Source organism: Drosophila willistoni, chromosome 3R (genome assembly GCF_018902025.1).
Source record: "Drosophila willistoni isolate 14030-0811.24 chromosome 3R, UCI_dwil_1.1, whole genome shotgun sequence".
Lineage (NCBI taxonomy): Eukaryota > Metazoa > Arthropoda > Insecta > Diptera > Drosophilidae > Drosophila > Drosophila willistoni.
In genome coordinates, this window is record NC_061086.1 from 2,745,343 (window position 1) to 2,817,431 (window position 72,089).

At 38.9% G+C, this 72,089-nt stretch overlaps 1 protein-coding gene across 1 annotated transcript; it reads right to left on the minus strand.

Annotated features, from left to right (window-relative positions):
* Positions 1-430: 430 nt before the first annotated feature.
* LOC6650132 (protein toll) lies at positions 431-32,518 on the minus strand. Its single transcript, XM_002072668.4, has 4 exons — positions 32,505-32,518; positions 19,042-19,160; positions 4,419-5,687; positions 431-3,657 (listed from the first exon to the last, which is right to left on the minus strand). The coding sequence occupies exons 3-4, from the start codon at positions 5,633-5,635 to the stop codon at positions 1,587-1,589; spliced, it is 3,288 nt and encodes a 1,095-aa protein (XP_002072704.1). The 5' UTR covers positions 5,636-5,687; positions 19,042-19,160; positions 32,505-32,518; the 3' UTR covers positions 431-1,586.
* Between the last annotated feature and the right edge of the window lie 39,571 nt (positions 32,519-72,089).

Below are 72,089 nucleotides of genomic sequence, written 5' to 3' on the forward strand. Positions count from 1 at the left end.
TATATTAAAGTCGGCGAAACGACTTACTTACTTCATTGATCTCTCGAGTTGGTTCTATTTTACAACACTGGAGTTAAATTGGTTATTGGTAAAATTCCTCAGTTGTACTTGCCAAAATTTGTCAGATTTTTATACCCTAGCAAAGGGTAACTTCGTTATTTTTTGAGTTATTGTTGTTGAAATTTAATATTAGTGAGTTTATTTCACCTATAAACGACTGTGCCAAATTTGATCCAGATTGGCTGAATATATCATATTGCTCCCATAGGAACGATCGGTGGAAAACAGCGACTTTGACCAATAAGTTAAGTCAAAGATAGCCTCAGCCCTCTGGTCTATATTTAAGAATATTATCCTGGTCAATCCGGATGGTAAACTTGTGACAGATTTTCATCAGTATCAGTGATAAAATTAAGGCATTTGTTTCGACTTCGATTTTTTAAAATATATTTTATTTACGTTTTAGATTCAATTATCTTTACTAATATGTATAATGAAATGAGTGTGTTTTTGTGTCTGAATTAACTTGTAGGTACCTTAGGCATTACATATCAGAGACTTTCCTAGAACTTATGCTATTTAATGGTTTAGATCGCGCTAGTTTATTACATTTACGTATTCCATATGAATATTGCATACAAATTTGATAGATGAAGGTCTGATCTGGTCTGTTTAATAATAATGATCTCAATGCTCTTGATAAGCGTATAGCGTCATTATGAATAATATAACCGAATGTTTGCGTATATTTTGCTGATAATTATATATATATATATATATATATGTATATATATATATGTATATATATATATAGTATGTATATAGTATGATATTTGCATAGCGTGTGTGTCAGAGAGTGAAAAAGAGAACATGGATATTTGTATTCAGCTTATGTACAGTTGTCATGACCTGTGCATTTTTCATTACTTACTTATTCTAAGTGATTTTTCTGTTTTCTCTTACATACATACATACATACAAAGTGGTGTGGGGTATTTGGGGGTGGGTGGGGAATCTCTTTTTAGTTCACAATTACATTCAGATTACGGTCAGAGTTATAGACTACTATTTGGATAAGTCATATTGTGTGATTAAGTAAATAATGTAAAAATAAATCTGAACCCAAAAAAAAGAAAATGAAATGAAAATTAAAATGAATTCGAATTGCAATTTGGGAGATTCGTGCATCAGGTAAAAAAATGCCTTCAATTCAAAACCTAAAACTAAATCTTACAATTTTAATTTATTATACAAATAATCACTAAATATTTGAGATTTTAAGGTCAGCGCAGTGTCTAAAAGCTAAAAGCTTACAAATAACACTTAACAGACTCTCGCATTGTCGTATCGTCTCGTCTCGTCAACAAAGGCCACATGAAAGATTGAAAATTGAAATTTTCCTCAATTAAAACTAAATAGGCGAGAGAGAATTTAAGTTGATCGAAGCGCTGGCATGAAAATCAATCGGCTGATGGGTGGAGATGCGCCCAGGTCCGGGATTTGGGGCTGGCTTCATTTCAGACTGCTCAATGGAACAGAAGCTCGTCATCGGGCTCGAACTGAAATAGCTCTGCCTTCTCCCAATCCTATACATCGCTCTGTTTGGCATTCGTGTTAATGATGAAAGCTCCATTGATGTGGCCATTGCCATTGGCCTTGCCATTGGGCGCATATAGGCTATTCGTCAGGCCATTCTTGCCGTTGGCAATCATGATGGCAGTGTGCGGAGTGCCGCCATTTAGCTGAGCCACTAACGGATTCTTAGTGGCCTCCGCCGGCGGTGTGGTCAGTGGCGGTGTAACTGGCGATGGTTTGATCAGTTCCAACTTGTCATCGGTGGAGCCCTTTAAAGCGGACTTTACCAACGCCCCGTTGCCCATATTTGCCAGGGGATTGCGATGAGGCAGAGCGTAGCGCAATTTGTCCCAGAACCATGGATCTCCCCACTTCAGGTATGTGTTCATTTTGAGATAGGCCTTCAGCTCTTCGTCTAGTTTTTCGGTGTCACCGATGTCCGAGTAGATAATCACAATGATCCGAGCTCGTCCCTCGTTTAGCGCTGATCTGTGAGCCGCCCGGAACTCCATGCGAGCCCATTCCGACTCAATGAAATTCTGACTCAGCACAATGATGGTTCGCCGGGAATCTGCCACAGAACGCACTATGTTCTCGGGTATAAAGCCACCGACCAGCCAATCGCGTTCGTGCACACACAGCTGAAACTTCTGGGGTCCGTGCTCCAGCTGGGGCACCAAGTACTGCTCAATGAAACTCTGATCTTTGTGCGAGTACGAGATGAAGGCATCGAATTTCTTATCCCTGTCCAGCTCCTCCTCAGTGACAAACCACATGCACAAATTGTGGGCATATAGCCAAATCTTGATCTCTATCTGGTATTTGTAGTACAGAGCAGCGGTAATACCCGCTAGGAAACCAGTCAAGGCGATAACCACTGCGAGAGCAATCCAAAGTCCCTTGGGCTGTGGGCAAATATCGTTCACCACAAGATCCTCCATGCGTGTGGGAACTTCTGCATCCATGCAATAGATGTCCCGACGATCCGCAATCGTTTCGAAGTTGTTCTGCATGAAGAGCAACAGCGGCTTGGCCGAGCAGTTGCACACCCAAGGATTCTGTGAGAGTTTCAGGGAATGCCGAGACAATGTGTGATTGAAGAAGCCCAAGACAAGTGGGTCGAGTCCCTGCAAGCTGTTTCGGCTCACATCTAGGTAATGCAGATTGAGCGGCAAATGGCCCAACGACAGCTGAGTGATATTGTTTCCAGAGAGATGAAGACTGGTCACATTCTCGTAGCCAGGCGAAGTAGCTGACGGCAGTCTAAGCAGTGTGTTGTTCTCCATATGTAATTCCATGAGATGCAGATTGGAGGGCAGGATGGGCAGTTTGGGCACCTTGGTTAGATTGCCATTGGAGCAATTGACGATGAGCGAGTGGTCGATGGTTCGCACGAGGCAATCACAGCCACGCGGGCACACACGTTCGCTGGGATCTTCCGATTTATCGAATGAGCAGTACAGTTCCCGTGGATCGACAAATCGCACCGGTCGATCCACCAACGCACTGGGCTCACTGCAGCTCAGTTGGTCAGTCAGTAGCTCCAGCTTCTTGGCATAGCTAGGATCAATCTCACCTCTGACCAGCTGGATGAATCGTTGAGCTACGCAGTCGCACACCAGCGGATTCCGATTTAGATCCACGCGGACAAAACTCTTCGATGGGGTTGCATCCAAAAACTCATAGAAATTAATGCTTCTGATTTTATTGTGGGTCATATTTATGAAGACATCGTGCTGGGACAGGAACTGAAGATCTTCGTAGTCCAGTGAACTGAGATTGTTGTAGCTTAAGTCCAACTTCCGCAGCTTAACTAAACTGTACTTCCAATCGCCATAGATAAACATTATGGAATTGTTGCGCAAATTGAGAGTCTGGAGATGCTGCAAGTGGCTAAATGGGGACCCGATCCCTGTTTGGAACTCTCTATCCAGCAACGGTTGTTGCAGGTCAATGTGATTGTGCTCCAGGTTGAGTTCCCTCAACTGTGTTGTAGCATCAAATGCACGATTATTAATCGTTCGCAAATGATTCCGACTTAGACTGAGTGTCTCCAGATTCGTCAGTTGTCCAAATATATCCCTATGAAGGAGAAAAATTAAATTTGTTGGAATTAATGAATTGCAACACAATTGCATGAAACAAAAAAAAAATATCAAAGAAGCTAACTTCGCCTGTGCCATAATATTTTTACATGTTCCAAACTCTTTGTCAGTATCATCAATTCAACAATGCACAGACAAAACCTTCCAAAAATCATTTCCATTTCTTTTTCTTCTTCTTCCTGCATGCTGCATGCTGCGATTGGCACGCATACACATACAGTTTACGTAGTGTTGCGTCTGTGTGTGTATGCGTGTGCTTAGCTGCTCTGTGGATTTCAAGCAATGACGTAGTAGAGCCGATTTATATTGACTGTAACTTGTGTTATATTTATCCGATCTGATTGAATTTTCGGGATCTGATGTTTTATAGCCAAAACTATCATATTAGTAAATTTCATGAGGATACTCCAATTTTTATGAGAAGGTTTCTTCTAGAGCTATATGATATAGTAGTCCGTTCTTGATAATTTTCATACTTGATCTGCTCCAGATAATAAAAAGCGCAGAAAAAAAATTTCAGCACGATAGCTCTTAAGATGGCGGCGTGAAGTTGACTTGCACAGACGGACGGACAGACGGACATGGCTATATCGACTCAGCTTCTCATGCTGTTCAAGAATATATATACTTTATGGGGTCGGAAACGTCTCCTTCTGTGCGTTACAAACATCTGACCAATTTTATAATACCCTCTGGAAGGGTATAATAAGGCAAAACGAATGCAGAAATTTAACTTACGCGCTTATCTCTGTGAGTAGATTGTCCGCAAGATTCAGATCCACTAGATTTTTGGTATTTGCAAAGATGGTATCCGGCAGATGGGTCAATTTGTTCTGACGCAAGTCCAGACTCAAGAGGTTGATCTGATGTTGCAGCAATTTGGCTGGTAGTGTGCTCAAGTTGTTATCCCTCAGGGTGATGTTTGTAATCTCGACGGAGTTTTCAAAGAGATCAGCGGAAACTGTTTCCAAATCACAGCGCACCAAAATGACTTTCAGTTCTGGCAGATTAGCAAAGAGTCGAGGTGGCAGAGTGGGCAGAGCCACGCGGTTGTTAAGCAACCGTACGTTCTTCAAGTGTCGATTATGTTCAAAGAGATTCTCGGGCAGAGATCGAAAACGATTGCCATTTAAATTTATTTCACTGAGATTGGTGAGCAGGGCAAAGACATCCGGCGGAAGTTGTTCAATACCATTGCCACTCAGGTCAACATCCGACACCGAGGAGACCCCTTCAAAGTCGTGCTTGCTGAGATTCCGCAGATGATTGCTCCACAGATTCAGGTGCTGCAACTTGTGCAGGCTGCGAAAAATGCCATGTGGCAGCTGCCTTATGCCATTGTTGCCCAACTCAAGGAACTCCAGACTCTCCAGATTGGCAAACAGCTGAGCAGGCAGCTCTACCACATTGACACGTAGATCTAGCCAATTGAGGTTACGCAGATCGCTAAGTAAGTCGAACGGGATGTGGGTTGAAAGACGCGAAGTGATGCGCAGTCGCTTCAGATTCTGCAGATGATCCAAGTGCTTTCGTGTGAGATTCACTCCGAGGTTGTTGCTCTCGAAAATCAGCATTTTGGGTGTGGGAATGCCCAAGTGATTCAAAATCCCTGATATGGGCGTGTGTCCGGGTAGAGGGCATCTCTGAATTTGGACACTGTCTATGTTGCCAATCCGAAGCTCTGGCAACTGCTTGTACTCAGAGTGATTGCTGAAAAAGCACTCGATCTGGACATTGGACGTTCGTTGCTTCGTCAGCTTGAATGTGGGATTGTAGATATTGGCCGGGCAGTAAATCTCATACTCGGACATCGATGGCTGGCACTGGCAGGAAGAACCGGAACTTAACTCATTGCATTCGTCGCGTCCAAAGTCCGCTTTGCTCGTTGGCCAGTGGCTCATCTGTTGCACCACCAGCACCAGAAGCAGCCTAGAAGCCGCATTCAGTCGACGCATAATGCAAGATGCGATGAAAAACTCAGAAGATAGGTCCTAATTATTCTAGAAGCTAAAACGAAACCGAAGCAAGGATAATAATTAACAAACATGAAAATGTAACTTGAACTTCTTCTCTCTCTCTCTCTCTCTTCTTTTCTTTCTCTTTGCCATTAATTAGACAAACAATGTGAAAATTCGGTGGCACATTTGTCATTATCATAATGAGAATGAAATAACAGAAATATGTGTTAATGTAATGGCAAAAACCTTTCGGCGGTGACTTAATTAATAGGGGCAAAAATATTTGGTTTTCGCTTGTCATATGCGACTTACTAGTAGCCAGCCGCTAATTAATTACTATCTCACTCAGTACGCCTTTGTGGAAAATATCAGAAAAGTTGATTAAACGAAATTCAGTAAATGTTTCGAATAAGGTTGGAAAATGCTTTGGTTTTCAATGTATGTAATTTAAATTAAATATGAAAAGTGTTGCATTCAATGGGTGTCCTGAAACCATATCCTTCTCCTTGCTCCTTGTCCCTAACCCTTTCTGTCTTTATTCCTGTGTGCGTTGCACTCTTTGTTTTTCTCTCTCCCTCCCTCTCTCTCTCTTTCTCTCTGGGTGTGTGTGCCGCAAAAGCAATGTTGCATTTCATGGTTGGCTCACCTTGTAACCACGCCTGGCTCTGCACTCCACTCCATTTGCCTCCCCTCTTCAATGTGGCGTAATTACGGTCAGAGTGTACCTACATAGGTAAGTATATAAAATTTTGTAAAATGTTGTTCCTCTTTGTTGCCGTTGCTTTGCCATCTTCATCGTAGTCATCATCATCTCCATGTGGGCAATGGGCACTTTACGGGCTTTGTGCATTTAATGAATTTGTCATGCACTCGACTGCTGAATAATGCCAGATTTTGTTTTTTGTTGTTGCTGCTTTTATCGTACAGCAGCAACAATACCAACACCAACAGCAACAACAACAACATCTGCTACTTGAGCAACAGTAAGGACTTCTCTCTAAAGTTGACAATTTAATTGTGCCCATTACGAACATTTTGAAAGGAATTCAATTAAAAGTTTTTTCGGCTCTTGTCACTTCCCGCTCAAAAATACAGAAGAAGAAAAATATCGTCCTTTTTCGTTGCATTTCCTGTCAGAGACTTAAATTGAGTTTTTGATAAGGCAATTTAATTATGTCCGTGGCATAATTCAATTCACAAAATTTTGATGACTTCATCATAAGCATTCAATTGACTTGTCATGGGCCGGACTATTAATTAGGGTCAGAAATCAATCTCAATTCCATTTTAATAGAAGGTCCAAATTCAAAATTCATTTGAAACGCCAAAAGCCAGTGCAAATGCAATTCAATTGAATACATGTGTTTAAATAACTGATACTTGTTTAAATTAAAGCAATAATCTTCTTAAGCGATTTCAATTGAAATTCCACACTTGGCAATTGGGAATAGTTTGCAAACGGGTTAAAGTTAAAGCAAACTCTCAAGGCATTAAACTGTTTACCAATCGCATCTTCTTCATCAGCATCATCATTCCAAGCCAGCAAGTTGGCCAAATCCAATCTCAACACCTGTGTGTGTTTAGGTATGTGTGTGTGTGTGTGTATACACATTTATAGCCAAGTCGATGGGTGTTTCAAATTGTTTCCCTGTGGCATTTAAATTTCCTTATCTAAACAAAGACAAGCAAAGAAGTAGATGGAGTCAAACCCATGCCCACATTCAGTTTCACTGCTCGAGAGCAGCAAGAACCGGAGTAGCAGCAGAATCAGGCAAGAGTCCACAGAGTAAGAGTAGGTACGAGCTAAGTTGCCAAGATTTTAAACATTTATATTCACTTAAGAAAATTACTTTTCGCTTTTATGCCACGCTGGCCGTGTAAATATCCTGCAACGAGCTGGAACCTATCCCATTTCTGTTCTGTTCCGTTCTGTTCAGTTCCTTTCTGTTTTGTTTCGTTTTGTTTATGCAATCTAATCTGGGAAGCGAAAAATGTTTATTTTTATTCGTAAGGGTGTTGACAACTTTTGCTTGATGGGCAATGACCCAGGGGCCACGGCCCAGAGGCAGGAGGTTTTGCTGTAGCAAAAGTGCTGTATCCCTTGGCCAAAGTATCATTCAATTGCTTGGCAGACGGTGAGATTCCGTTCATTTGGCTCTACTTTTCTGAATTACTATTAATTCATTTATGCATAAAGCATAATATTAATTAAAAATGTGGAATAGTCCTAAGTAATTGCTCTTGTTCTACAATATCGAACCGTTTTTAAAAATTGTACTAACAATATTATTATTTAAATTAATATTACAGATTTATCAAAATATGATTTGTATAGAAGAAATTTTTGAAATTAAAATTATGAATAAATACTTTTAGGTAAGCTTTCAGAGGGTTAGTTTGCATTTATTCTATTTATTCTGTCCAGAAATATACTTCAGTTGATTTCTCGGTACTCATCAGTTATGAGAAATCTCCATGTTTTAATGTTCAACTTAAGTCATTAGGCCGAATTTTCCATAAATATTTGTGTTGACTTTTAGAAAACTATTATCCTTAAAACGTTTATATTTCTGACAGTGGCTAATGCCAATGACAAACAAAAAAAAAAGGAAAAGAAATTTTAGTTGAGAAAAAAGGTGATATCTCATAATTGTAGTGGGATCAAAATGCTCTATGGAATTATCCTTAAGTTGTCAGGCGGTTAGTGATTTTATATATGTATTAGTGAGCCAAAGCAAGGTCCTTAACTTTACAACAATTTGACAGAGAAGAGCGGGAGCAATGGATGGGTTCTTTAATTTAAAGAGTTTGTCGAGTTGCTTTGACTTTGGCGTACTGCGCACTAATTTGTGTTCAATGTCTGTTTTAATTAGATGCCGCCTTGGCTGTTAATAAAGGTTAGAAAAGTTTTGTACCAAGGCTCAGATTTTTCACACATTCACCTACACACCTAGACACACACACAGGCATTCCATTTGAGTGCGCATTTTTGCACTCACTTGGTTGTCGGCGTTGGCTTTGCCACTTCTCGTTCTCCCGTTACCTTAACCGGTATGTAACGGTACTAAATTCATTAGGCACACTAAATTACAACCGCAGGCATATGGAGACGAAGGGCAAACATTGTTCGACTGGCAAGGAGTTCATGCTGGGATGTTGGTGTTGCTGTTGTTACCTTTTCGCTTTTTATGTGCCCCATACAAAGTCTTGCAAGTGTTCGGCTACATATGTATATATGTACATATGTATGTCTTAGCTGTGTGGATGCGTGCGAGTGTATTTGTGTGTGTCAGGCATTTAATTTTAATAGTCATGCCACCCGCAGCGCGCCTTCAGAAAATTGGCTTTCGGATGCCTGCGGTGCGTTTTATTACTGCAACAACAGCAAGCAAGCTATTTAATCTTAAAATTCACATCTGGATTAAGGCGAATGCCAAGAGCAACAACGAAAATACTTTATTTTAATAGCTTTGACACATTCTGCAGTTGCTTCAGCCGACGAGCACTTTAAATGAAAACTTTTAACCCAAAAAAGTATGCTATGGCTCTCTCTCTCTCTGAGTTGGCAGTGCGTTTCTGGCACGCATCCATCAATCATCATGACTAATTACTACAATTTCTGTCAAGCATGAGTAAGACCTGAGGCAGGGCAGCGGTGCCAAGCAAGCAGAAATGGCAAAAGTGGAATTATTTCAAAATAACAACAAGAAGAAGTAAAAGAAATCTACAACTTGTTTAACAATTTCTTATTGAAAACTTACAACTGCTTGAGAAAACTTCTAACGCGCATGTGAAGTATTGAAACAACTAAGAACCAATCCCCTCACATCACCCTCGCCCCATACAAGCATAACATTTGACCAAGTGTATGTGTATGTTTGTGTGTTAGTGCTTTTACCCTGGGTTGTGGTTTTTTCTTCGCTTTTTATTGCGCTAGAAATGTTTTCATTTTCCTTCCCTTCCTATGTGTAGTATGTACTTGGGCGTCTGCCCAAAAGGATTGTGAAATACTCTGAAAACTTTCGTAAGTCCTTGTCCTCATGTTTTTGGTTCCTCAAATACACTCGTACAAACACACACAACAGGGATGGGGTGGGCTTTGGATGGGTGTGGTGCATACGGAGGAGGCAGCTGGTACCTTGTTTATATAGCCTGCAAAATGGACCAATATATTGACAAGTGAAGCTTTGAGTAAACAGCTGTGTTTCTTTTTCAAGTACCTCATGCTGATGTTGATTCAAATGAAAAGGCTACCAGGGCAGGGCAACCTGTTGTATCGTATTTAATATATGACAAAAAGTTGCCTCAGTGACTGGCGTTGTGTCTTTTACACGTCTTTATTTAAATTGTTCCTCAATTTGTTGTGTAAGATATGAAGCGTTTGACTTTTATTTTTGAAACATTTCGGGAAAAACAAATGAATTATCCTTAAAGAATATATAATCTGACAATGAGCCATAATAACGAAAATATTTTATGGTGTTTCAAATGAGAAACGATATAGATTTTTGGTTTTATAGGTCAAAAGTTAAGTTGATTTACCTTTAGGTGCTTAATCTAAAAACCTTGTGTAACTGAATGGGATAATATCTGAATGGCCAAAGTATATATAGCCTTATGTACTTTATTTTTTAACCTAAGGGTAGAAAACATTCTCTGGATTAAGTCATTTTGAAAATTTTTCTTTAAAAACCGGTGAACTGTCAGTGAAATGTCAAAGACCAACATGTCAAGCGAAGAGCAAAATTCCAAAGTAAATCAAAACTATGCTAGTTTTCGTTTTCATTTTTAAAACTTTATAACCTTATTAATTTAAATGAAAGATTTCAAATTTGAAATAGTAAAATATGAAACATAATCAGGATTGAATGATATTGCAATTTTAAGATTTTATCCACTTTCTGTACTAACAATAAGAAACGAATATCTAGAAGCAAGACTGGGATTTAGTATTGAACTATGTATATACGAACAGAGTTTAACAATAAGTTTCGATTATTACAATAAGTACATATAATATAAGTTATGTACTGGAATGTCATGATCAAATTCATTTTTGGCTTTGTTTCAACCGAAATAAAGAAGTAACTAACTGATGCTGATCAAACTATGTTTATACTCTTGATTTGGAAGGGCATTTAAATTACTCGAAGCTGCTTACGCTGTGACGCCTCAGCTCAAGTGCAAACCGCCGGCGGCTTGGCGAGGCGTTCAAGTGCAAAGCAAGAAAGAAGTTAAACTGGAGGAAGGGATGAAGGCAGAGGTGGGTTGGAGGTGACTAAGTATAGGTTGTATCAGTGCCGTGGCGTGAGTGGTGTGTGTGCCGTGTGGTTTGGTGTGGTGTGGTGTACGATGTGTTTGCTGCTTTCGAAAAGAAAAACTACAATTTGCAGTGGGGCTGGAACTGCAGCTGCTGCTCAACTTTCAGAGCGCAACTTCAAAGTCAACGACAAATCCATAAGATAGTCTCCCACTTCATTCATTACTCAGCTGCCTGCTAAATTTTTGCTAAAACTTCAAGTTGCTGAGCTAAGCAGATGAAACTAAACAACTAAAAAAATAAAAAGTTGTGCGCAAAAAAGGGGTTAAGACTTGATTTGCGTATGCCAAAGGCAAAGGCGAAGGGCCTCAAAGCCAGCGTATTGTTTGCTGAAAATAGAAAGGCATAGCCCAAAGTTGGAGACAAAGAGGTGGAGCTGGAGATGGAGAGATGCTGGTGGTAATGCTGCTCAGTGGCGTTGCCATGACGAAAGGAAACTTACCAAGTGAAAGGCTTTGTAATGTCATTTGTCTGTTAATCATGTTGTCGTCGTCTATAAGCATTTCGCTTCTTTTTTTTTATATTTTTTGCATCTGCTTTGCTAAAAGTTTTTGCATAATGCTCGCTTCGTGCCCAAGACAAATGCAAAAACTTGTTGAGTTCAGGCTTAAGTACATCAAGTCGTTGAGGAGAGAATTGGAATAGAAGGCAGCTCAACGGCGAGGAAAGGGGCTAGGCTGGTCTGGGCTGGGGGCAAGCATGCGTGTCGCATTCAAGTTTAATGGCCTGCCATTGTTGTACAGGTTGAGACTTTGCTACCGCAACGCGGTTAAGGCTGACCAGAATGGATGGAGAGCCCACAAAATGGGACTGCTCGACGGACTGACGTACGATGATGACTGAAAATCTTGTTTATCCAGGCCCAATCTCTCAAAAACCACCCGAAAGTAATTCAAATGGATATACTGTGGTCGACTTCGGCTGACTCACGCTGCCAGGCCCTCCTTCAAATCCTTGTGCTCGCTTAGTGCACATCCTGCTGTTGCCAGCGACTTGTTTGCCATCTCATCTGTGTTTAGTTTTGGTGGAAGCGCAAACATTTAACGCAAATTGATTTCCACTCGCAAGGTGATGATGTTTAAGCTCACAAGAAGCCACCAGGAGCCACCATCATCATCCCCAGGACGTGCATCGATGGATTTTAATTTACTGTCTGAGAAAATTTTCAAGTTTCTGCATATCTAAGGGTCTGGAGTTTACTTAAAGATATACTTGAGGAGGTAATCAAACTGGTATAAGTCTATTTAGTATTTATTAAATAGCTTTGGTCAAAGATATTTGCCTAAATATATGTATATGCTTTTTTCTCTTACTTAGATGTTGATGGTGGCAGCACCAGCAGCATCATCATCAATCTCTTGAGTTGAGTCCACTTTTCTACTTCTAACTTGTCATTTCCTTAAGCCAGAGAGCTCTGCACCAGCTGTTGCCAGTCGCCATCGTTTGCGTTTCGTGGAGCGGCCCACTGTCTCCGCTGCTCTACTCTGGTCTGCTGTGTTCTGCTTAACCAGCTAAGTAAATTTATCTGCAACTTCCACACACGCACAGTCCATCACATAAATAAACAACTGATGGCAGGCAGCAACACCACCAACAACCATCAGGAAAGGAATAGAAATAAAATAATAGACACTCTACTCCCAATCCAGACCCATGGCCCCCTCCTCAGTCACAGTCGTCGTTCAATTTAACCTTCTCGTTCTCGTCCCGTCAGCCAGCGGCATCGTAAATGAAAATGTCGTCTGTTGCACGTTTGCCTGCTGTGGCCGAGCCATTTATATAGCATTTTATTATGGCCAGCTCGCCTATTGGCACTCATATTGTAAATAATACAGCATAATAAGAGTGTGTATCCCCGCAATACAAGCCCACCCCACACACCCATCGCCCAGTCGCAGTTGGCCATCCAAAACGCCAACTTGGCCTGATTGCCAAGGGACGCACGCGCGTACACTTCAATTACCAGACAACAACAGTTGCATCAGTTGAGGCGCTCCCTCCACTGAGGAACTGACAGGGAATGGGAATGGGAGTGGGAGTGGGAATAGGACTGAGGCAGAGACAGGTTCTACAACTACTTAATTTTTTCGTTTTCACAGAAGTTCTCAGTCGCTCTTTTTCTCTCTGCATTTCTGTTTGTGTCTCTGGGCATTTTTATGCTTTCTTGATTTCTGTTGTCGCTTGTTATGTTTGCTTACCCAATGCGTCGACCACGGCCGAAGGCCCTCATAATTTGCGCTTTGTTTTCATATATATTGAAGATGCAGTTGAGTTTGATCCACCAAGCAGAACCACAACTAGAACCAGCACCTAAAGGAGAGCGTCTATTGTGCCGTTGCCCATCCTGTTTGAAATGTGAGTCACGTTTAAAGAGTTGTGCGTTCTTTGCTCTTTGTGGACCTTGAATGGTAAGCCCTGATCTCCCCCTTTGGCATTCAATGTGACTATGGCTGTGGCTACGGCTGTAACTCGTTTCCATTTATAGAGCTAATTGTGCACATTTTGTGCTTGTTATTTATAAACGCACACGAGTTTTGTTCTACTCATCCACTTATAAGAGCAGAGGATGGCAGTGAGTTCAATATGGTTGGCTAGCCATAGCTCTTAAATTTTGGGGTTGGGCTTGGAGCAGTTGATGTAAGGAATTACTATAATTTTTTGGCAGCAATTCCGTTGGCCATAATAATTAAGAGGCATTAGTGATTTTGGGTTGGCGCCAGTTGCTTCGTTGCGTCAGCCAAGTTGGCAAAACTTGCTCAACTCGAAGATATTCTACTTGGCCAGACGAGAAAACAAGCAAACTAAATAACAAATAAAAACTAAATATCAACTAAAGTGTGAGGCACTGGATAAATACACTGTGAGAATGCTTACAAATGTATTTGTTGTTTGTTGGCATAAAAAGTGTTTCCCATTTCGAATTTGCCTTATTTGATGGTAAATAGGGTTTAATATGGGAGTAAGGATTGGCTGATACGCCTTATCGAAATGTTCTATTGTGGCTTCTTCTGTTTCGACTGAGGTCAGACATTTGTCGAAAAACTAGACTCCTGCGGTTTATCAGTCTTATAGTTCTTGAAACTCTTACACGGAGGAATCAATATGACTTTTGGCTGTTACCCAAAGCAGAAAAAGGGCATTAAAACAAATTCTAATTCAAACATAAAACATGATAAGAATCCAACACATTTTTTTATCCAGAGATCTGGTAATTTTTTCAATCTTCAAGAATTTTGAATGATAAATACATATCTGTGTCATTTTGACTTTGGGATAACGTTGACCTGTGCTTTATATAATTCAATGATGAGAATGTCAAAAAAAGGATGTCAGCTGCCGTTGTCCATGTCAGAATCATTATATAGTAGTTGGTTGATTTAGACTGTCAGTTCTGGTTTATCCTCTTGAACTATTTATATCTCTTAAATCTTTTTAAATTCAGGATTTTCATGTAAGAACCTAAATGCTTTTGCAATTTCCTTCGGTCATTAGATTGTGGCTTAAAATTTGGCATGTGCATGGGTATTAGTAAATCTGAAATTACAATTGCATTAAATCAAATTCGCAAAAAGTGAGTTAATACCCACATACAAAAACATATGCATATCAACATTCGCACATGCATTTTACAGTCATATCATGAAATATGCACGTGTTCAGGTGGAATTTGTGTGCATATTTGCGCTGATTGCTTCATGCAAACACACAGCCAAACGGCGGCCACATCCGACCAAACATTTCGCCGATTCGTGCAAAAACAATCGAAGCCAACAAACTAGCCACAAAAAAAGAAAGAGAAACCTATGTGTTGCAATGGTTTTTATGCTGTGGAAGTGCAAATATATTCTTGTTTTTCAATAGCCATTAAATATATATGAATATTGACAGGCTGGAGGCCTATTTTGATATATCTGTATGTATATGTGCTGCACTTGCCTATGAATATGTGTTAAAATATGCGACTGCCATTTATAAAGGCATTAACATTTATCAATCTGAAACAAAAATAAAAATTGGAGGAAAGGGGTTTAAAGTTGATGCTGTGAGAGAAAGAGAGAGGAGGCCGGAGACGCGTTTTCCCGCTGCTGCTTAACATAAATTCTACCCCAGGCCATGGGAGACATTTGCAGTGGTAACAAGAGCGGCCTAGCAACCGCAGTGGCGATAAATAAAGATTAAAATCTCTGAAATGTGCACAAAAGTGGCTGGCACTTCATTTCAATTTATATATATGTATGTACATGCCTATATATACATACATACAAATAAGTACACACACGCAGCGCATACACACACAAACGCAAGCTGCCAGAGTGATAAATCAAAAATCGTTGCATACTTTTTTGAGCCATAAAGTAATATGGCCAGAACAGGAAGCTTCTCGCATTTGTTTGCACTGTTTGTGTGTTGGTACCAACACACAAACATACACACATACGCAATAAACGCAATTCCATGTTTCAATTGTAAAAAAAGAAATCAAAAGAAAAAGCCAGAAAATTAAAGCCCCACGTTAGCCGGAAAGTGGAAAATCAAAATGGCGACGGACGAGCACAAAACATTATGTGTGGTACGATGAGTTGGTATTAAAATTCACAGCATGCCTTGTGATTTTTATGCCTCTTTTGCCACACACACACACACGAATACAACTCCAACCACCAACGCACTTTAGAATTTCAGTTTTTGTTTGGTTTTTGTTTTTTATAGCCATTAAATCAAAGTACAAATAAAAGAAAGTAAATAAAAGAAATCGTAATAACCTTCAAAGTGGTTCGACAGTGGTTGTTGCCTTCAAATGAAATGCTGAAATCTCCTCATAAAAATGCGCAAATTCGTAAAGTGCACTTTATACGCAACGTTTGTGCCCAACATAAATACACAGCATGCAAAATAAGACACAAATATCAAAGAAGCTATTTCCGGCTATGCCGAAGTTTATATACCCTTGCAGTCCTTGGCAATAATATCATTACATTTGAAATTTCTTTCCCTGCAACTCAATTCTTCAATACATAAACAAAACATTATTACTCTTTTTACTAAACATTTTTCTTCTTCTTCCATCGTTCCCTAAGCAAAGCACGCCACGCATACACATACAGTTTATATTGACTGTATTTTGTGTTTTATTCAAGATTCAAATTTTGGGATCTAAGGTTTTATATTCAATACTATCATATTGGTAAATTTCATGGGGATACTCAAATTTTTATGAAAATGTTTCTTCTAGAGCTTTATGATATAGTGGTCTGATCCTGATAATTTTCATACTTGATCTGCTCCAGATAATAAGCAGTGGGGCGGGGCTAACTTCGACCACGTCAAAGTTTGTATACCCTTGCAACTTTTTTGGTAAATCTTTCCTTACCTATAGCCATCAAACTGGAAAAATATTTTATCTAAAAAGGCTTATGTTTGCGAAAGAACGGCCTACAATCTTAGTATAGGAAATAACTACGATATTGATCAAAGTCACTGTTTTCCACCGATCATTCAAATTCGGCACATTCGTTTATAGGTATAAAAAACTCAGGATTATAATATTTCACGACAATAGCTCAGAAAATAACGAAGCTATTGAGAAAAGTCAGTGTTTTGGTTTTTATCTAAGCAAAGCCATGTAGTAATACTACCTTTGTAATACTACCAATGCCTTTTAATACTTTAGTTATGCACAATGTTTATTCAATTAGTTGGAATATAAAAACTGTCAACTGCATTGTCAAAGTAAATTTTAATTGCAATTTGAATGGAAATAAAGGTTAAGTAGAATTTAAAATCTACAGAAATTGTATAAATAATAGCTTCATGATTAGGGTCAAATTGCAAATCGCAAGACAGTTTTCCACTGCTATAAACATATTTGACAATTTCCATATAAATGTGGATTCATCTACACACACACGGAGGTGTGTGCATAGAATATATATGGTGCCTTGGCATACAGTTTTGTATTACGCTTCCACCTCTTTTAATCCCCACTGGTAATTTTCTTTTTAATTACATTTTAATATTTAGGCCAATGACTGTAATAATCCACACAAATTCACACACACACACAACTTTGCCTAATTGTTGGCCACAATTTTAGCCACTGCCAATGCCAGACCATGCGGCTGCCGGCGGTGACACTTGGAAAACCAAAAATGAAAATAAAATATGAAATAAAAATAATTTTATGGTAATTCACATAAAATGTTATGCCGTAGTATATGCTTCTTACACTCGTTTTCACAGTACGGTTCGTGTTTTAGTTCCGGGCTCACGGTCTGCTCGTTGGAATTAGTTGATTTTACGTAATATATAAGTATACACACATAGGTATATATGTATATATATTTTGGATTTAGGGTGTCGAAACTATGCACAGCATTTTATAAATGTAAATGTAAGTTTAATGAGCTTTATATGATGGTCATGTGGGTGTTAATTTGGCAAGTATGTATGTACATATGTATAGGGTGGTTCGTTGGCGAGGGGAGGGAAGCAGTTTTGTTAATTTTTAATTTTAATTGCAGTCGCTTGTTTTGTAATTTTTGCATAATTATGGATTGTTGTTATTGGGTGGCTACTACTACTACTACTACTGATGATGATGCTGCTGTCAACATGGCAACAAAATTGCCATATTTATTTGACAAATACATGGCCAGCAATTGGTTCTAGACCATATACCACCGAATTCAACGCCATCAATTAAACTAATTGCGCATTTAAATTGGCAAATTATTGTTTTTTTGTTTTGTTGTTGTTGCTTTAATTATAAATTATGTATACAATAAATTTGCATAAAGTCAAATAAACTGACAAGTGGTAAAATGGTTGCTGGTGGCCGGCGGGGGCAACATCGATGCATTTGGATGGATAAATGCTGATCAAAGAGCGGTTTGCGAAATGCAATTTAAATACATATTTCTGGCCAGTTTCCGATCCCCCATTCGACGGACCACAGTTGCGCTGTTGTTTTTATTTGCGGCCAGGCGTTGCTAAGGTCACTGAAAACGAAAATCCAATTAAGTGGGCTCGAAAGCTGGACCAATGGCCAGCCAGCATAGCGAATGGTTCAGTTCTGAGAAATTTCGCATTCTTCGTCTGTTGTTTAGCTGTGCCCAAAAATTTAATTAAATTTTCAACCGTTTGTCGCATACAATTGCATTCGCAACTAAAGTGCTGCCTACTTTAAGGGGCAGTAAGAGCTCTAAATGTTGGCAGGTCGGCAAACAAATGAACATTAACAGTGGCTGCAATGTATAGATTTTGTGTTCCCCCCGCTTCCTCAACATTCCATAAACTCTTTGTTTCCCACGAACAATTTAAAAAGCCTTTCAAGATGTAAAAGGATACACATATGTACACTTGAAGAAAAATAATATGAAACGAACGACATTCTCATCTCCTTAGCTCTGAGGCATTAAACAATTCCTTCAAAATTTGTTTCAGTGCAGCATTTGTGGCCAAGTGTTAGAGTTTTTTATGCTTCTCTTGTTGACATTTAAAAAAATGGCTGTCACAGTGCATTTTCATATGAGAGGCGAGAATAAAACAATGCAAACAAATGTGTGTCTCTGTGGGTGTGTTTGTGTATGTGGGTGTGTGTTGTGCGTGACAGTGAGTGATAAAAGTTATGAACTCTTGGGGGAATATAAACAAAAAATATTAGAAGTGTTGTGTGCATTGTTTCTCTTGCTTTTTTTTCCCATTGTCCATTTGCCTGTTTGCATTTTATTTGTTGTTGTTTTTTGTTTTTATATTTATAAAAAATATTTGCGGTTTCGCATTTCCGTTCTACATTTACGCAAATCTCTCTACCCACTCCACCCTCATTATAAAACCAACATGAACACGAAACATTTATATATTGTTTTTTAAAGCAATTAATTTACGTTTGTGATGGTTTCTATGCTCAATTAAACAGACCAGTGATTAAAAAAAAGTCGGAAAAAATGAAAAAAGTAAAAATATTTATCTATGTATGTATCCTTTTATTCTCTTTATATCAGTAGATATGCTTCTCTTTTGCATTAATTATAATTTTTAATGAATATTTATTAGAGTAGAATAAATATTTACTTCAACTCACCTTTGTTCTCTGTGCTATCCTTAGAATCCTTTCTGCTGCTGCTGCTGTCGTTCTGACCTTCCTTTTACAGTTGCAGCTGTAGCTTGTTGTACATTTTTAATGTATTTTTAAGTAATTTACTGCAAAGAGAACGAGAACGAGAGAAAAGAGCGTGAAAAATATGCAAATTAGTTGAGTTAAAGAATCACAATTCAAAGGGCTAGAAAAAGCAGCAGAAGGAGCTGAGTCACTGCCAGCGAGGGCATCTTATTAACATTTCAAATGAGCGACTTTTCAACTTTTTTAGCCCTACCGATGTAAGCAAGAAGTGGCTGCATATGTGTGAGAGTCGTCGTTATTATGACACTAATTATGTCATACATATGCAAAGGGAAAAGTGCCAAAGTAGCAAACAACCCCCTTACCCCCTTACTCGATCCTCAACCCAGCAGTTCCTAAGTGGGCTATAACACGTGTTATGGTGTCTGTCTGTCCCTCTGTGTGTGTGTGTGTGTGTGTGTGTGTGTGAATGAGCCAGCGAGTGTATGCCACTTAAATTTTAACGTATACGTAATGCCTATTCATGAGGCTGTGCCCTAAACTCAACTCACTGTATCTGTGTCTCTACATACATGCATACATATGTAAATACTTCATTTAATTAAGCTTGATGCTACTTAGCCAAGTCTTGGCCGCATGAATTAGCAAAAACAATTTTCAAGCCAAGTGTTCAGCACTTGAAATGGCTCGAAAATGCATAAGAAATGCAATCTTTGGGGATAAGACCAAGCTTATACCCATGCGAATTCATTCCAAATGCAACAAACACTTGGCTATAAATTTAAAAACTGGAAAAAAGTATGTGCACAGACTTGATAATACTCTACAATACAATAACTAAGTTTCAGTACTAAAAATGTTTAGCCCACTTTGTTTAGTAGACTGCAGAAATTCTAGGTCCTTCTTTATGTCTTGCTTTTACTCTGATCCTTCATGCAAATTAAATCAAAAACACAAACAAAAAACACAACAAAAACAATTCATTGCAAGATATTTGATATTTATTCAAGAAAATAATTAAGCACTAAGCCGAGATGCAAATCAATGGTCATAACTTATTTTCACATAAATAACAAATTTATCTCTTTTTGTGTTAACGGAAAGGAAACTTGTCCCGAAGTCAGAAAAAGTGAACCAAACACAGAGAGAGAGAGAGAGAGAGAGAGAGAGAGAGAGAGAGAGAGGGAGAGAGATATAGAGACAGAGAGAGATAGAGAGACATAGAGAGAGGTGTAACAGTGTAAGGGGGAGAGGTCAAGGCTAGTAATTTAGTTAGTTTAGAATTGCAAAAAGGACTAAAAAGATAAGTTTCTTTAGCTAAGAGTTATAAATATGAAAATAGGTTTTGTTCTTTTTCCATTTGTTTTTCCAAATAGTGTGTGTGTGCGTGTGTTTTGTTTATTTATGTGCATGCCAGTTTTACAATTTGTTCTTTATTTTTTTGGGGGTTTAAATTCATCAGAAAAGATCATCGCACAAGATTGAGAAATCTACTTTCAGGTCCCGCACAGTTTGTTTTAAGAGGTCCTGTGCCGACCTGCAGTGGTTTAGATTAAGCTGTAGAAACTTAATCCTTCCTGTTACTGCCAGCCTCTACAAACAACGGGCAAGCTCTGCTGAGCGTGTTGTGCGCCGTATTGCTCCGCTTATGTCGTGTGCAAAGTATGCACGCTGCCTTCTGATCACATTGCTTTGAAGCGTGATCCTTGCTACCACAGTTGAAGCATAGCTTGGACGCGTCGTGCTTGCTTCTGCACCGAGCTGCTGTGTGCCCAAAGTCCAGACACTTGTAGCACCGTCTCGGCTCAGTCTTCAGGCGTACTCGGCATATGCACATGCCTACTCGTATTTTGCCCGCCTGCAGCAGCTTATTCGCCAGATTCGGGTTCACCATCATTGTTGCGGTCTGTGTACCGCTGTACGCTTTCCGCATCTTTGGGTGACATTCTGCCGGCAAATCCTCGTCGATGAGTTCCAGGACGGCGAGCAGAAGATCATCTGCAGTGTGGAATTCTGCGAGATCCTTTATTTCGACCATGGCCTTATCGCTGATCGCCTTGACATCAGCGGTGTCTCCAAGTGCCTGTTTCACTGCCTGCTGCAGTTTACCAGTTGCTTCGTCCGCTGGCTTGGTCAACTGTAGGAGTAGTTCCCCGGCTGCTGTGCGTCGAACCGCACATACATTCTCCTTGAACTGCTGGATTCCGGCGTCTGTGTGGACTGACTTCAGTACCATCGCGTAATTGGCTGGGTCTTTGCACTTCACCATGATGACGTCTGGCCTCTTCTTTTTAATGGGTCTCGGCTTGCTTTTCACCTTGTGCCATTTCCCTCCAGCGATGTTCGTTGCGTGAGTTGTTTCAGCTACTACTGGTCCTGATGATACTGCTGTTGCTGCGGGGCTTCGGGTCCTTGGAGTCCGCTCCTGGATTGGCGACTTCTTTTTCCTCCTCCTGTCATTCTTATTGGCTGTCGGTGGGTCTTCCGTCCTGGTATCCTTCCTTTTCGTAACCTCTTTGTTGGTTTTGGCGGCAGAATTGCGCGTTGCGCATGCAAGGCATGGTCCAGCCTTCACCGGATATTCCTGCATCTGCTCCATTACCTGTAGGTGAATGGATTTCATCTTAAGATGTGCCTCCTTCATCCATTGGGTTGTGTTGCGCGTCGGGGGAGCCTTTTTATTAACCGAGCCATCTATGATCTCGTCTAAGATCTTGCCCAGTTCGGCCATCAAAATGTTTGGTGCCTGCGGCGGTCCTTTTAGTTTCTTCGGAGTGGTTCCACTTTCGGTGTTGCAAGGGCTTGCTTCCCTTGCCCGTTTGGGTGTCTCTTCTTCGCATCCAGCCGAGACAAGTAATCCTCGAATGGCTGGCGGGGCCGAGTGAAGAGCCTGCGGTGGTGTCCTGGCGATCTTGCTTCCTTTGGCGAAAGGATTGCCTCCGTTTGTGCACAGTCCGTGCTTTTTGCTGCTGCTGCTGCTTGTAGCTATGTCCGCTGCATCGGCCAAGTTTGCCACCGGTGCAGTAGTGGTGGTGATGACGGTTGTTGGGGCCTCCAGAATCCGTGCCCCTGCCATGGCTTGTACCATGGGTGGATTTCCACAACTGTGGCTGCCACCTGGAGTAGTCGACGTTTTTCCAACCATTTTTCCATGTATTTTTTGCATTTTATACCTGCTGCCAGGTTTTATACGCTGTGGGTTTGTTGGTCCTCTTCTTGTAACCTGAAAAGATTGCTAGTCGGTAACTTAAGACTTACTCAGTCTATAGGGGATTTTTAAAAATCGCGCCTAAGCGAGCGCCCAAAAGCACGCAGCACTTTGGAGGCTACTGTTGTGAGCTTATGTTAATCCGTCAGCTGGCTTATCGGCTCTGTTATCGATCGACGGTTCGCAACACTAGTTACCAGCTGATTAATTGCAATCGGCAAAGGCAAAGTAAAAAAAAAAGCGCTAAGAAGTCAACGATAAGGAAAATGCAAAAAAGCAATTTTTCCCACCACCGGAGAAAGCGCGGGATATGGTTAACACCCCCGCCGCCCCTCCCGGCGTGGCCTCCAAGCTAAGGCTGATGGGAAATAAATAATTTCTCCAACACAACAGATGCAGCCAGCTGGGCAGCCGATTGTAGTCCAGGTGAGTGGCCAGTCTCTTGGCGACCCTTCCTAATCCTTCCCCTCTATATTCCAGGTATTGTACGTCAATTGTGTCCTTTTACTTTGCGGAGCGACTGATAAACGCGACCGCACTTGAAAATACACATAACACACAACCTCTTTGTATGTCTCTGTCTCTGTATTCGTATCTACATATATCTATGTGTGTGTGTGTGTGTTCTTTTCAATCTGAAGTATGTCTAATTGCTGGCCGCATGCAAATTGCCAGTTATCAAAATGCAAACTGACAACTTTTCTAGGATTTTCATAATCAAATTGTGTTCATTTCGTCTTTTCTCTCACTCTGTGGGTGTGTGTGTGTGCGAAAAAGGATTTGATAGAAGGAACTGTGAGTGACATTCATGTATGTATCTTTTACTGTATCCAAGCTCTATGGCATGTTTATTAAAGATTATCATGGGCATTTTGCATAAACCACTGCTATTTCTTGCTGCCCTTTTGCACTTTGCTTGCAACAGACATTTTCTACCACATACATATACATTAGCTATGTATATACAGTGGAGATACATACACACGTGTATGCATTTTGTAGACAGAGATATATGCCTGCTAATTTGCATAGGCTCAAAAACCGCAGTTCGTCGCTCATTATGTTGTTGCACTCGTATTCATCCAAGCATGCCATAACATGCAGTCAGCAAACAACTCCCCCAACTGTCTGTTTGCAGCCGACTGTCAGTCTATCCGACTCACTGTCTATCTGTCTGACTGTCTGACTGCCTGCCTGCCTGCCAGTGGCGGACTGGCAATTTCATATTGAAAATCACTGAAGTGGCAGACCGTCGGGTGGGCTAAAAATCCCATTGCCAGGCACCTCTACCCAGCCAGAGCCAGAGTTTTGTGTGGTAAATTCGGTTCTTTCTGCTACACAAAATGTAACGAAAGAAATGTGTAAAACAAAAAGCAGCACATTTTAATTTTAATAGACAGAGGCAGCACAATAAGCGCTGTTTAGTAGGACTGGCAGCCCTCATTGGGATGTTAATAAATGTATGGCATGGCATGCATAATTTTTATTGCACCAACTCATATTCATCTGTATTTTTTTCTGTGTTGTGTTGTCTTTACATAATGAAATGTGCAAATCCAGAACCATTGCATTCGCCAGTTTCTACTTCTACTTAGGCCCACATGGGGAAAGGGAGTGGAAATGGAAATGGGAATATGTGGAAATGCGTTTCTTTCTTATTGCAGTCAGTAGTCTCCATTTTAATACCTTTACTTTTCTAATGTAAATCGAATTCAATAGAAACTTTGTCCACTTATGATTTACTATTATAAATTCAGAGGAGACTTAAAAATGTCTTTGAGATATACTGATCCATTGAAATTTTCCACAACTCTTTTTAGCCAACTTGGTAATGTCTTATAAATAGATGTAAAACGAATTTTTTTGCTGATTGAAAATAGTGTACTATCAAGGATGGAGGAAGAGGAGGAGTATCAAGGATGTTTCCATTTTTTAAAACTTGTTTTATTTCTTTAATATTCCATTTTTCCATATGAATGGAATTGGAAATGAACGATTGTTGGAAGAGTTCAAGTAAGTAAGATTGCAATTTAAGTTTCTGCTTCACTTATTCGCATAAATTTAGATTATTTATCGCTATAACCAGATTTTATTTATATCATAAATCATTTAATCTTTTATCGACTAGGAATACCTTTTGGCTACTCCAAGAGAGTCTTCAATAATTTACTGAAAAGTATTTGCAGCAGAATGTGTGGAATATCAAAATTCATGTTTCATTTGAAATTTCCACTAACAATTGTTTGCAATTTCTTTGAAAGTTTAGTGTGTTGACATTTCGGTTCTTTGAAAGAGAAAAATTTTCGCTATTTTAATATAATTATATGTACCACCACCACCGTTAGCTCTCATCCTAGTTGAGAGCTTATTTTTTTGCTGCTTTTTACTGCCTTTTACGCTGTTTGGTTTTGTTGTTTGTTGCTAATTTATTTGAATATGCATTTGGGTCTGTTTGCATTCATGCAACTTTTGTTCCGTTCTCTCCACATTCATCCCTCTCCCTCGCTCTCCTCACCACATTTGAGGCATTTCTTCTTTTACACTGCATGGCTTTTGTATTAAAATAAATGTTTAGCAGCCCGGCAGCAGAATGTATCTGGCGGATATGTTGGTCGGGTTCTTTTTTCTTTTGGTTGCAGAGAACAATTACAATTACAACTCCTTCTGTTGGTGGCTCTGTTGCGGCTGCTGCTGATACTCCTCCATGGCCATAATTTGCGCTTGGTTGCGCCTTTTCTCCATTCCACAAGCCTCGCAAATGTAAATGTGGCAAAAGTTGTGCGTATTCATTTCAAAATGCTGGCAGTTGGCACTTTCTAAGCTTATTTTGATGCTCATTAGAAGTGGCTCTTGCCATTCTCCACTGTGCTTTGGCGGTGGCTTCGATTTCCCATTATATTTGACAGAAAACTAGTTCTTGCTCTCGTTCCCAATCTCCCTCGGCGCTGGCTCTGTTTCTTTTAGCTATTCTCTTCTAATCAACTTTGCCAACCGCAGACGAGTCGGCGCATTGAACCGGGAAAGTAGATTTATGCATTGTGTTCTTTCTTGTTTGTTGTGTTTGGTGTTGGTTCCTATTCGGTGTGTTAATTACCCATTGTGGGGTGTTGCTTGTGCTGCTGCGTTTGAGGAAGTAAATCGCTCACACACGCATTAACCGCAAACAAATTCCATGAGAAGTTCTTTTTAAGAAATGAAATTCCTTTCCATACCATACAAACATGGAGCGATTGCCCTTCAATGCTAGAGAAGGATATTTTAAGCCACATTATGATCAACAAGATTCAAGATTTATGTTCTAGTTAAAATCTTTAATTGTTTGATAGATAGCATTCATAAATGCTAACTCTTTAGTATACAAATTAATCTAAAAGTCAATGCACTTTAGCAAACATTTTAAATAGTTTTCAATTAAGCCCTTGTTTAGTTTTAATTTTTCCTACCATGTACCCAACGAAGGGTATTTTAAAGTCGTTACCTCCTATGGAAGAACAAATTGATGTTCTGTTCATGTTGCCTTACACATAAATCATGTTTCATTAGCATTTACAAAGATTTCAAAGAAGATAACGGCCAAAAAAAAAGGTCGAAAGCAACAAGAAGGTATGTCGAAATTCCTTTCCATTTTTTTCTTGTGCTTTTTTGGCTTGCATGTTGAACTTTAATTGATATATATGAGGAGAGGGAGGCGACCTCAAAAACCGAAAAACTGAAATGGGAAAATGTGCCAAACACGCAAAGGATCCAAGCGAATGTGTAATCCAATATATATCACTTGACCTTACAGAAATGAAATACAATAATAATAATAAACGACATAGAGTCAACAAAAGCCAAAGTTCTGTGCATTGAACCTTGAAAATTGTATTTGCTTGGTTTTTGTTTTTGCTTCTTGTTTTGTTTATTTCCAACCTACTTACCCGTAAAACGAAGCAGGGAAAAGTTTTTTTTTTTTTTTTTTTTTTGAGAACGGAAAAACCAAGCATGCAAAATATAAGTACGTTTTTTTTCTTGATTCTCTTCTTGGGCTCGCTCTTCATTTTTCTTCTTGTAATCAACCAGTCGGGCATATACATAAATATTTGCCTGGCCAGGCCCAAAAAAAAAAATAAAAAACAAAAAACAAAAAAAAAGGAGGCCGCGTACTCATTATGGTATGAAAGAAGCATCAGTAATGGCAACAACAACAAACAGAGTGGCATGACAACAACAACAACAACAATAAGATGTCAAACTGGCGCGTAAAAGTGCAAAAGCTTTAATTTAACATCAGCCACGTAAGAGGATGGTTGGTGGGAGAAGTTGGCAGTTGTGTCAGCTGTCATTGCCTGGACTTTATTTTATGCGCTGACAATTTCTCATTATAAAAAAGTACAGCTACCGAGCAACCGACCCAAGGACTCTGAAGTTGGCGACAACATCAGGAACAAGATAAAAGACAAAGGACCAAAAAAATAAAAAAATAAAAAGGAAAGTGCGGGGACGTTGTGAAGAAGTTTTTGCATCCACATAAATGTCAACTGTCAGGCTGCAGCATCTTGCTCTCGAATTGTGGCAGCAGAAAACTTATCAAATTATTAAGTTTTAATGGAATTCTTGGTCCAAATAGCCCGTTAGTTCTATTAGCTCAAAGCTTTTGGATCTCCGCTCGGGTTTGCTCATTAATGCCTCCTGTTGAGAGCCTTGGGCTTCGCCTCCCCCTATTAACTCCCGTTCGAATTCCTTCACTATTTCACCCACTCCTACTCCTTTGACATTTTGCTGGCATATTTGTGCCAGCTATATAAATCACGGTCCTTGCATGTCATTAACTTGCCATAAATCTGTCATAAACAATGCATCACATAAATTGCATGCAATAAGTGGGAATGAGACCGGCTGAGAGAGAGAACGAGATGGTAAAAGAGGGAAAAACAGAGAGTTTGAGTGCCATTTGAAGGGGAGGAGAAGTAACAATGCTGAAAATGCAAATCAGTGTGAGGAAATTCACAAAAGGATATACTGGTAAGCGGGGAGCAGGACAACCAGCGGCAACACAATGGCCAATATTATCTACGGATTAAGTTGAAAGCAATCTATCCATTTTAACAATAGTTTTTAAATAAAAAGTAATTTTATTTTCTAATTCTTTACAATGCGGATATAATAATTCTTTTATTTCGGTTTATATTAAGGGAAAATTCATGCGGGAGAATTGTGGAAATCTCGACTTTAACGTTGCCTAAGTGGGAGACACATAAAAGCGTATCGAAAGGAGATAAAATTGTATAGTAAATTTGATTTACGCATAATACAGAATAGATTTTGCTGAACTACTTTGTCAAAGTTGTTTTAAAATAATATTAAGTAATAATTAAAGGTAACAGGTCTAAGTTTCCATTTTTCAGCACTTCGATTTCGTAAAACTGGCACGCTGTAAATTTCGTGTCTTTAATGACTCAATTTAAAAATGAAGTAAGTAAGTCGTCTCGCCGACTTAGGTATACCATACACCAGTAAAGCAAATATTTCAACTTTATTAAACAAATGCATTTTCACATGCTTTTTACAAGCATATCTTAGTATCTCGCTCACTCAATCATACGAGCACCCTAGCGCCCCCACCAGCTGACGGCCAACTCCGGCCTTATGGAAAAACGTTTATATGCATAACTCGACTGTTTTTTGTCCGATTTTGATCAAATTTGGTATTTTGCTAGATATTAGTATTAAATTTAAGTGTGCCAAGTGTGATTGCATAAGGTAAAAAAATACGAGAGATAATCAAGTTTTTCAAATTACGGGGGCGGAAAAGGGCGTGGCAAAATTTTTACACATACAAAATGTGTGCATTTACTAAGCGAATATACATACCAAATATGGTGTCTCTAGCTGGAATAGTTTTTGAGATAAACGCTTTTTTTAAATTGCGGAGGCGGAAAGGGGCGTGGCAAAAATTTGAAATAAACTTGATCACTCTACATACTACACGAGTCTTCATACCAAATTTGGTGGCTCTAGCTCTTACAGTCTCCGAGATCTAGGTGTTCATACGGACAGACGGACGGACGGACGGACGGACGGACGGACAGACGGACAGACGGACATGGCTAGATCGACTCGGTTGGTGATCCTGATCAAGAATATATATACTTTGTGGGGTCGGATATGCTTCCTTCTGCCTGTTACATACATTTTGGCGACTTTAATATACCATTTCACCCTATGGGTGTATGGTATAAAAACCAGAGGGCCGGGACTAACTTCGACCGCGTCAAAGTTTGTATACCCTTGCAACTTTTTTGGTAACTCTTTCCTTACCCATAGCCATCAAAGTGGAAAACGTTTTTTCTAAAAAGGCTAAAGTTTGCGAACAATCTTACAATCTTAGCATAGGAAATAACGAAGATATTGATCAAAGTCACTGTTTTCCACCGATCTTTATCAAATTCGGCACAGTCATTAACAGATATATTAAACTAACAAATGTTTAATTTTATACAAGCCTAGATGCAAAATTTCAACTCTGTAACAGTCTAGGAGGAGTTTGTGTTGATCCAGACGGACGGACAGACGGACGGACAGACTGATGGACGGACATGGCTATATGTACTCGTCTCGTCATGCTGATCAAGAATATATATACTTTATATGGTCGGAAATGCTTCCTTCTATGCGTTGCACACTTCTGACCAAAATTAATATACTTTTTTTGCAAGGGTAAAAAAATAGAAACAAAAGCAAGAATGAAATGTTGAACTGAAAACAAATGCTCCCAAATATACTGGGGTAATAATAAGTAAAGAGCAGACTGCGGCACTTTACAAATTACAGCTCAGTAAAAATTACAAACTGCAAAGTATTTGGTAACACAGAAAACAGCAAAAACAACAACAACAACGTCCAAAAGGAATGCAATTTCGTAACAAAAGTATTTTGCACCAGAAAAAAGGTTCCCATTAGCTGGCACACACACGTACACCCACACACATGCAGGCGATACAAATCTGGAGAATGACGTGGGGCAAAATGCTTCAATTAAGTACGTCGACTCGTCGGTGTGTCGGTGCGCCGGCCGGTCGGCTGGTCGACTTGACTACAAAACAGTGGGCCTTGTGTTTTTGTGGTGGCGGTGCTGCTGCTGCTTCTGGCCCGCTTCCTGCACTGCATTGACATGGAAATGACCTTTAATTGATGGGCTCGTGGCTCTGGGCCTCCGTCTTTCTCTTTTTTCGTTCTTTCCATCGATTCCAGTGATGGAAGGAACTTGCACATGGCAATTTGCATTCTGGTAAATGCCGCAAAACTTTTTATTTTAAAGTTGTTTGGGGCCGTTTGGTCATCCCCTTAAAGTCTGTCTCTTTCTCCGTCTCACCGTCCGTCTGTCAAGTCGTGTGTGTGTGTTAAAATATTTATGTAGCTTCGTACTGATTGCGGCTGAGTGCCGATGAATACCGTGTAGTAAAAGCGCAGTCGACTGGCGGAATGGAAATTTATCGCAAGCAGAGCAAAAGACAACTTAACTTGGATGACTGACCCTCACCCTCACCCTCACCCACTCCCATTCGCATTCCCAGCCAGTATGCTTATCTGTGTGTGTGTGTGTTAATGGCTTTTTTGTGTTCATGTGTGTGACAGTGTTGCCATCTCTATCGCACTCCTGCACTTCCGCCGGAAGTTTGCATGTTTCTATATCATTCGCTTGAATCTAAAGCGCGCCAAAATGAGCGCTTAAAAAAGGAAAAACAAAAAAAATATTCACCGAGGGTCAAACCGGGGCGGAGATTGGGTCTAGAAAGGTTTATGTTTCGGTTGGCGTTCCTGTTGGCCTTTATTATTGTTTGTTTATGATCCCGACGACACCCATGCTTGGTCTAACGGTAATTGCGTTAGTCCTACTAGCCCCGTCCATCTGCCTGCTTCCACGAAAAGTCGATAACATGTCATTTGAGCGTCGCTAATGTCTTCATTTATTTTTAGCATGCCGCACCTCGCCTTCTTGTCGTTACGTCAAATGATTGTTGCCTCGCTCCGTCCAGTCCAGCCCAGGCCAGGTCAGTTTAGTCCCAGGTTTTGTTTTTTTCTTTTTGTTGCCCAAATGAGCTGTTTGTTTAGATAAAAGTTCGCCCTGCTCTGCCCATGGTCATAATTGGACGCGGGAGCTCAACGCCATCGTCGTCGCTGTCATCTTGTTTACACATGCATTTTATGGCCGTTTTTAACGTGCCAATTTTGTGGGGCGCTAGCGATTTGGGGTTAAAGAGTTGGGCGTGAGCTTAACCCTAACATGGGCAGCTCATCGCTTTGTCATTTGTGTGTGTGTGTCTGTGTGTGCGTTTTCCTCGCTGAACACATTTTCTTCAGTGTGCCAAACTTTGACTAGAGCAATTATCATGCACAAAATGAGCATAAAACTGAGGGAATGTACACGCAACGGCCGTACTGGAATGGCCAACAGTTGTGGCTAACTGGAGACGAGACGAGGCTCAAACTTGGCTAATTTCTCAATCAACGAATGGTGCTCTAATTGTCCAATGGCATGGAGACGTCGGCAATATGGGGAAACGAGCAGACTGCTGGGGAGCAGGGCGCGTTATTTGGAAAGTAATCAAAAATTCTCATCAAAGTTATGAGAGTTTGCCAAGTTGCTGCTATATGGGGATTTGGTTTTTGTTCCTTTTTTTTTTTGGTTTTTACTCGGTTTTTGTTTTATCCATAAAAAGTATCTCAATTCGCTGAGTCCAAAGGATTCGTAGGGGGCGAAAAATGCAGAAAGTTGAATAACCCTCGATTGCTCTACTCCCCTCTCCGACAAAGGGATGCACAAGTGCTAGTCACTTAACCCCACATACAGGCACATCGTAGGGAGAGGTGGGGTCGGGTTGGTGTTGCAAGTTCCACTTGCAGAAAAACTCCGCAAAGCCGCAGTAATGACAGTTCAAAAGGGCAACAAAGTACTAAAAATAGTGGAAATTACCGCAGGATATTCAAATTTCCACACACACAAACACACACACCCACACCGTAGGTATGAGGCGGGAGACGGGATTCGGAGGAAACATTGTGACGACTTCTGTGCTCATGGCATGCAAGCGGGGTAAACTCGTCGGCATAATAAACCTCAACGAAAATGCAAGAAGCAGTTGGTCCTAGTTGGGGGCGGGGGGAAAACAGCAAGGAAAGCACTAGAAAAGCCATTTGTATCGGATAACGGTGCATGGCAGTGGTGGTGGTGATGGGAAGGATCAAGGATCCAGAACTAGAACTCTTTGCACTTTGGCCGTTGGCATTTCCAGTGAGTAAGTGAGTGTGGGCGAGTGATAAGAATCGAATCGCCGCTGCATTTTCCATGCCTGTCCCGCACCGTTATCCTTTTCCGTTTTCCTTGTGTTTTTGCATTGCATGTTAACACATGCAAATTGAAATGTCTCAACTCAAAGGACGGGAATATGCAGTAGAAATAACTCAAATTGCAATTTAATTGGTGGCCGCAGGCTTGCCGGCCATATCTGTACGTTTGTGTGTAACTCCGTACGTATGTATGTAGATATAATCGACTCTAATATGCTTTGAAATGGCCTGAACCACAAGGCTTTGCCGTATCAAAAGACTTAAGGCTTTAAGGCAACATCATTTAGTGGCTTTTGTGGTCTTGATATTGGTCTCTGTCGTTGCAAAATGCCGCGCAAATGAAATGAAATACTTGCGGTGGCAACAACTACTGGCCACGCCCACTGGCCCCCAAACACTCCATCGACCTGGCCACCCACCATCTCCAGACTCGCACCATCGTACAGGCATATAATTAATTATTGTCGCAACATCATTAATCAGACTTGTGCCAGGACACAGTGTTCAGTAGTCCCTTACCCCTGTCAGTTTCCCCCCATTTCTCTTCCTGCCATGCTCGTTCACTATGTCACTTGTTTATTTATCTGTCGACTCTGTTTCAGCGCTGTTGTGTGAGTGTCTGTGGCAGATTATGGTCACACTGCGCATAAACCTCAAACAAGCACTTAAACGCATACAGTGTGTTCTTGTTGTGGGTGTGGGATGGCGTGAGGGAGGGAGGTGGGTAGGTAGGTGAGATAGTCTTGTAGCAAGTTAACCAACTGACTGATGACTGTCATGTGCCTGACCCCACTTACATTTCCTCTCACACTTCCATTCAATCTACTATGAAAAATGATATTTTTAATATGCCACCAGGCCATTTGCAAATGAAACCTGGTAACACCGTTTGAAATGATTCTCGAAAGTTGTGATTAAATTTGAATAAACCGCTTTAAGCAAAATGTGTAAGCAATTAATAAAAACTCTTAAAATGGAACTCTTAAAACTCCAATGGAATTTGACATTGTGCAGACTTAGAATGGGTTTTTAAGCCAAACTTATTTGTAAAATGTTATTCTATGCTGTGAAGGCAGCCAATAATATGCATTCGTCAATGTCCATATGTATCTCTATTATGTATGTAAATATTATTTACATATACATACATTGTATACTTACTTGTACTGTTTTTCCTTTTTTTTTTAAATGAAACTAACAATAAATTTTCACTTTCTAAAATGTTTGCACGATTTAAATATTTAAGGTCTTTTGCTTTTTGTAAATTGAAACATTAAATTTTAACCAATATTTATGACATTATTTAATATCGTATCTAACAGATATGCGCATAATTCAATAATTTTTAATGGCAGGTATAATCAAAGTATAGTTTACAAAATAGCAGATATACCGAAGGGGAAGGCTAAAAAATCAACTAAGTACACATATTTGTTAAAGTAAGTACGATTTATAGAAATAAATTATAGGAGAGGATTCCAATATAATTTCCCCAATTCAGGAAGGCGATTACCGGATGCCCCTTGTTGATGTGAACAGTTGCCAAGCATTTAAAAAACACATCCGAAATACCAATTTGACTTGAGAGGAATCAGGAAATGTGTGGTGAAAAGTGGTGAAATATATTGTCACTTTGCTTAGCTTGATACTGATGGAATTAATGAAATTGTTTACTTTTCTACAACTAGACATGTAAATTTTCAGCAAGTATGTACTACCTTTTGGTTGTAAGTGAAAAGTCAAGAGCCAGACGTAACGATCTAATTGATATACCATAAAGAAAGAGGTTGCTGCCGAAAAAGGCCAAGGAACTGAAAGGAGAGTATTTCTCTTATTGATGATGATAGCGAAAGCCAATTGAAAGATTAGTTAATCTATAACGAAATTGGATCAAATTTCAATGAAAGCAACTAATTACGAATTATAAATAATAATTTCGTTGCCCATTTTTGCTTCAGTCACATTAACCACATTGTATAAAATGTAGTTAATTAAAATTATGAATATTGCATGTGGCCATTATGGGAAATTAATTGGTTAAACCCAAGTGCGGCAAACTATTTGGGCCAATAAATATTGTAAAATGAAATACAAAAAAAAGTAAAACGAGAAAAATCAATTGAAGCATTGATGTGATTTTTAACAAAAACAAAGTGTCCGGGTGGATGACAATGGCTATTAAGTACTCTTCGTTTTATTATTATTATTTTTATTACGATTATTATTATAAATATCTTTGTGTGGCACCCCATTAATGTGGCCCTATTATGGCCATGTGTTGGTGGTTGTGATGATGATGATGACAATGTCCTGTCCGTCCAGGGTTCTGTGTCTGTTCTACTCGTGTCTGTTGTCGGCTGTCTTTTATTTTGCCGTCCCGGGCACAAAGTGTTTAATTGTTGTTGCATTTACAACAAAATTGTTGCTTAAATGCCTATAATTTTACACAAAAGGATTGCCGATGGCCACTAACATGCGATTAATTAAGAGGAACACTTAACTGCAGTTAAGAGGAGGGGAAAGGAGTAGGAGTGAGGAAGACGGCAGACACAGGAAGGCAGATATTCAAAATACACATGAAAATTAATGAAATTTTTGTGTTTATACAAATTGATAAAACATTTATTAACAACAACTTTGGCCAACTTGTCGACCATTCACTACCAACATATATCTACTGGTATATGCATACATCAGGAAGTAGGTGGGCAGTGCGGAGTGTTGGAATGAGAATGGGCGTAGCATAGCTGTAATTGCTTAGGACAGCCTCAAGTGGCCTTCGGTTATTACAGCAATTGTGGGCGCAACTGTCATAGAGAGTGGGGCGTGGTCAATGTGTAATAGGAAAATCAATTTCTCTGTTGACCGAAGCCAAGCACAACAAACAGAAAATATATTTTATAAAATAAAAGAATAGAGCGAACGAGCAACGATAAGCCATGGCAGAATGAAAGACAAACAAGTTGCTGGCCATTGGACCAGCATCACAATCGCCAAGACCCTTCATATGCAGACCCAAAGACCTGGCAGAAAGTTATTATTAACAAAAAATAAAAAGGAAAAAAAAAACGAAAAAGAGAAACCAATTCAAAATCAGCGCAAAGTCAAACGAAATAAAAATCTATAAAATCAGATTTCAATATCGACAAACGTAGTCAGGACATGGCCAGAGATAGTAACTGGTGGTCAAAGGGGCAGGGAAGAGCCCGGGAGACGGGATGGAATGGAATCGCCAGCTTGACTTGTGTACACACACTTGACACCGCAGGCTGCTGCGGCCTGAGCATCAGCTTCAGCGGCTCGGGCCGTTGTTGCTGCCGTTGGCCAGGATAAACGTCTGTCTGTCTGTCGAGAATCGACGTCGTCGTCGTCGACGTCTCTGCTTTCCTTCCTTTTTGCATTTCACTTGGAATTGCATTTCATTTCAAGTTGTTTATCGATAAAACGCAGCAGCATTGCCTCCGGTCTCTTTTTATCATAAATCACCGAGAATCGTTCCAACTGGCAGAGGTCCTGGTTATATACTTTTTCTACCTCATTCCTTCCTCGTATATGTTTGCATGATATATACAATTTATGGGCGTGCGTCTAGGTAGGCGCCTAGGAGGAGGTAGGGGTGCATATAAAGTGTAATAATAATAATGGCTTAATGATTATGTTTTTCATAAGCTGAATGTGGGTGGAACTTAGGGCTCCAAACTGGCCTAACGGCTCGGATTACGTTTTATGAAGTGCCGTAGGTCAGACTTAGCAGGGCCAGTGAAGGATTTGTCAACACCCCTTTTAATACCGGAGGGAGAATCTGCCATTATTATTGAGCCGCTTGTGCATGCCCAAGATCCATAAAGGAATACATACATTAAAGAATCATTTGCAAAAGGCGCTCCTTCGTGTTGCTGGAAGTTTCGATTAGTCGTGAATTAGAACTTTTAAAAAAGTGTTCTTTGTTAAATAGTTTGATTAAGCAGATCCCAAAAATGTATGCTATGACATTTAGTCGTGTCATTTTCGCATGTGTTCTCTTAATAAATGAGTAAATGATTTCATTTGGTTAGTTTAGTCCAAACACTTGTAGTTCCAGCACTAACTGTATGTATGTACTATAATATATGTTTATATATGTATGTGTAAGAAAACTGGCGTTGTTGCCCGAGTTCATCCTGTTTATTTGCGTGCGGAAATGAGCACATTGAAGGCATACAAATACCAAACATAGAAACACAATTACGCCCACTTCCTGGAAGAGACGGCAGGGGAAACAGGACTTTGGCTCCCTAAGTTGGTTTTTATATATTTTTGCCACTGATTCACATCTGTGTGTGTGTCTGTATATGAGCGCGTATGTGAGCATCTATCGACAAATCATTGAGCTAGCGAGTGAAAAAACCATAAAAGAAATGTCATAATACATATTACAAATATAATAAAGTGCCCCAGGACATACAGGCAGGACAATGTGATATGAAATGTTTACTTGCGCACATGCTTAAAGCTGCTGCCACTCTTGGCCTGAAGGAGGCAAAAATAAAAGATTATCAAGAGTGCTCAGCAGGCTGATGAGTTTCTGGTGTTGCTGCTGCCGCTGCTGCCGCTCAATGACACGAACAGGCAGGCGTATGTGTATAAAGACGTATATATATATATAATTTGTTATTCCTCGTCAGCAGCAGGCTGTCAGTTTAATATTTTCGCGCCTAATGAAAAATAAAGCCCCCGAAAAGAATTCATTTTGTGGGTGGAAAGAAATCATAGATATAGACTGTTAAAGCCTGTCGCAGAGGCATATCCATACACATCATTTGTCACAACCAGAGGCGCTGACACACACACACACATGTGATTATCCTTATTTTTTTTTTTTTTGCAAGTGGTGCGTGTGTATGCGTTGCCAGGGCGCTGTTAATGCAGCTTTTAGCAATTTGTTATGTGCTGATAGCAGATAAGCATTTGATGAGGTTTAATATTAAATGAAAATGAGAGCAAGTCTGAGACTGGGATTGAGGCTCAGACTGAATCAAAAAGAAAAAAAAACCAGAGGGCCGGGGCTAACTTCGACCGCGTCAAAGTTTGTATACCCTTGCAACATTTTTGGTAACTCTTTCCTTACCTATAGCCATCAAAAGTGGAAAAACGTTTAAGCTAAAAAGGCTAATGTTTGCGAAAGAACGGCCTACATAGGAAATAACGGAGTTATTGATGAAAGTCACTGTTTTCCACCGATCGTTCCTATGGGAGCTATATGATATAGTTACCCGATCCTTATCAAATTTGGCACAATCATTAACAGATATATTAAACTAATAAATGTTTAATTTGAAAGCAATCGCGTCAAAAGTAACGAAGTTATTCACCAAAGTCACTGTTTTCGAAAGATCGTTCCTATGGGAGCTATATGATATAGTCACCCGATCTTGATCAAATTTGGCATAGTGGTTTATATGTGTAATTAACTCACCAATATTAAAATTCACGACAATCGCTCAGGAAATAACGAAGTTATTGAGAAAAGTCACTGTTCGTGACTTTGCCGTTTGTATGGGAGCTGTGTGATATAGTGATCCGATCCGGCTGAATCCGAGATATACAACGCCTGCAGTATATACAAGCCTACATGCAAAATTTCAGCTCTGTAGCTCTTACGGTCTAGGAGGAGTTTGCGTTGATCCAGACGGACGGACGGACGGACGGACGGACGGACGGACGGACGGACGGACGGACGGACGGACATGGCTATTTGAACTCGTCTCGTCGTGCTGATCAAGAATATATATACTTTATATGGTCGGAAATGCTTCCTTCTATGCGTTGCACACTTCTGACCAAAATTAATATACCCTTTTTGCAAGGGTATAATAAAATAAAAAATGAGGCAAAATATAATATATAAATACACAGGCTAAGCTGCTTAGTATAAGCAATTTTCAAGAGCTTAGCAATTAGCTGGCAAACTGCTAAACCATTCAACCGATTCTTTAAGCTTAACGTATTTCTGAATATGTAAATAAATATAGGTATATATGTAACCATATGTACATATGTACCACACATTTATGGAATGTGCAAAAACAAAAACTGCCTTTGCAGTTGTTTGCAGCTTTGTTGTGGCAAAAAGTAAAAAATAATAATAAGAGAAAAGAACCACAACCACCAAAAGGGATATCAAAGGAAAAGTTTCTCACGCATTCATGAATAAAATTTATTTATACTGAAATACATATCAAAAGAGATAGATAGCATGGGTAAAAGAGAAAGCGCATGCGAGCAGTACTAAAATATTCAAGTTTCATACATTCTACTTTACCCAACACACAATTGTATTCATTCATTTTAATTCGAATTTTTCATTACCAACTTCCCTCTAACATTTCTTCCTGTCCTTACGTTTTGTGTGTGTTTGCAAATGCAAAAATGGTTCGTTTATTTATTTTTATACCATTTAAGTGAAATCCGCTTATGCTGACAAAAAATATTAAAAATAAAAAACTTAACAACAAATCGTGTAATTCACAAATAAACAGCAACTTTAAATGCATATTTAAAATACGAAATTTAAAATTATGCAATGCTCTTAGAGTGAATGAGCAATGGGGAAAAAAATGTCCAATTCCATTTGAATGAGTTTTAAATTCACTATATGAATATAGGTAAAGTGTAAGAATTAATTCTAGTTGAAAATTATGAGGATATTTTAATTGAAAATTCCTTTTGAAATGCAAATTCAAATGTTGTAGAAGCAGGCAAATTCAATTAGGGACAGAACAAATCTACTTCAATCTCTAAATGTGTATGTGTAAGCAAAAGTATGTGTGTGTGTGTGTGTGTGTGTGTGTGTGTGTGTGTGTGAAGTCAAGCTTGAAATTGAACTGGTAAAATGTGGGAAGAATAAAAAAAGTGTGTGTGTGTGTGTGCGAGTGTGTGTGTGTTGTTGTATGTAATGTAATAAGGCAGCATTAATAATTTAAAATATAAATTGCTACAAGAGGAGCACATGAGATATTTTAACCACAAGCAATTTAAATATTAAATGTATATGAGAAACTCACTCATATACACACACACACACACAAATGCAGACTCATTTATAAGAGTTTTCTTCAGATGAAAAGTGGGCAGTTGCATAGAGTCACCCTCTGGCTCTGCTTGCCACTGTCAGCCATTCAGTTCAGGTTTGTGTTGTTTCCATTTCCTTTTAAGGCAACCTTCTCTCCGTTCTCTCCCTCTCAGTCTCTTTTTCTTTGTAGGTGTGTGTGTGCACGTCAAGTCAAATAAATTTAATAACGCATACACATACGGCATATAAACCCAAAAAAGCCAACCAACAGATGGAATGGCGGAGCGTCTGGTCTGGTCCAAAGGCACGGCATATGAAGTTACGTATACGCAAAGGGTCCTGTTTCTGTATGTGGTTATGTGTTTGTTTGCGTGTGTGTTTGTGTATCTGAGAATGCCCTTGCTTTGTTTTGCCATGCTCCAGCCTCTAGCAAGAAGTAACGAAACTCGCGGCAGTGGCAGCTTTTGATAACAATGCAAATTAACACGGCGTATGCGTAATATTTGTTTTGCTTTTCCTTTTCACCTTAGCATACATTTTGGTGTTGCTGTTGGTATTGCTGAATGGTTTGTGATTGGGCACTGTTTACACTTTTAAGCACTCTGGCAAATTGGTCATAAATACACACACACATAAATACACAGGCTCAAACACAACAAACACATACGCTTATAGCGATATTTTATATGTGGTCTGCATCGATTTTTACTGCCGTTTTGTGCCCATTTTTAACTGCCATTTTATGAGCTGGTCGTTAAAACAGCCGCTGAAACGCCCTCACATACACACACTCTCATGTATGTACACATAATTTGGCCTGCAATGATGCGCAAGTTATTTCCCAAAGTTTGACTTTATCCTTTTTTAAGGGTTTTACAAATCGATTTCTCAAATGCTTCTGAATTATGTGAGAAATCTTCCTTCAATCAAATCTTGAACTCGCCTTTGATACTTGTACGATTTGTTAGCAAGTGCACTATCTTAGCCGATCTCTTGATGGCCTAATGAATCAATTCAAAGTGTCTGACGACAAAAGATCGTTTCCTGTAAGTCATTCATAAATGTGACACCGAAACTTGCCAATCGCACTCAGGTAATCAAGTATCAAAGAGAAGGAATGGAGTGCCTATATTAACTGGCAGGGTTTTTGCGGCTTACTAGATCATTAATTTTAGTAAAGTGTCAAAAGGCGGGCGCATATTGTCCCTCTAGCTCGTTTTCCTTGTCTGGTTGTGCATTGGAAAGCCATCAATTACATAGTAAACAGTCAATTTAATGTAATCCAGCCAGCTGGCGCATCTTAATCGTCGACATATCCACTAGAGCTACCAAAGTTGCCAAATCACAGACTGACTCTGTATCTGAGGCTCTCAGTGTGTTTCTGTTGCTATTACTTTGGCTATGGCCTGCTTAGTTATGCATGCGCATATGTCATCATCATCATGAATATGCGCAAATGTTGCGCCAATCAATTGAAGCTGGAGCAAGCTCGCGTACGGAGCTCTGTCTATGTATTTTGGGCAATTGTCTATGCAATTTGAGGCAAACAATTGTGGGAAAGGTTAGAGCAAAAGTCATGCAGCAGCAGAAGTAAATGAGATCTGTTTTTATACCATACACCCATAGGGTGAAATGGTATATTAGAGTCGCCAAAATGTATGTAACAGGCAGAAGGAAGCATCTGCGACCCCACAAAGTATATATATTCTTGATCAGGATCAACAACCGAGTCGATCTAGCCATGTCCGTCTGTCCGTCCGTCTGACCGTCTGTCCGTATGAACACCTAGATCTCGGAGACTGTAAGAGCTAGAGCCACCAAATTTGGTATGTAGACTCGTGTAGTATGTAGAGTGATCAAGTTTATTTCAAATTTTTGCCACGCCCCTTTCCGCCCCCGCAATTTAAAAAAAGTCTTTATCTCAAAAACTATTCCAGCTAGAGACACCATATTTGGTATGTATATTCGCTTAGTAAATGCACACATTTTGTATGTGTAAAAATTTTGCCACGCCCTTTTCCGCCCCCGTAATTTGAAAAACTTGATTATCTCCCGTATTTTTTTACCTTATGCAATCACACTTGGCACACTTAAATTTAATACTAATATCTAGCAAAATACCAAATTTGATCAAAATCGGACAAAAAACAGTCGAGTTATGCATATAAACGTTTTTCCATAAGGCCGGAGTTGGCCGTTGGCTGGTGGGGGCGCTAGGGTGCTCGTATGATTGAGTGAGCGAGATACTAAGATATGCTTGTAAAAAGCATGTGAAAATGCATTTGTTTAATAAAGTTGAAATATTTGCTTTACTGGTGTATGGTATACCTAAGTCGGCGAGACGACTTACTTACTTCATTTTTATTTTCTGTTTGGTTGCCCTGGGAAAATATTGCACGAACTCCTGAAGTTTGCTTTCACAGCGTCAACTAATCTTCTGTTTATTTTTTTTAATTTCAGGTTTTCAACAACAACATCCTTTCTCTCGAAGGCACTTGGCTGACCTCTCTTTATTCAAGAGAAGTTTATCTGCTCTTGCTACGTGCCATAATCAATAATTAAACTCACCTGGCTAATCAAGATTGGCATGAAACAAGATGCTCTTGTGCACAATGTGCCGCGCGAACGGTCGCATTCATAAATATCAACCATGTCAAATGGATTTTTATGCAAGCTAACACTCCCCTCCCCACTATGTGTGTGTGTGTGTGTGTAGACACAGTCATTCCAATGTAGATGTAGATGCAGATGCAGATAGGATTTCCTGGTGTGGTATGTTTGTGTGTAGCATATGGTGCAAATATTTCATTCATGATGCTTGTAAATCTTCTTTTGATTGCACTTAATACTTGTCACAGCAGCACAGAGGATGGAAAAAGAAAGATAAAATAAAGAGGGGAAAACCGAAAACGAAACGTAACGTAACGAAATCCTGTAGTGGGTAGATAGGTAGTAGGTAGTAGGTACATGGCACAAATACAAAAAACCAAGAAAACGAGAGAAAAATGATAAAAGAGAGTAAGCTAACAAGAAAAACTGCCAACGGTTCGTAGCTAAAAAGAAAATCATAATAATCCAACATGTTTGCATTCAAATTGAGAATTTCTCATATGCCGCATCACCTGAATGTGCCCGAGTCGAGTCGCATATCTATAGGGAAATCTCATTTCAGTTTTATCCCATGCAACAGACACACACACAAGGATATTGTATGGTGTGCTGTGTGAGTTGTATGTGTGTGTGTGGCATTCAGTTTTAGCAGTTAAAAATCATGTTTTTTTCTTTCAATGCGTACAGCAAACACACAAGTTGCCTAAAGATTGTGGTTATCGGAGGACAAACAGGGTGCACATAGCAACCTACTTTAGATGGCGCATATTTGTTGCTGCAAGGATGAATGAGAGACACCTTTTACCGCAATTTATCGTTTCGGTGAATCTTAAATCTCTCTCCTGCCAGGCCTTGGATTATTTGCATGTTCTCGCCCATGTTTTCCCATCCTTTTGCGTTGGCAATACAATGCATGTGAATTGAAAACAAGAATTATATAGGTTTCATTCCAATTTGTTTTTTTTTTTGAAGAAGAAGAAGAAAGGTGTGTGTTAGTTCGGGGCTATTGACAATGCCGAGGTGTCAGTCTCCTAAAACTCGCTGTGAATAATATTACCTTTTATTTTTTTTTTTTTTTTGGCTAACATTCTTTGGCATTCTTTTCGGGTTCTCCTGCTTGCCTTGTCAATTGCTATCATGTCAAGTTTTGTATGCCAACTTTTACAACAGTCAACTTATTACCAGCTTTTTTCACAGCTAATAAAAAAGGCAGCAAGTACGTCAACTGCCAACTTTGGCTGTCTTCACTTTTCGTCAAGTTCTACGAAATATTCAAAGTGCCTTGTTAACAGTTTTTGAAGTAAACTTTTCAAATCTACAAATTGGTTTCGCCTTTAACCGCAAGCGCATACACACTGAGACCGCGTTTTTTGCCCCTGGATTTCTTCCAACCATTTCTTCGTTTTGTTTCTTTCCTCAACTGACGGCACATGAGAAAATTTCACGCCATCCCGAAGGAAAGTGAAAAGCAAAGAGAGGCTGACACTGAGACGGAGACAGAGGCAAAGCAAAATCAAGCATAACAAACGCAAAACGTGGGACTAACAACGCTAATACCCCAAGAAAATCCCAGCAAACGAGAAGAAGGAAAACTTTCCCAACCATCTAACCATCTTCCCATCTACCCAACTCCACTGCTCCAATCCCTCCCTAAACTGACTCCCTTTTTTTCGCATTGTCGACGACCCTTTAGCGACACAAACAAACAAAATCCAACAAAACCAACTTTTCTGCAGAAAAAATAAAAAGAAAACAAGAAAAAAGGAGACAAACATGTAGAGAGGAAGCGAGAGCTAGAGGAAAAAAGAAAACTTTATGCATTTCACTGCTCATGATGAAAAAAAAGAGAGGAGCAAACGAAAGTCAGAGTCAAAGTTAAAAGTTTTCTTCGTTTTTTCTTTTTCTCGATTTAAAATTTCTGTAAAACGTTTCTTACATGTTGTTCCCCTTTGATTGTGCATGCCCGCGGCCAACATATGGGTGGGAGGGTGTACCCAGCAGAGGGATGACAAAATCAGCGATAACTTTTTGATGTTTTATGGCTGTCAAGTTGTCCTGTCGCAAAAGTCCCTGCACCTCCCCCCAACCAGTCACGCATTGTGTCCTCCTGTCAGCAAGTCAAAAATGATATTATGAATTTCGTTGGTTTGCTGTGGCCTACCCCTAAGACGAAGCCATTGATTTGCATAAAAATGTTAACAAATATTTTCTTTCGTTTTATTAGAACATAAAACGAGGGGATCCCAGTGAAGTAGGAAGCTGTGGGAGGGTGAGGTGAGGGGAGAGGTGTCTCAAAGACGATATAAATAAATAAATAAGAACAAACACAAAAGGCCACACGGAAAACAAGCCAAAATGACAAGTGAAAATTCAATATGTTTTTGCATTTGCGTTCCTTCCATTTTTTTTTCGCTGTGTTCTCCTTAAAATCGCCGTTATAATGGCCTTCCTCACTCTAGGCCTAGTCAAATACATCTTTGCCATACATTGTATTGGTTGAAAGGTAGAGTTTTCAATTTGCCCAAGCATAACGCCATACACTGGCAAAAAAGAAAAACACACGCCATGAATAATGAAAAGGAAAACAAGCCAAAATGACAAGTGAAAATTCAATATGTTTTTGCATTTGCGTTCCTTTCATTTTTTTTTCGCTGTGTTCTCCTTAAAATCGCCGTTATAATGGCCTTCCTCACTCTAGGCCTAGTCAAATACATCTTTGCCATACATTGTATTGGTTGAAAGGTAGAGTTTTCAATTTGCCCAAGCATAACGCCATACACTGGCAAAAAAGAAAAACACACGCCATGAATAATGAAAAGGATTTTCATTGTGATTTCAATGTTTAACTTGATGTAAACTTTTCATTAAGCTTAATTTCAGTCAAAGGGAATTACTCTTCTCTTGTCCCTGTTTTCTCTGCTTTCATTTTGAGTGACAGTTTGCTTTTCTTAGAGTGTATTCTCCACGAAACCCTCTTCAAGGATTCAAGCAGACTTTTGGGCGCAAAGGCAAACAAGTCCTTTCGCTCTTATTGTTGTTGCTGTTGCTGTTGATGTTGCTCTTGGTTGGTTGTGGTGTTCTGCCGCTTGCTATATATTAAAAATACATGCAAAATTCAATTTGTCTCTGTGTGTGCAAGTGTGTGTATGTCGCGCGGCAGCTTGTCGCAAATGAAATCTACATGAAAAACCAGCAAGGAAAAAAAAAGAACCAAAAGTGAAACGAAAGGAAGAAACAGTAGCGAGGGAGGGAGCCGGCGTCCCATCGCAGCTCTTCAGTTCTTCCTTTTGCCTCGTTTGACACTTTTTTGTTTTTTTTTTATTTTATTTTATCAAGCTTCATCATATAAATAAATAAAATTCTTTGCGGCTGTTTTGCGGTCCTGCCTGCTGGCACAATTAATGGAAAAGGTTTTACTTTTGCTTTAAATAAAAAGCAATTTCAATGCTTTGAAAGCAAAATTTTGAATTTCAAACAGGTCCGGATTTTGAAACAGATATCTCTTACTATGCAATAGGCAATAGGTTAGCCAAATTGTATTCAAGGCTCATCGCAAAAAAAAATTAAGTTTCTATTAGGTATTAAATAGTTTAAATGTTGGGTTAATTGGTGAAAAAATTACAACTAAGATTCGGAAAATTCGATAAGGGCCCTTTAATTATTCTTCTGTGACGTTCCTGTTCGACATTGTGCTGGATATCGGATGTGCAATGCTTCACTTCCCTTATTTCCGCAAACTCTTTATTCACAGGTAAAAATCCAAATCCGGCCCTGGGTATATCAAACACATACAAGAAAATCAATGACTGCGTTTGATTAAATCAAATGTGTACGCCAGTTTACTGGTGATTGTGTGTGTGTGTGTGTGAGAGAGAGTGTGTGTGTTGCAATTAAGGCCGATCTAAGAATAAATAAGCCTGAAATTCTCCATCTAGTCTTAGCCTGGGGCAAACTCTCATGCATTCCTGTCACGATTTTCGATTTGCTTTGCTTTTAAGACGTCGTCTGAGTTTTGTGTCTCGTCTTGCCGTCTTCTCCCGCCCATCAAAGGGAGTTTGCATGTGTGTGTGTGTGTGTGTCTGCTTATTTACAATCAACTGGGCTAAATTGGGCTAAAAACTTTTTAAAATGCCATACATCTTCGTTTTTGGGCCCCGAAAATCCTGAGAAACAAGCGCTTAATTTAATTTATTTTCCTCTATTCTGTTGCCATTGTCGTTGCTTGGCTTTTTGGTTGTTGTTGTTGTTAGCTGGGTGAACGGATGGGGGGTTGGAGCGATGCTGAAGCTCATTAATTTTGTTTTATTTCGTTTTATTGGCGCATCAATCGACAATAGACATCCCATTTGACAGCGTCAGCAATTTTTGGGCTATTAAGTGTTGAGTTTTATGCAATTCACGTTTCCCTCAGTTCCACTCTCCCCCTTCTACCCATCCACAGTCCTTTGTCATTATCGGAGTAAATCTTTACGATGATAATTGAAATTACAATTCTAATCGATATTTCGTTGTTGAGGCTTAAAATGTCAGCTACTTTTCTTTGATCAAAACTGAATGGCTTTAAATCCCAAACAAAGAAATCAGCTGAACTTTGTGTTTTGTTCAAGTACTCTTAAATGGTATAACCTGAATGTTTGTGTGTGGGAAAGTTTTTTGAATCCTGATGCATTTTATGCTGGTTAAATTCTCATAAATAGAGAAAGAGGCAGAGAGCAAAAGGAGTTCACAATGGAAACTTGGATAAAGGAACAGACCATTTTGAAATGGCATTAAGTTTCAAGCAGGATGAGCATGGCGAACGGCAAGCTTTATGGCATCCTTTTCGAGTTCTAAACAAAAGCCCCAATATTCGTTTTTTTTCGGCATATACTCACACTCACTGTTTTATATGAACAATGGGAATTGTTCGTGTTGAAATGCTTACCTGGAATGAGAACAAAAAAGATAGAAACAAGTGAGAACATTTAAAACGGAGAATTAACAAGTTGGTATAATTGATTCATTTCGTTTCGACTGGCGTAATAGGTCAATATTTAGCATGTATAAGAACCTTGGAAACCAGATGACATGCAAAGAAGGCATTAGAATACGACTTTAATCGCTCAAGAATCTCAGTGAGGTATTGAGGTCTCGAGGCTCAGATGCCTGAAATGAAGCAAATGAAGATAAGATGTCTTTCTTTTGTTACTTTGTTGGGAGGGGGTTTTCCGGAAATGCTTTGATATATTTGCTTGGCCTCACTTGTTTTGATTTAATCTGCTTAGAGAGCTGCAAGCTGAAAATCTTTTCTAAGACCTGGAATAGCCATGATGACAGGCATTTCCCACGCTGGGATTCCTGGGTAGGATTAACATAATCGAATAGGAAAATTCATCAATAATTTGGTTAGCCACAATATCGCATCAAGGCAGGGAAACAGCAAAAGCAACAGATTACCATGAGGTTTCCGTCTAATTGAATTATTATAATGCATTCCTCAATAAATTTAACCATCAAAGGTGTTGCCACTGCGGCACGATCACGAGAAACCGTCGATGACCCCGTTTTGCTATACTAAGTATATGTATCTTGAAGCATGAATAAGTAAGCCACAAGCATTTTCCATTTACTCACATATTTGGTTTTTAGTGAGAATTCTGGAGGGTTGGGATGGATGGGGGAGACTCTTTCTCAGCCTTGTATCTGCTGTCAGTTTTAATAACTTTTGACTTGGGTACCGGCCATAAAACTTACGGATTTAAGCCGCTGAGGCACAAGTTCGGTTCATTAAACTTTCCATGTTGCAGACTGGCCATAAATTGGGCCTACCAAGATAGGAAGGACAGGGGGAGGCGGAGGAGCCATAAAACTGTCTAACCATTAAAAAGCATGAAATGTTCTTTGCCTGGGCACTTGTGATATAATCTACTGTAGGTAACATGCCCATGTATGCACACACACACATACAGAGAGACACAATAATACGTGTTTAATAATTAATGCGCATTGTCCTAATAATAACAGTAATTAATGCAGAAAAGAATTTGATATAAGCAAGTGCCATGTTTTTTGGCCATTACCAAATCAATATTCCATCATAATGCGACCCACGCACTAGTCCAGCCCGATGGGAATTTGACGGCAAGACACATAGAGAGAGAGAGAGAGAGAGAGAGAGAGAGAGAGAGAGAGAGAGAGAGAGAGAGAGAAAGAGTCGGAAAGTCCAAGAAACCAAAAAATCCAAATCAATTTTATGTATTTTTATGACACTATTTTCGTAGTGTTTTTTGTATTTTTGTCATTCATTATGTATTCTTTTGTGGCCTTCTCAACATTGCTTTGAAGGTATTTATGTATATGACTCGTTCTGATTTGGTCCAATGACCTGCTGAGATCTGAAAACATTACACTTTGATTTTAATGGCTTCAATCTGGAAAAATTGTAGCCGAACATTCCAGCAGTCATTTCCATGTTCACATTCGTGTCCTGTCTCTTTGCCCCACTGCATTGTCTGTCATTCAGTCCATCTGTCACTAGTCCGTTCCTGTGTGTCTGTCTGTGTTTGCATTAATAATTCTGTTTTCTATTGATTTATATGGGCAAAAAAAAAAAAAAAAAAAACAGAAAAGGTTGCCCCCTAAAATAAAGGCACATTCGGAACATTTGAAATGTCAGTCAGTCAGTCAGTCAGTGAGAGTCGCAGTCATGGGCTTGGGGCTCCATATTGACACATTTGGGGTTCACGACTCTGATTGCTATATAATTTCAGCTGTCCCCACCAATTTGACTGAACCCCAATCCAATCCAACCCCACTCTCATTACGCATGCAAATGTTAGTCCTTGCCGCGTTTTAATGTGCTATTAAATTTCAACTGATATGCAATTGATGTAAATTTGTTGGGTTTTGGGTTCTTCCTGGACGGCATTTGTCTATGGCACTAGTTTCCCAGGCCAGGCAGAGCCGGATATCAATCATTAATGAGAAATGGCTTTAATTGCTGCTGACCAAACCAAAATGCTGGTCGAGTGCACCTACTCATGGGACTGCTGAAGGTTATCAGTGGTTGGTCATCATCGTCTTGAACTGTTTTGTGTGTGTCTTTTGGTTTATCAGTTTGCTTACATCTACATGTCTGGCTGATGGCTTCCTTCTTTCACTTACCACTTTTGAACATGGGTAGGCACAGAGCTGCTCCTTAAGGGCGCACCGAGTGATGGGTTCGTCTTTTCTCCTTGCCTTTCTTTTGGCTGTTGTTGTTGCATCTCTTAAAGATTCTCTGCTCGATGATGATAACCTTTATGCCACATGTGGGCTGCTATTATCAGACACGCATACACAGATACATTCTCACGCCCACTTACACATGGCCACCGAATGATTCTTCATCAATTATTGAGCGTGGGCTTTTCCACATAAATGGAAATTCTCCACCGATGAAAGAATCCGCACCTCCCCCGCCTTTCTCCCTCTCTCTCTCTTTAACCATCTTGGGGTCTGCACTTATCGCTCTTAAGACTTAAAATCCCATTAGGCGGCTTAACTTTTATTCTTTCATTTGTTGTTGTTGTCTTGTCTTAAGCTAATGCTTAAATGTTTCTTTTTGATTATATAGAACATATTTGAAAATTAGTTAAAAATGTTTAATTAAGCCCGTGTCTGCCCTCCATCATCAGCCGTCCCCGTCCCCATCGCCATCACCATCAGCGTCTCCATCTTTGCTTACTAATGAAGTTCAAATATTTTTCTTAAATAATAACCTAAGCATTTTATGCTAATGACAAATGCTTTTATCTTTGCAAGAACCAACGAAAAATTAAAAGTAAAATTTGTTGGCAACCTGCTGATGTCGGTGGTGGTGCTCCTGCTGCTCCTGCACAGCACACACTTTGCTGTGCCCCCATGGGCCGGCCACCGACCCTAATCATTATGCTGGGCAATCCTGCAACTTGGGACCGTGAAAATTACACATTTCTTTCTTGCCTCCTCCTCCAGCTCCTGATGGCCATGGTGAGTAAGTGTGTATTTATGTATGTGGGCGGTGTACCAGGTGGGCGGCTAAATTTGACCGACTAAATTTATTCTGCATTCTTTGGCCATGCTGCTTTAATTAAATTTCTATTTTTCGTTTCTTTTTTTTTCGTTTGTTTGGTGTATTTTGTTGTTGGCTTTGCTGGCGGTTTTCCCTCTGTGGCCGCTAATTTCCACATTTAGGCGCGTCCGCGTAAAATGTTTCTTCTCCTCCTGCTGTTTCTTTATTTGAATTGGAAAATATGTGTGTTGGCCCAGGGCCTAATTGCCTTGTCCAGAGTTGGTTTATTATATCAGCGTTTTGGTTTTGTTAATTTTTAACGTCTGCATTTAGTTTTCGGAGTTGGTGTCAGCTGTAGCAGCAGTTTTATTTGAGATACCAATCGATCATAAAAGCCCAAAAGAGCTGGGGCTAATGAAGTTCTGGCACTAGAACTGGAATACGTGTAACCTGAACCCTTATCCCTGACCCCTGACCCCTCTGATTACATCCAGGCCGATGTCTACGTTGTATGCATTGTCCGCTTGGCTGCACACTAGGCGAATACAGGTAGAATAAATGATAAAAGAGAGAGACAGAGAGAGAGAGAGAGCAAACAATGTGGAGATAACACAGAGAGTGCGGGCCAGAAAATTAATGAGATTTTTCATTCCGTGCAGCTGATGAAGGCATTAAGCCAACTGGAGAAACGGAGGGTAAAGAATGTCGCCATGGGGTTCACATTTTCCAACATTTATTGCACACAAAGCCAAGTAAAAATGCAATAAATTGACTTGAATTGAATTAATTAATTTGAACATGTCAGACAAGTCTATAGAATATTATTAAAAACGTAAAACCTCACACGTGGGCTCTTCTCTCCCCACGACTCTAGTCGGCTTGGACGTCACAGATCAGTAAGAAAAAACCCACCGAAAGCCACGAAGAGAGCGAGAGAGCAAGTGTATTATAATCAGCTGAGCACATGTCATCGAACCAGCAAGCGACATGGCAAGCTCAAGCTGTATATACAAGAGCAGATCAACAGGCTGCTGACTCATCCAAAGCTAAGTTTGCACCCAAAGAGCGAATACAGAAAGAGAGAAAGAGCGAGGAAGAGATGTGCTAATTATAAGCACACAAGCCTGAGACTAAAACGAAGCGCTCTAACAAAAAAAAAAAAAAAACACTTGGCGAAATGGTAAACAAAAAACTGAAACACCCGCATGAAACAGCGTTTTTTCTTTACTATGTTAGTTGGAAATTTTTGAAAGTCGGGGAGAGGTTTTTGTAGTTTATCAAAGGCAAAACGCCCACCGAGAAGGCGAAGAAGAAGAAAAAAGGCTGACAAAAGCCAAAAGGCATTACTAACAATAAGTTTTGGCAGTGTCATTGCAAAATTGTTGTTTCACCTCTTCTTCTTAATTTAGCTTTTACCGCCTGCAGTAGTCAGTCCGTCCATCCGTCCAACCGTCCATGTCGGTCCACTAACAGTAACAGCAAGAGCAACACAAGTACAGCTACTTTCTAACGTGACCAAGACAAAAGGCAAGAAGTAAGCGCAAAAAAATCAACTCGACTGCAAAAGCGTAGCATTTTTTTAACAATTTCAGTTGCCGTTTTCTTCTTGGCTGGCTGCTGGCTGCCACTTTTGGCTTTTCTTTTCAGTTTTTCTCCAAGAGGGTTTTTTTTTGGCAGTAAAACTAAGTAGACTGTTAAATGACTTCCGCAGCAAATTTTACCTTCAGTCTAAGAGGCTAAGACTTAAACGTTTTATGGCCAGGCTTCGCTTCTTTTGAAGTTTCTATTATTTGGCTAACTAACTTTGATCTGGACAAAAGATGACCCAAAAGGAAAGGAAACAACAATGTGTAAAATATACACGCTCAAAAATATTATAAAATGAATTTTCCTTTAGCATTTCCAAATAATCAGAATATATTTTTATTGCCTGTTGGATTGATAAGCGCCGATCTGAGCTTAGGAAATAAATAAACCTAGTAATCTAAAAATAGTGTAGTTAAAAAATGGTTTTGTTCGTTCATATTGCCGCTGTTTAAAATGTGTATGTATTCAGCTTATCGTCTTGTATATTTTAAAATAATTTCATTGCTTTATTTTGTGACTAGCACAAAAACAACATTACTGATTATAATGAAACCGAAGAGAGTTGAAGAGATGAGAAATTTAATTTCTAGTGTAATGAAATTTGACCTCTTCCAAGCTTATCAACTGAGATCAATGTTAATGTCGTCTCTAAAGAACAATTTAATGCACAATTGGGAGGGGAGACATGACACTGGAAAGGGGGAGTTAATCATTTACTAGGCTTAATTCCCTTCAAAACTCCATCTGAGTGTTCTATAAATAGTCGGCGGGTAAATCATTTTCATTTAAGTGCACACCAATCGCAAATAACAACCAGAAATCCCCACTTTTTCAGCCACTGAACACAAAAATAAAAACCTGTTGAACAAAGCTCTTCATTTTGTTATTGTTCATACACAAATAACATTTTAGTAAGATTTTTTTCTGCTACGGTCGCTTTGCAAACGGGTTTCTCACGTAGCGTTAAGCTTTTGGGCCCTCCAGTCTAAGGTGGTTTAGGCCAAGTGCGTGTGGTTACGAATGCAAAAAGAATTGACAAGTGTCATCATCAAGGCCAAATGCATTCACATACACACACTAACACACTGATCTATAGGTGGGGAGCAATTAGGGAAGCCGAGGGATCAAACACCGCGGAAACTATCAACGTAATGAATGTAATGTTCCCATGTATGTATAACAAGTGTTTTTTCCTCTGACGACAGTAAATTGTGAAACAGTAACAACATTTGTTGTTACAGTTAAAAAGAAACAGACGCAGACACAGTCATGGTGGAAGGGGGATAGAGAGAATGCTATTGAAATTAAGCAACAACAAACGCACTGTCAGATCTATGCGAGCGAACAGATCGCCAATCGAAGCTTAATGCAAAATTAAGTTCCAAGAAAAGCTTAAAGCAATTGAGCGGGGAAGGGAAGTTCAAAGTGTAATGTGGAAAGAAACCGCTTGTTGAACGTATGTAGAGCATATGCACTTGCACTGTAGATGCTTACCGTTTGAAATGCTTTGGTGGCTGGTGAGGTTAGCTCTTCACTTTCCAGTCTTGGTTATCGTTCCTACTTTTTTTTTGGTCTTCGACTTGCCAAATATTTTTTGCAGCTTATTTTTCAATTTCACTTAAACAAATAATGAGCGAGAGAGACAAGTGGCGGGTCAGTACTACTCCACCGTCGCACTGCTTCCACTTTCAAGCTGAGCTTTTGTATTGTACAATGCGTATTTATTTATGCTGCTACACTTTCACACATTTCCATTCAATTGCGTTTTTTTTTTTTTGTTTTACATTTCTTTCGTAATTTGTTATTGCTCTATTCCTCTATGCTCGAATGGATTTATTGCCAAATTGTTAACCGCAAAAAGACAAGCACTCGAAAAACACACACGAACACGAACCCGTCTTGGCGTTCAACAAAATATCGCTATGCGCTCGACGTCCGAACGGTCTAAAGGCAGTCTGTTAACTGGCTGTTATGTTAGCGTATTGCGAAGGCGAACGTGCGAGCTCGTCTCTCAACTGCCTCGTTGGACTGCTACGATGTAACGAATGCTCACAAATTTCTCTCCCACATTTTCGGCTCTCTTGGCTTCCATGCCATGTAAGCAGCACTATGGGTGAATATTCCAAATGAGTTGATGGAATAATGAGTTTTAATTTATTTTGAGCGGTGAAATCTTAAAACTTTAATATTAAGCCCAGATATATCAACAAAACTAATTATTACGTATTTTATTAAATTTTATATCTATTTATCTCTAAAACAACCTTAGTTAAAGGCGTAATCAGGAAGAGGTAGTCATCATTTGGTGTTCCAAAATATGTGGATCAAGATCCCCAATCGAACTTTTCAAGCTTCTATCCGGTACTTCTGAGTAGTTTCTTCTTATCCAGAGCCAACATAATAAATATTTATGTCAGATAATTAATTTTTCACCCATGGTGCATACATACTTATGTACATACCTGAGTCGGCTTACCAAAGACCATTTCAAATTTCTCCTTCAGAGCGATAGAGAGAAAGAGGGCGAACAGAAATACTGGGTTTTCGTACACTGTGTATAAGAGAGAAGATTAAAGGAAAACATCATTTCCATTCGTGAGGACGATTCGTTTGCTTTGTTTTGGGGAAATGCCGGCAAATCGTACTAACTCGAACTGGATTGTTGTCAGCCAGGTTATGGTCAGAGTATATCTACATAGTATCGCATATCTCGTATCTCGTGCTCACTTAGACCGGTTGCGATGATGCCGACGTCTTGTGGAGTCAGCTGATTACAGTTATTATGGATTTATTAGTTGATTAGTTCCTCCTTTTGATGCGTTGCCATGTGCCAAACGATGGATCGTAATTGATGGCGCGGAGCCGAGAGAGTTGTTGGCTAATTCGATTTAACACTCATGCCAAATACTATCCTCCTCATATGCAATTTAGCCATGCAAACGTCATGTAAGTATGTACATACATATGTACATGTTTCCATTGCATACATATGTACATACATATATGGCTATTAATTGGTTCCCATTGTTTTAGCCAGCGGCAAATGCGAGATGCAAACTAACAATTAACCAATATTTACAGTAATCGAATACTGCTCTGAGAAGAAAACGATTTAACCCATTGTGACAATTGGAAGTAAACGATTCAATTACTTACATAAAGATTGTTTTTATATCATCAAACGATAGCCAACTCTATCCATGAACAGATTTAAAAAAACATTTTCGGAAAAGGTGAAAAAGGTTAATGTAAGTATGTATGTTAAATGCGCATTGAATTATTCTGACCAATACAGGTTTACTCTTTTTATAAGATTATAGTACTTAATGGTAGTGATGACAATTATTAGATCCCAGCCAATTAGTGAGCAAAGTAAGTTATCTAGAAATCATGCTTCACTTGATAACGAGAGTGATAAAAATTAATGGTGACAGTATGACCCTTTTCAAATAAGATACATACATAGGATTAAAATAGGATTAAAATGCAGTGACCCACGATAAGACTTTCATTAACCCTTTTCTAAACCCTTGACCAAGAAACTGAGAAGATACGATTGTGCACACTTGATTTAGATCAATCATTTAACGATTCAATTTTCAAAAAAGAATATACTTCATTCGGGTAATTCATATTGTTAAATTATGTGCAATGTTGAAACAATGCGGAGAAAACCCAGAAGTGGGAATAACCACCACCGCTTGTCAGATGTTTTACGATTTCTCGACGATATTTACGAGGACTATGGGAAGGGACAATGCGGCATTTCTTGTTGTTTATTTATTGTGTGAGCGTATATTTGTACAAAATTTCACTTTGAATCGCGCCTAAAATTTAATTTGCTTTCATTTTCATCAAATACATATAAATAGTGAAGGAAATGAATTTTGTACGTGCCGCAAATGCCAATGGTTGTGGAATGGGTGGATTGAAGAGGAGAAAATAGAATAACATATAGAAGATTGGGCATGGGCATTATCATCATCCTTGGACCCGCATGTGTATGTGAGTGTCGCTGTGTGTGTGTGCACCGTGGCGAGCGACAGGCTCAGATTTGTGACCATTTGTGCGTGGTTGGCCACGACACGCAGTGCCATAAATTTTCAGATGCTCAATAAACTAATGGCAATTTGTATCTGAAAGATACATTCGACTCGCTGCCCGTTGCCTGTTGCCAGATGCCTGCTGCTAGTCGAATGCCACGTACAAAATTATTTTTCTGTTATTAGTTTTTCCCTTATTTCACTCTTACTACTCTCCCTTTCTTCCACTTTCCCACTCTTTCACTCTGATTGTCTCTGTCTGGCTTTCTTTGGGTCTGCTTTCGTTTCAATCCTTGTGACACTTTTATCACACACGTTCGACTCATCAAAAAGTTAACGACGATAATGACAAACATTTCAAAAGCAAACACTCCGAGGCATGCAATGCCTTTAGTTCCCACTGCCAGAACCATAACCAGATCGAGCTCCTCCCCGTTCCCCGATCACATCCTCATCCCCATCCGCAGAGAAAGTGTGTGTGTGCGTCCGCTGGGAGATAAATATCTCGTATATAATGTCTAGCGTTGTTGGGCAAACACCTTAATTAACTTTTTTCATGAACATCTTGGTTTTCCCCCCCTACCTCAACTTGTAGCAACTTGGCTTATTTATTAGGGTTATTTGCTGAATATTGTGTGGTGTGTGTGCGTCCTTTCATACGTATTTCGTCTAGGTCCCAAACTACCTGCTCATTTTCACCTGAGTACGTGTTAATTTTGTATATTTATCTTTCTGCTGCACTGCCAACTAGAAAGATTGTATAGAAATTTCATCGTAAGAGGGCAGTCGGAATTCCAATTAACGATTGCCAGCTTAGAGAGTAGTAACAAAGACATAATAAGAACCAACTAACAAGACGCGGCTAGACCAAAACAGAACAGAGAAGGGTAGGAAAATGTATCTTACACACCCAACTCCGAATTCCGCTTTGAATTTGGGCAAGTTTTTCACCTTTCGCCTGGCAACGTGGGAAATGCAAATGCCAAAATGAAACAGTGCAAACGTTACCAAAGTTTTGGAACAACAAAACACCAAACAAAACGGGAACAAACAAAGCCTTCTTCGAAACGTTTCACCCAACCAACCAACCAACCATCCATCCATCTATCCATACATAGAGCAGAAGGTAACTCAAGTGCACGAACGAAGAGTAAATACAGCAACTACCGCATTGCCGATGGAAGGGGGATCGGATGGGATGGAAGGGGATGATCTGGGCTGGACTGGGCTAGATTCCGTCTAGTTGTATATATAGCTAGCGCCCTTTGTGCAAAGGCATTTCCCTTTCTATTTCAGCGAGTGATTGTTATTTCATATTTGAGTCCATTGTTTGTTTTGTCTTGCGTTCGACATCTGATACTGATGTATAGAGCAGTTCCTATACATATATGGCTACCAATTGTTGCTGCACACTCTCGTTTCCAACGGCAACTTCTCAAGTGGCTTTGCACATGCGTGGCATGTGTGCGATTCCACCAGTCGCAGTAATCCCAACGGAAGTCAGCGCTCCAACTGAATGCCACAAATGAAATGGAAATGTGATTTTTGCATCGCATGCATGCAAATTGTGCATTTGAGAGAAAGACACAAGCCTAAAATTACCAGATGCTGGGAAATAGCTGAAATAATGATCACATTGGCATTAGTATTGTTGATAATTTAATTAGACTTGCATTATAAGACGTTGACTTTTGCCATAATTTAGTTTATCCACCACCAAGAAGTCGATTCTAGATATTTTCTTAAAAAACCCTTTTCTATTTGCCATACTAAAGGAGTCAATTTATCCTCTTGTGACTCTCGTTGTCTCAAACAAATACCAAGGAAACTGATATGACAATATTTGCTTTTGCCTTCGACACACTTGATCTATTTCAAATCACATCTAAACAAAATTCGTCACCATTGAGTTATATTTAGATAGATTGATACTAGTGGAAGATTGTGGTTTGTTATGTTTTGGAGAGAGTACATAAATTTAGTTGGTAGGTAGGTAGTCAGAGTTGAGTCAGGCCATTTGTTGTGGTCTAGGAAATTGACTAAAGTAAGGAAATTCCCATAAACTTGGTTTTTGCCGCTTTCTATTCAAAATATTCTACAGTAGTTGTTGAGTATTATTCTAAGCTTGGTTTTGGAATGGCATTTGTTTTTGTTTTCTTTTGATTGACAGTACTTGGAATTCATTTATGTGCATATCGAAAAATTGAGTATTAAAGTAGACTTAATTGTATCAAGCCACATTAATTTTAAGACTTTTTATACTCTTGCAAAAAGAGTATATTAATTTTAGTTCTACGCATAGAAGGAAGCATCTCCGACCATATAAAGTATATATATTCCAGATCAGCATGACAAGACGAGTTCATATAGCCATGTCCGTCCGTCCGTCCATCTGTCCGTCCGTCTGGATCAAAAAATTGCATGTAAGCTTGTATATACTGCAGGGGTTGAATATCTTGGATTCAGCCGGATCGGACCACTATATATATAGCTCCCATACAAACGCCAAAGTCACGAACAGTGACTTCGTTATTTTCTGAGCTATTGTCGCGAATATTGGTGAGCTTATTACGCCTATAAACGACTGTGGCGAATTTGATAAAGATCGGGTGACTATATCATATAGCTCCCATACATAGGAACGATCGGTGGAAAACAGTGACTTTGATTAATATGCTAAGATTGTAGGCCGTTCTTTCACAAACTTTAGCCTTTTTACAAAAAACGTTTTTCCACTTTGATGGCTATATAAATAGGAAAAGAGTTACCAAAAAAGTTGCAAGGGTATACAAACTTTGACGCGGTCGAAGTTAGCCCCGGCCCTCTGGTTTAAACTTTTTTTAGTTGCGTTCAATACCCTTTCATTTCATTGTGAATATTTTTGTTATTTATATTCTTAAAAACAATGTCAAGTGAGATGTTTAATATATATGATAATAGCAAACAACAATGAAGATATGGTTTTTAAAATTGATGGGTAAACTTTCACTTTCAGGTAAATATAATTCCATTGAAAGAATATCATTCGGAATTTGTTCGGTCTTAAAAACAAACTCTTTTCATGATTTTTTCCCGTTATGTGATTAGTTCAAAACTTTTTTTGTTCTACTTTTTATGGCATTCTGATCAACTACACACACATATATTATAAATAAACATCCTGTCGCGTGGCTCGTTGGCAATTTCATAAATTTTCCTTTGCCTAATTGATGTTTCCGCCTTCTGTTCGTCGGTTTGATGGCAAAGATCAAGACACAAAATTATAAACATCGCGTCAGAACAGGACGACAATTTTGCCGGAATATTGTAATTTATAAGAATATTTATGAATTCAAATTGTGCCATGCCTCATTAAGATTGGAGGCGAGCATAAAAATCAAAACAAAACGATAATACCCCGCCAAGAGCGGCCACCGAGCCGTCGTTCAGTCAGTCAGTCAGCCATATGTCGCGATGATACGCCGAAGTAAAGGCAACTTCACAAATCCACGTTGACATAATTTGCGCCACATGTGTTCCCAACACGGAGCAGCAGCAGCAGCTCCAGCAGCAACTCTCGCTGTCCCGTTGTTAAGCTCCGTCGGGTTCCGTGGAAAAACTCGGGAGCACGGAAAATTAAAAATAAAATTGTGCTTTAAACACGTGCGAGAGGAGTTTCGGGGATCAGGCCGCCGATTGGGGAGGGTGATCAGTCTCTGACTCCACTTTGACTGACAATTAATTTCAATTGCGCATTCGCGTTAATCGCCTTTGTAAAAAAGGGACTACTGTAGCAGCAGCAGCAGCAGAAGGAGGAGAGGAAGTTTCCCCTTCCCCACCCCTCTTTAATGCCATAGCTTTGAGTTATTTTTAATAATTTTTAAATTTTTTTTTTTGTGTGTGTGTTTTGTTTCTCTCTTTAGGAGTTTTGCCCCCATCCCAATGTGTCGCCTGCTGTTGCATGAGATTAAAAATATAAGAAGTGACAGACACAAACACAGGCAGAAAGGAAAATGTCAAGTTCAAGAGTCATTACAGCTGCTTCAGCTGACTTGGACTACACACACACACACACACACACACACACCCACACTCTCTCACCCTGGGTAGTAACATGGAAAAGCAAAGAAAATACAAAGGGAGAAACGGTGAGTGAGACATATCTTTATATCTATGGAAGTTCTCCTCTCCAAGTGGAAGTGGATTAATTTTGACATTTATGATGGCGGCTTAAAGTGCTTTAATTGATTTAGGGCAAACGCATTATGAAAATTCACATATTTTCGTATAAGTGCCACCCACACCCTTCCCCCCATTCCCATTATCCGCATATGAGGGTGCGGGTGCATACGTACACATATGAATGCATCTAGGAGGAAGAGTGGGGGTAATGACGGCACACTTTTCGTTTATCTGCAGCAAATTGCATTAAGTGCATCGGCCGCATAAGAATCACGTGCATTCGCAGACGCTTTCTGTTGCCAGGGTATACGAAAGACAAACAAAGAAACCAACTCAAAGGAAGGCAAATAACTGCAGGCAAAAAGGTGTCGTACCGGGATCAGGATGAGGCCTACGATGGGGCCACACCAGACGAACCAACTTGCAGTTGTTGTTTGGTTGTTGTTATTGTTGTTGTCCGTGCTACTCCTGTCGGTTGTTGCTACTGCTGTCGGTGCTTGGGCATGTCCTTTCACTCACGTCCTGCCGCCTCTCACGTTCCGTGGCAAAGTCACGTATTTTCCAGGTAATTTACGTTGGCGAAACTGTTGCCACCAATATTTCTGGCCATGTTGGCCGTTGATTTTAGTCGCGTCTTCAACATGGTAGTTGTTATTGTTGTTGTTTTCATTCTTTCGTTTTGTTCGGTTCGGTTCCATTTCGTGTGCATGAAATGCGTTTTTTGGCCTCTGTACGTGAGCGTTGTCCCCCAGCGCTTATTGTTTTTTCTCCTGCTGGCCTGTTATCCTGGCTAGTGCAGCGAAATGTGCATAACGTGACCGGGTTTCTTAGTTGGCTTTTAGGACTGCCAACAGCAGCAACCAGGCGAAAGAGGGGAGGAGTAACGGGCCAATAGTGCAACCGAGGATGCACTCCTGCAAGTTCAGCAAACCATCCTGCTGATATTTCACTTGAGAACTTTTCGACAACTTTCGGACAGTTGTAATGGGATACTTCTACAGTTGATGCCGCCCTATCCCACCCCCCCTCCAGCTGGTGTCGAGTTCGTTGTTTGTAGTTGTGGCAGTTGTTTGCGGTAAATTAAGTTGCCGCCATTGAAACTGTACTTCAGCTAATCGTTTAATTGGGTTGCAGAGATGACCCAGTTGAAAGGCAAATACGTCTGATTTTTACGTTTAATGCAAATTTAAATTTAAAAAGTGTCTAAGACTATAAATCTTCAGGGGCAAATGTTGAAAATATTTTGCATAAATTTTAAATTTCAATTAAGAGGCCTTTTTCATACACTTATCTTGTTTAAGACTCTTTGGCTATTTTACGACTTTTGCAACTTATTAAAAAAAGAAGATAGAGAGGTAAATGGAGAATGTGTTTGTTATATCGCAAACCGCTCCTTTTTATTTAAATGGTTAAAATCACAATCATAAAAACTGGAAATGTCATTTCCCTGCTGTTGACCAACTTAAAAATTGAAATTTATATCCTCAATATGCCACACGGAGCATCTAAAAACAAAACGCAACACGCAAAACTCATTTTAGGACAGCTGGGGAAAATAAAAATAAATTTATATTTCATATACATAAGTTAACTTGAAGTATGGTGCTAACCCACACACACACACATACAACCCCTCACCAGTCAGTCACACCCTTTTCATTGATCCTGGGCTAACTTTGTTTTATGACCAATTCGAAGCCTGCGATAGCAAAGCATTCTCTCCTGGTTATTATTGCCGGTTTTTATGGGTTTCTCTGATGGGTTAGTAATTTTTAAGTGCATTTTATATACATTCGTGGTGTACATGAATGGCAAATGAGGAGAATGGTGGGTGGCAGGTGGTGGGAAGCTGTTGGTTTTATGCAGCACGCGATACCCAAATCAATAATACACAAGTGGAAAAGCATGCACTTGCTGGCAACATTGCTGGAATGCAATGAGTTTGCCATAAAATCGTATCAAATATTTAAACAATCAAACTGCAAGTGCACGGAGAGATGGTGTGGTTATGGCCCAATATCGAGAGAAAGCAAAGTACCCGAATGGCAATGGAGGAGCAAAAGGTACACATACATACAAAGCTAGCTAGAGCTCAGTTTAATCATAGTCTCTGCACTTTTGCACTTGCAGATGCCAACTGGCTGCCCCTGGCTCTGGCATCTCCATCTCTCTATCGCATGTCCATGCCACACGCGTCAGTTGGCCCGTCTGGCGCAGCCAGGTAAGCTTATTTAGCAGTTTCCGTTTCCGCTTACCTTACCGTTCGTTTGCATGGAACTCAGCTGGCACATCCTGTGCACACTCTCCAGCTCGTTATCCTTTTCGCAACCTCCTTGTCTCTGCCTGACTGTCTGTCTGTCTATATGTCTGCCTGGTGCCTGGCTGTGTCTTGTGCAAGTTTAATGCATTTAGCGCTTACATTGTGCCACGAAATTGGCAAAAGAAGTTCTTTTAGTTTTTTAATGTTCTCCTGCCTGTCGATTACTTGTGCGCATATCGTTATTGTGAATGCACTCGAAATGTTAGCAAACAAACGAATTAAATTTCGAACGAACTGAAAACGACCCTCAAGAACGGATACTAAAAATAAATCTACTCTGTCATTCAATTGAGGTCAGATCATATGGCGTTCCTATATTGCGGTGACATTAGAGACCCAAAAAAAAATGAACCCAAAGCCAAAAAATAAAAGAAAGGACAAACCAAAAGAGAAAAGATATCCCGTTGTGTTCGAATCGGTTACAGTTACAGTTATTACATCTGTGGCCCATGCTGTGTGACCCCCAAAGTTGTTTAGTTTTCGCCAGAGAGGCGAACTTTGGGGGGTGGTTGTGGAAAATGGGAAAACTCTCCATCTTATCGATGGCTCAGTTTTTGTTTCGTTCCGTGTTTTCCTTTCATCCGCAGACATTTTCCATTTGGTTAATTGTCAGCTATCTGCTAGTTTTTAATCTTCTAATGGTTGCCATTCCACGTTCAACATTTTGTTCGCTTTTGGCTTTGGTTTTTGCTTGTTTTCAATCGATTTGCCATAGCCGGGCCAATTATTTTCATAATGTGCCACAATGTGAATTCTCATTCTTCATTTTCGCATTGCCAAACCGCAGAGAAGCGGAAGCGGAAATAATATACCCCCGTTCAAGCAACGGAAATGATTTATTAAAAAAAGAATGAATAAAACTAAAAAAGCCAAGACCAAAACGAAATGCGGCTGCCATTGAAGTGAGGAATAATAATAAAAGAGGGATAAAACTTGCACAATAAATCGCAGCTGAAATCAGAAAGCGAAACAAATAGGCAAAACCAAGCACCTATCCCAACGAACACTCTGTACACTCTCCAAACACGAGCAGGACACTTCGAATGACGAACTAAACGGAACAATTGCAAAGTGCTTCTCAAAGAAGCAACAACCCAAAGCAAGCGAATCTGAATGGAGCTCTGTGTGTAGTGACACAGAATGAACGGCGACTGCCGCTGACAGTTGCCAACATTAAAGATACAAATCGAGCGCATAATCCGTGGAATAAAAAGCAAATCGTTTGCTAATGTTCAAAACAGGTTTACTTTAAATGTGTTTTCAATTGGACCGAAGCCATAAAATTTAACACTGCACTGACATAGAACCCAGAGTAGAAGAAGAAAACCCGATATCCATTCGATGTCATTTTGTCTAGATAGAGGGTGAGAGAATTCAAATGAATCCTCAACTGAACAACGAGGATCCGGGTTCGAATCCCAGGCTAGTGTATGGATGTAGTTTTCGTCTAAGCCGAAGGCCTTAGTTGCCAGTGCTTGTAAAATATAGTTAGGTTGATAGTTTATAACTATATCCTATACTTTAATAATAATAATAATCAAATGAATCCATTCGAATTGAATTCAAATAATGAATTCGAAAAATTCAAATTAAAACAAGCAAACAATTTGATTAAAATTGTATGTAAAAATTGTGGCCAAGTGAAATTGAAATATTCAATACACCAAAGACTTAATCTGTCACTTCGAAGCGTAAATTTTGGGGCAACTGGAAGAAATTTAATTAAAATGAAGTAAGTAAGTCGTCTCGTCGACTTGGGTATACCATACACCAGGTGAAACAAATATTTAAAATTTCGAAAACCAAATGTATGTCTATTAAATTGCTTTAACATGCCCTCATACCATATGCTATCTCGCTCGCTCTACAAACACACGAGCACTCTAGCGCCGCCACTAGCCAACGGCCAATTCTGCCCTTATGGATCGCGTAGCAAAATACATTCATACGTATATTTTGCATGTTTCTAGTCCGATTTCAATCAAATTTGGTAGTTTGATAGAAATAGATAAGATTTATTAGTCTGCCAAATTTGATCGCGATGGTCAAAAAATTGCAAGAGCCAATCGGTTTTTTTCTAAATTATGGAGGCGGAAGTGGGCGTGGCAACATATTAAAATATATGTATTCTGCGCGCATACTAAGCCAATATACATACTAAATTTGGTGAGTTTAGCTTTGTTAGTTTTCGAGAAAATCAGTTTTGTTTAATTTTCGGGGGCGGAAATGGGCGTGGCAAAATTTTTAAATAGTCAATATCTGCGCGTCTATTACGCTAGCTTACATACCAAATTTTATGTCGGTAGCTTTCATAGTTTTTAAGAAAATCAGAGTTATGTAAATTCCGGGGGCGGAAGGGGGCGTGGCAAAAAGTTGGAACAATTATTTTCTGCGTGCTAACTAAACAAGTATATAACCCAAATTTGATGTCTTTATCTGCCATACTTTTTAAGAAAAACAGTTTTATGTAAATTCTGTGGGCGGAAGGGGGCGTGGGAAAAATTTGAAACAAACTCGATAAGCGTACATACTACACGAGACTGCATACCAAATTTGGTGGCTCTAGCTCTTATAGTCTCCGAGATCTAGGTGTTCATACGGACGGACGGACGGACATGGCTAGATCGACTCGGTTTTTGATCCTGATCAAGAATATATATACTTTGTGGGGTCGGAGATGCTTCCTTCTGCCTGTTACATACATTTTGGCGACTTTAATATACCATTTCACCCTATGGGTGTATGGTATAATGAAGGGATGCCTAATACTTAAACACTCTTTAGTATTACTTCACTAGTTAAAACAAACGTCATCTTCGTTGAGTAGGTCATACATACAGCAATTATATAATATATGTATAAACATATATCAGAGGGCCGGAGATATATATTGTTTACCCTTGCAAGTTTTTTGTTACTCTTCCCTTACATAAATTGGGAAAACCTTTTGTATGAAAAATCCAATGTTCCGGAAAAAACGGACTACAATTTTTGGCTATAGCAGTGCGGCGCATGCTGTTCTTTTTTTTTATCGGATGTGTATATGACAGCAATAAATAAAATTTATCCGATTTTGATCAAATTCGGCACAGTCATTAATAGACATATCAAGATGTCAAATATTACCTTTGTAACGATCGAGTAATTTCGCTACTTGTTATTGGTAAAAGTCACTGTTTTTCACCGATTGTTTTTATGGGAGCTATATGATATAGTCAACCGATCTGGATCTGGCACATTTGTTTATTGTTATAATAAATTTATCAATTTTATGACAAATAGAAAGTTCAGAAATAACGGGGTTATTGACAAAAGTCTCTGTTCGCGACGTTGACGTTTGTATGGCAGCTATATGGTATTAGGATCCGATCCTGCTGAGTCCAAGATGTACAAACACTGAAGTATATACATTGCAAAAAGAGTATATTAATTTTGGTCAGAAGTGTGCAACGCATAGAAGAAAGCATCTCCGAGTAAATGTACATATATATATATAGACGTAGTCGTAGAACGCTCAGTAAGAACAAGTGACCCATATGACACTATGCCCTAAGTAAGATAGGTTAAAATAAAGATGACTACAATTAATTACGAGTGAGGAAGGACACGAACGCAGTTTTTGTAACCGGAAGCGATGTTTCCGAACCGTTAACGTGGTAAAGACTGTTGTGGTCGTTATATAGTATACGACAGGTTCATGCAGAGCAAAGTTAGTTGTGCAGGTAGGAAGTACATATGTATAAGCTATGTGTAATTGCGGGTCCTTCTAGATGCAGCAGAAATATTAACAGCTCGGAAGAGTCAATCTCACCATTCAAAAGTTACACCAACCATACATAATTCTACGATTAGTTAAAGAAGTTAGGTTAATTAACTGAAGTCGACTAGAATAAGATGGAAGTTGTTGTAATATTGGTTTGGTTGGCTTAGTATTAGTTTAGTTTTTAATAAAAGCACAATAATCTTTTTAGTTGTTTTATGATTGATTTTATTTTATTAGATTTTATTTTATTACTTTTCACACGACCAGCCACTTACACGTTTCGAATAGGAAAGAGGAAGTAAAGAAGACAGTGTGCCCGTACATTAATTTTTAGGCTTTTCATAATGTTATTTTTGCAGGTTTAAATAACGTCGCAACTTTAGCAATGTTATGTTATTCAACACGCCCCCTCAAAAATTACATTATATTAATTTTCAAAAAAAAATTCAAATAATAATTCAATTACTGTGACTGGTGCGTGTACTCTGGGAGGTATTACAATATGATCTGGCATTCACCATTAAGATTGGAAAAACCCAGAAAAACCAATCAGATCATTTATATCATTTAAGCAAAACAAACATTATTTTCATTTCAAAAAGTTACGTTAAACATTACTTAAAAATTAACTTCAGTTTAGTTTATGAGATTTTGTTAAATTGTATATTTTGTTTCTTTTGACTTCTCAAAGCAGTCCCATCTTGCCTCTCAGCTCCATGAACCTTCCAGTAGATAACGGTTTTGTAAAAATATCAGCCAGTTGATTTTCTGTGGGAATATACTCAATAGAAATAAGATTATTTTCTACTTGCTCTCTGGCAAAATGATATTTAATATCGATGTGCTTTGACCGCTTATGACATGATGAACTACTGGCTATGCTTATACAACCCTGGTTATCTTCAAATATTTTTATAGGTTTGTCTAATTTAATATAAATACTTTTTGAAAGAGACTTCAGCCATAAGGCTTCTCTTACAGCTTCAAACAAGGCCATATACTCTGCTTCAGTAGATGATGCCGCTACTGAATTCTGCCTTTTTGTGTTCCAACAAATAAGATTTGAATTAAACATTTGAAAAAGATAACCTGTTGTGCTTTTTCTATCAGTTTCATTCCCACCCCAATCGGAGTCAACATAGCCAACGAACACATCTTCAAAATCAATATTTTTTTTAAAAATTAGTTTCATGTCAATGTTTCCTTTAAGGTATCTCAGAACCCTTTTTAAACCTTTCCAAAGTTCTATATTATTTTTATTAGTATATCTACTTAGAATATTGACGGCTGTTGCAATATCCGGACGAGTACAAAGCATAATGTACATTAAACTTCCAATCAAATTTCGACAAGGAGCATCGTATGTGTCGTCTGAGTTTAACATTTCATAATTTAGTTTACTTGGAAGTGGATTATTTACAGATTTACATTCCTCCATATTAAATTTAGTTAAAACCCTTTTTATATATGCAGATTGGCTTAACAATATCTGATCTTGGCATATTTCAATTTTCATTCCAATAAAGTGTCGTATTTCCCCAAGATCTGTCATTCTAAACTTTGTCATAAGATATTGTTTGAAACTGCTCATTATTTTTAAGTCTGATGTCGCTATTACTAAATCATCCACATATAATAACACATAAATATTTTTATTTATATTTCCTTGATCTTGAACATATATACACGGATCAACAGGAGAATTCTTAAATTTACACTCCTTTAGCGCTTGCTCAAACACTTCAAACCAGCACCTTGCTGCTTGTTTGAGCCCATAAATTGCTTTATTTAATTTACATACACTTCCATCATTGCAAATAATTCCCTCAGGGACTTTCATATATATTTCTTCTTTTAGCATACCATTTAGAAATGCCGTTTTAACATCCATATGATGTACTTTAAAATTATATTGGACAGCAATAGACAACACAAGTCGAAGACTAGGAATTCTAGCAACAGGAGCGAATGTTTCATCGTAATCTATTTGATATTTTTGTGTAAAACCGCGTGCAACTAATCTTGCCTTACATCTAGCTGGATTTCCCATTTCATCATGTTTTAAAGTAAACACCCACTTACTATCTACAATATTCTTATTTTCAGGTCTTTTAACAATAGTCCAAGTATTGTTTAAGTCATGAGCGGATAATTCTACTTTAACAGCTTCTTCCCATAAATCCTTATCACTTCGACTTTTTATTTCTTCGAATAAATGAGGGGCTTCGTCAAAAATTGTGTGAGCATTGAAAAGATAGTTATTAGAACTTAATTCATCTTCGTCATAGGAAATATGTGGTTTATTTTTCAATCTTTCGCTTTTTCTAGTTGCATCATTGATAACTCTATTTGAGACTTCACAAGGCTGTTTGTCATCCTTACTCTCATTCGGGAAACTGTCTTTATTATTGTCCTTACTCTCATTCAGGATCTCTGGTACGCAACATTCCATACTCTCATTCTGGAAATTCACCTTTTCATTATCCTTACTCTCGTTCAGGATATTCGGCGCACAACATTCCATACTCTCATTCTGGAAATTCACTTCTTCATTATCCTTACTCTCGTTCAGGATATTCGGCGCACAACATTCCATACTCTCATTCTGGAAATTCACTTCTTCATTTTCCTTACTTTCGTTCAGGATACTTGGTACACAACATTCCATACTCTCATTCTGGAAATTATCTTCTATATTTTCCTTACTCTCTTTCGGGAATTCAATGTTTACTTCATCCTTACTATCATTCAGAATGTCACTTTCAACAGCTCTTGAGTTTACCATATTTGTCTCATCAACTACCACATCTCTAGCAACAATGAATTTCTTATTTTCAATATCCCATAACTTATAGCCGTTAGGTTCATATCCCACAAAGATACTTTTAAACGATTTATTGTCGAATTTCCGTTTTCTAATTTTATTGTGTACGTATACAGTTGAACCAAATACTTTTAAATACTTTAAAACTGGCTTTCTATTATGCCACATCTCGTATGGTGTTGCTGCACGATCTCCAAGTGCCCTACTTGGAATTCTATTTATTATATATGTTGCTGTCAGAACAGCTTCACCCCAAAAATATTTTTCCAACTTTGCACCATTGACCATGGCACGAGCCTTTTCAGTAATTGTTCTAATCATTCTTTCTGATACTCCATTTAACTGTGGAGTATATGGTACAGTTAAATGGTAACTGATTCCTTTCTGAGTACAAAAGTCTCGCATATCGCTAGACAAATATTCCCTACCATTATCGATGTATAGGTTCACAACTTTCAGGTTGAAGTGCGCTTCACTTTTTGCCACAAAGTCCTTAAACATTATAAATACATCCGATTTATGTTTTATTAGGTAAGTAACACAATAATGTGTAAACTGATCTACAAAAATTACATAGTAATTTTTATCATCAATAGTTGTGGGTGTAATCGGACCGCAGACATCAGAATGTATAACAAAAAGTGCTCTACTTATATGTTCTTTATTTTTATATTTGTCAAAACGTAATCTGGCTTGCTTTCCATTTAAACAAGCTTCACATATATCGTCTGTAGGATTAACTTTATCAAGTAGTTTATTATCTTGAAACAAATTCTTTCTTTTTATTTCTAACATTTTCCCTATACTTATATGACCCAATCTTTCATGCCATAATTTATATAAATTTTCAGTTTTTATATCAATTTTATATGCTTTGAATTCAAAAATTGGCATTTTGTACTCACCTGAGTTTTCGGCAATAATAATACCACCTTTTGTCAATTTAACTCCAGACTCGTCAAACACTACTGTCACTCCAGCCTCTTGTAGTCTTTTTACAGAGATTAGATTTTCTGTAACTTCTTTGCAGTATAATGCATCTTCTAGTGTTATCTGGTACCCATTCTCAAGACGAACGATTCCACGTTTTGTTGCAAAGATGTATTGCCCTTCCTTGGCGATAGCAATCTTCACTGGAGTTTGAAGTTCAGTAGAATCCATAAAAAGTATCTCATCATTGATTATATGGTCGGATGCACCCGAGTCAAGGATGAAATTCACATTTGTTTTCAACTTATTATTATTTGAATTCAAACTTTTAATCATGAACGCGAAACCTGGCGTGGTCGTTGCAATATGAGCTTGTGTGTTATTTTCTTTATTATTGTCATTTATTAGTTTTTTATATGCATAACAATTTTTTTTTATGTGCCCTGGCTTGCCACAGTGGTGACATTTTATATAATTTTGTTTGTATTTGTCATTATATGGCTTGCGAGTATTATTATTTTTTTTATAATTTTGATTTTTATATTTATATTTGTTGTTATAATTGTTTTTGTAGTTATTATTATTATACTTATTTTTAACCTCAACGTGTAATATCTTTTTACTTGTGTCATTATTAGCGTTATTTAGTTTTGTCTCATGATCGAGCAAACGGTGCTTAACGAAAACTAGAGTAAAATCTTCTTTCGATAGTGTCTCTATAGCAGTGATGACCCCGTCATATGATGATGGCAAAGTGTGCAGTAAGTGCGAAACCTTGTCCATTTCGTCTATATTGGCGCCTGATGCTAACAATTCATTAACCATTTCGTCAAAAATAATAAAGTGGTGTATAAGAGCCATCTCGTTTTTTAGTTTAAGCGACAACAACCGTTTTCGCGCAAACAACTGAGATGCCACACTTTTTCGTTCATACACAGAATCCAGATTCCTAAGAATATCACGTGCTGTGTTGTTGTCTGTTGCGAAATCCAAAAATGCATCGCTCAAGTGCCCTACCACTATACTTTTTGCATAGCGTTCGGCCTTAACCCAACTTTCATCTGTTTCTTTAGGAGCCTCGCTATCAATAACTTTTAATGCATCTTGTTCAGCAAGAAGTGCTTTTATTCTTTTTTTTCCACACAGAATATTTCTCACCGTTAAACTGATTTATAGTAAGCTTTATCTTTTCCATAATTGTATATTTTTATTTTTTATTTGAATTTATATGTATGTGTAATACAAACGACTATTGTGAAAAAAAAAACTTAATGTGCAAATTTTTATTTTATTTTATTTTTTTTTTTATAGAACGCACTCTGGGCCCATAACCTGTTGTAATATTGGTTTGGTTGGCTTAGTATTAGTTTAGTTTTTAATAAAAGCACAATAATCTTTTTAGTTGTTTTATGATTGATTTTATTTTATTAGATTTTATTTTATTACTTTTCACACGACCAGCCACTTACACGTTTCGAATAGGAAAGAGGAAGTAAAGAAGACAGTGTGCCCGTACATTAATTTTTAGGCTTTTCATAATGTTATTTTTGCAGGTTTAAATAACGTCGCAACTTTAGCAATGTTATGTTATTCAACAGAAGTTGTACATACATTTCTCATATTGAGGAGACCAAACACAAGATCAACTCCAATATGGGGCGGACTAATGAAGTATAAAGTATTTTGGTAGTATATGGATCCTTCAACTCCTTCGACCTGGTCTATTAAAATCCCCCAATCTTTAACAACCCATGAAGTATTATAAATTCATTCTAAAGGAAAATTATTTAAAATGTAACTGGCTAATTGGGGAGAACGTCAATAAAATAATTTTAATTTAATAATTTTACCCATGAAAAGCATTAAGGTCTGCTGGCATAAGAACTCTGGAATTAAAAAGAACGGTAGGAAGATCAATAATGAAAATGGGGAATAGTAATGGGCCAAGGCGACTACCTTGCGGGACTGCCAACTCAACACCAATGAACTTATAAAGAAAGGACCTAAAAAGAACCCTCTGCCTTCTATTGCTTAGATATTGTAAAATCCAAGCAAGCAGAGCATCGGGGAAGTCAACCGAATTCCAACGCGATCTCCTCCTTCACCGTAAGAGCTACAGAGCTGAAATTTTGATTGTGATGTTAGGTGGACGTCGTACATACGCCTAGAGCATAAAACAATCTTGCTTTTCGAAAAAAATCATAGGTACACCAACAAAAACATTTAGGCATAGTGGCATATGCATGATACAACTCCGTTGGCCCTATCCAGATAAACGGCATTATTGATAGATATCGCTCATTCACTCGAAGCGATTTTCATTAACTTAGTTTTAAAAATCGGAAGCTAAAATTTTCGTTCATGAAGCTCTCCAATAAAATTCAGTTCAGAAATAAGGATCGATGGACTGGACCAGTACATAATTTAGGCGGTTTGCTGAATAGTATCTCTAGAGCTGTCTTGGTATAGATACAGTGGTGGGTAGAAATTTATGACGGTGGGTGATAAAAATATGGCTACTCTGTATATCACATAGAACACATGCAATCAAAGATGTTCAGTATTTCATATCCACATTCCAAAAAAAATAATTTTCTGTATATTATTGATCGAATTAAACATTTGAATAACCAATATACTTTTAGGCAAACCTAAAGCGGGCATTCACTTACAACCATTTATCGTACAATGCGGTGTCGAAAATTGAATAATACGTGTTAGTTCCTCAACTCTTAAATTGGTAAATATAATATCGATTATTTCTGTGATTGAATCAACAGCAGATCAATGGGTTGGAAACAATGATTTGTTTAAATGAAGATCATTTATAAAGTTTAGAGTTATTAGATTTTAAATATTCTTAAGAATACGCACTGAAATCGGTATGCAGTGGCATGTTGCAGGTTGTCTGCCACTTAAGGCAGCATAATTAAAGCTAAGGGAGGTAATGCAACGGATCGAACGTTGCTATATATGCTTATAATGGGGGAGACAAGCAACTGCAATGTGCTGTCGAGTGGATTTTCCAATTATATTTTTATCAATTATGTAGCTTGTGTATGGGTATTAATATGGAATTAATGTTGCTACTCATGGGGGCGGTGGGATTGAAATGAACTTCCTGCCACTGCCACATATACACACTCTGCATACGCACACACGCACACGTCC

What these genes read in the sequence shown, in the direction of transcription:
- LOC6650132 (XM_002072668.4), bottom strand. Translation starts at nt 5,635, where the DNA reads ATGCGTCGACTGAATGCGGCTTCTAGGCTGCTTCTGGTGCTGGTGGTG. An exon ending in CTACTCACAGAGATAAGCGC is followed by an intron (nt 3,658 to 4,418) that starts GTAAGTTAAATT and finishes TCTCCTTCATAG; the next exon opens with GGATATATTTGGACAACTGA.